Source organism: Nomascus leucogenys, chromosome 6 (assembly GCF_006542625.1).
Source record: "Nomascus leucogenys isolate Asia chromosome 6, Asia_NLE_v1, whole genome shotgun sequence".
NCBI classification, from domain to species: domain Eukaryota; kingdom Metazoa; phylum Chordata; class Mammalia; order Primates; family Hylobatidae; genus Nomascus; species Nomascus leucogenys.
Genome location: NC_044386.1, coordinates 40,370,620 through 40,434,712, shown reverse-complemented (window position 1 = coordinate 40,434,712; position 64,093 = coordinate 40,370,620). Strand labels below are relative to the sequence as shown.

Below are 64,093 nucleotides of genomic sequence, written 5' to 3'. Positions count from 1 at the left end.
TAAATTCATAAAAATCTTATCAAGGCCAGGCGTGGTGGCTCACACCGTAATCCCAGCACTTTGGGAGGCCGAGATGGGCGGATTACCTGAAGTCAGAAGCTCAACACCAGCCTGGCCAACATGGTGAAACTCCATCTCTACTAAAAATACAAAAATTAGCCAGTGTGGTGGCACATGCCTGTAATCCCAGCTACTCGGGAGGCTGAGGCAGGAGAATCACTTGAACCTGGGTGGTGGAGGTTGCAGTGAGTCAAGATCATGCCACTGCACTCCAGCCTGGGTGATAGAGTGAGACTCCGTTGCCAAAAAAAAAAAAAGAGTCATCAGTTAAAAGTTCATAGCCCTTTTGATGAAAATGAATATAATATTTGCCCTCACAGAATACTGGTTTAGTTAGCAATTGAACAAATGTTCAATGTGTTCCTATTATGTAGCAGGCCAGGTATTAAAAACTAATATTCTAATGGTGGAAAAAACCAGGCCCCATCTTAAAAGATCTCCTAGGCTAGTTGGAAGATGGGCAGGGAGACAGGACATTTCAGTAGAGGGTGGTAAGTGCTGCAGTCAGGTCAAGCACAGGGGCTTGGAGGTCCCCCTAGGGAAGACAGGGAAGCTCCCTGAGAACCAGTAGCTGAGCAAGAGGTCTTCAGGTGAAAGTGAATAAGGTGATGGAGAACTGCCGAGAAGCTCCCTGAAGGCAGAGAGAATAGCATTTACAAAAGCCTTGAGTGGCAGCTGGTCAGTGCGGTTGTAGGAAATGCAGGAGCAGAGTGTTTGAGGTGTGAGAGTGACAACAGTTGAAGTCGGTAAGCTAACCAGAGCTGGGTCCTGGAGAACCCTGTATACCTTTTAAGGACTTAGGAACTTACCTTGAGGCAATGCAGAAGCATTGCAAGGTTTAAGCCTGAGAATGGCATGATCAGGTTTGCCTTTCTTCCTAGAGGTGATAATTGGGAGCTGAATCCAAAAGCTCCCAGATTTTAATTTGTGTCTTGTAGCTACGTACATTTCCCATCAAGAACTTCAGAGGTTAGAGGCATAGCAGCTAAGAAGCCTCTATACAGATTCAGTATAATGTGGGCTGACTCTTAATATGGGCTATTTACAATCTAAAAATAAAGCACTAAAGGCTGGGTGCAGTGGTTCATGCCTGTAATCCCAGCACTTTGGAAGGCCAAGGCGGGCTGATCACTTGAGGTCAGTGCAAGACCAGCCTGGCCAATGTAGTAAAACCCCATCTCTACTAAGAATACAAAAATCAGCAGGGCATAAAAATACAACGATACAGGTGGTGGGCCCCGGTAGTCCCAGCTACTAGGGAGGCTGAGGAAGGAAAATCACTGGAAACTGGGAGGCAGAGGTTGCAGTGAGCCGAGATCGGGCCACTGCACTCCAGCCTGGGCGACAGAGAGAGACTCTGTCTCAAAAAAACAAACAAAAAAAAAACCAAAACAGCAACAACAACAACAACAAAAACCCACTAAAAATAATATCTAAACAAAAGTCACCCCTACCTTAAGCAAACCAGGGACACATTCCCTGTCCCCTGGATTGTAGCCTTTTGGGATCAAGTCCAGCTTCTGCGCAGAGCGCTGGACTGTTTGCAGTGCCTGGAACTGAACATGGTCTGGCTCCCTATGCGTACGCTGTTCTCCGAGAAGCTTTTCCTCCACCACTTAAATATCTGGGTAGCCGCTACATAAGAGAGAGTGCCTCAAGTGTGTCCTGTTCTGCAAAATATCTTAGACCTTCTCAATCTGACTCCAAGAGGTAGCTACAGCTCCCACTTGTGTACATTCTTCTGCATCCTTCTGTTGTGTGGTTATCACATTAATGTGACGGCAAGAGCTAAATGCTTTTCCTGTCCTTTTCTTATTCAGCTACTTCATCCCCCCACCCCCGCCCCCACCCCCCCCCCACCCCCACCCCACACCCACCACCACAAAGGCCAGGAAAGAAGCCTTGTAATTAGAACATGTGTGGACATGCACCACTTATTATCAGTTAGTGTGGTATGCTCAGTCAAGGCAAACGCCATCTTAGTATAGTAGCCCTAGGATATTAGTTAATAAGAAATCAGTTCAAAGATACATTAGTGAAAGGGATAGGACTTTCTCACCTCACTGGGGGTTCAGAAGAAAATTAATTTGGGGATGCTGAACCAACCACAGCCCAGAAGGGAAGAACTTCACAGTGTTTCCCTCACCCTTACCTTTTGCTGAGTAGCAATAACTTGGCAGAGAGGAAGGGACCAGGATGCAAATTCTGCAAGTCCCCAGATGGCACTGATAAGGATTAACACGTGATTATTTCCACAGAGGGACGCCAGAGCCTGGGGTGAAGGAACACTGAAGCCAGGTCAGCCATGGGGAGGAGGCTGCAGGGAGGGAGTAGCAGTGGGAGAGATTGGAAATGATGTCCACGTGAAGAGGCCCTCTGATGGCCCAGGCAGGTGAAGACGTTCTCCCAAAGAAAGAATGACTCAAACAGTACGTGTTCACTTAGAAAAAAAACAAGGAAATATCGGGAAAATTGATGGATGAGGCATACTAGAGGCTCCCACACTTTCTTGGCTTACAGTTGATGTCCTTAATGTCTCAGTAATTTTTTTTTAACTGCACCACTAGTCCGAAAGAAATACCAGTCTCTGTTTTTGTTTGTTTTTTGAGACAGAGTCTCACTCTGTCACCCAGGCTGGAATGCAATGGCGCGATCTCGGCTCACTGCAACTTCTGCCTCCCAGATTCAAGCCATTCTCCTGCCTCAGCCTCCCGATAGCTGGGATTACAGGTGCCTGCCACTATGCTTGGCTAATTTTTGTATTTTTAGTAGAGACGGGGTTTCACTATGTTGGTCAGGCTGGTCTCAAACTCCCGACTTCAGGTGATCCACCCACCTCAGCCTCCCACAGTGCTGGGATTACAGGTGTGGGTCAGCGCGCCCAGCCAGTTTCTGCTATTTAGTTAGATTTGAACAGCCTAATGGTATTAGTTGTGCCATGTCCAACAGATGTCTCCGTTTCTCTGAAAATTTTAAAATATCTCACAGCACCACTGAGTTTGTTTCAGCATTCTGGGTTGCCTCCGCACATAGTTTGGGAACTGCGTTATTAATTTTAATAATTAGTATTGAATGCTTACATTAGTTTTGAGAACTCCAGCAGTCAACTGGACTGCTGAGAGGGACTAGTTAGTCCCTTTCACTAACATATCTTTGAACTGGTTTTGTATTAACTAATAATATCCTGGGGCTACTATACTAAGATGGTGTTTGCCTTGACTGAGCATACTACACTAACTGATAATAAGTGGTGTATGTCCACATGTGTTCTAATTACAAGGCTTGTCTAGTAATATACTTGGAATTTAAAGGTTTAACTTTGTCTTTTTTCTACACAGTTAACCAGTTGTTTCAAAACCATTCATTGAATAATCCACAGTTTTCCCTGATGTAGAATACTAACTTTGCAATATATTAAATTGGCACGAGCCTTTTTTCTGGTTATGCATCAGTGATACACTAACTTAATTACAGTAAATTTATAATATATTTTAACATCCAGAAACGTTAATCATCCCTCACTGCTCTCCTTTTTCTGATTTCCCTGGGGGTGTTTTTATTCCTATTAGCACGAGGTACCATTCTGCTCTATGGTTCCCAAATTATTGACTGACCTTAGGCAAGTCACCTAACTTCTATGCTTTAGCATATTATAAGGCTGATGATGGTGATATGGGAATGAATTTGTATGCATATATCTGGAAAGCATGAATGCTAAAAAAAAAAAAAAAGAAAAAGTTATAAATTTAAGCCAGAAAGGACACTATAGAGTTAACCAGGAATAAGAAAGTCAGTGCAAGGGAAATCCCCTCCGTTGGCCCCAGGTTCAAACTTTGTTCCTAATGACTAGTCCTGCATTCTTTCCTCTCTGTTTACTTTGGCATACCTCATCACACATTTAATTACAGAGTGTAAACTGTGAAACCACAGCACTGAAAGGAACCAAACCTGGCTCTCCTAAAAGCTATCTCAGCTGGAAAATGTTCCATCTTGTTTCTAAATACAGATTTCTGAAATTCTCTCTCTCTCTCTCTCACTGCCCTTGGTCCTTGTTTCAAAACTATAAATCTTCTGGTGATATATTTTTACAACTAATTATCCTCCAAGAGTAATTTATTATTTTCACTGTGGTATATAAAACAATCTCTTCTGAGAAATGAAAATTTAAAATATTATTACCAATTAGGCTATAGATATTCAGAAAAGGCCAAGAGTACCAATTGTAGACTTCTGTGACCACACTGGCAAGATTTTGCTTATGTAATGAAGGCCTTCTCATTTAAGTTATCCAACTCATGATTCATTCAGTGAACACTAGTCATCTACCATTTGCTGAGCACTGAGCGAGGCACTGGAGATGCTGCCTTCACTGAGCCCACACTATTGGAGGAGAGAGGCGTGTACGGAGATATTTTCAATACTGTGAGATAATTTGGCACTATATATGAAAAAGTGATTTCAATGGGCATACCCTTTGACAATTTTCACTTCTAAGAATTTATTTTATTTTTTTCAAGGCAGAGTCTCACTCTGTCACCCAAGCTGGAGTGTAATGTCGCAATTTCTGCTCACTGCAGCCTCAACCTCTTGGACTCAAGCAATCCTCCCACCTTAGCCTCCCGAGTAGCTGGGACTACAGGCACACGCTACCATGCCAGGCTATTTATTTTTATTTTTTGTAGAGACAGTGTTTCCCCATGTTGCCCGGGCTGGTGGTGAACTCCTGGGCTCAAGTGATCTGCCCACCTCGCTTTCCAAAGTGCTGGGATTACAGGCAAGACCCACCATGCCTGGCCCTAAGAATTTATTTAAGAACACCTAGGTGCAGCGCTCACTCCTGTAATCCCAGCACTTTAGGAGGCCGAGGAAGGCGGATCACAAGGTCAGGAGTTCGAGACCAGCCTGATCAACATGGTAAAACCCCGTCTCTACTAAAAATACAAAAATTAGCTGGGCGTAGTGGCACACACCTGTAATCCCAGCTACTCGGGAGGCTGAGGCAAGAGAATCACTTGAACCTGGGAGGCAGAGGTTGCAGTGAGCCGAGATTGTACCACTGCGCTCCAGCCTCGGCAATAGAGCAAGACTCTGTCTCGGAAAAAATAAATAATTAAATTTATTTATTTAAGAAAATATTGAAATGGATGAACAAAAGATATATGAATGACTATCACAGCATTTCCACAATAATAATCATCATCAGGAAAGAGACAAAATCAAACTACCTAAATATCCAGCAACTGGGAGAATCAAGTAAATAAACTATGACAAAACCACGTGATTGAATACTGTCAAACCAGTGAAAGAAAAAAACTATACAAATCTATAGATATAGCTACGGGTGGTGATTCCTGATTTATTAACTAAAAAAAGTCACAAAACAGGAAGTGTTATATGACTCTATTTTTGTAAAAATAAAATACACTTACGAACAAATTTTTAAAATATGAAAGGATGTACATCCTAACGTTAAAAAAGAGTTATTTAACATTTGATTGGATTGTTGGTTATAAATTATTATATGTAAATGATTATATGATGGTTTACAATATGAATTGGGTATCTGGTTATAGATTATTTTTGTATTTTCAAAAAATAATATAGGGTAAAACCTAATTATATATTCATATATATATTTTACAAAGAACATGTATATTTTTAGTCAGAACAAAAGTTTCTAAACCTAAGGTGTAATACAGTAACAGTGATTCAACAGGCATTCCTTTCAGTAACGGGAATATAGCACCTTCTGTGTGTTGGGCCTGAGCTGCACTAGACGAGGCAAAGCTAACGGGAGGGGTTTCCTGCTCTCAAGGCCCAGCCTAGAAGGTTGTGAGAGCAGAGGGTCACCCACTGGAGCATGGGGAAACATGGATGGGCAGCAAAGAGATACACAGAGTGTCACTGGAGCTGTGCCTTAAAGAATGAGGAAGAGTTTCCTAGATGGTATGGGAAACGCTGTGAAGGTTGTCCAGGCAAGGGCAATAAGATCAGAGTCTCAAGAAAAAACAGAAAGGTCAGGGCTGCAGATGGTTGTACAGTTTGCACTGCAGAAAGCTACCTGCTGAGGAAGGAGGAGTGGGGCGGATATGCAGGATGGGCTTCACTTGCCAAGTTATACGTCCCAGTTGCAACCACCCAAAGAAGTATCCACTCCCCCTCTTTTTTTTTTTTTTTTTTAATAGAGGAAAGGGGACTTTTGTTTCTGCAAGCACCTTCTGCTTGTGAAGCTGTGGGTCTGGAGGCTTTGTCCACCCAGAGAGGGATACCTTTTCCTATTTACAGAAGTTGCACTGAGGGCTTTGAAACCTCTGTCCAAAAAAGTCCTTAAATCCTGACTTGGGAAAAACCATACCTGACAATGTCTTCCTGAGGATGAAAGAGCCCTGTCATGTGCTCTCCAGAGCCATTGTAATGCATGTGATAGGCTTTATATAATAAAAGCCATCATTGCAAGATGCTGGGAAGATGTGGAAAGTGTTGCCGAGAAAAAATTAAAGTTAGGTAAATGTTTCAGCTTAACAGCATGAATATGTATCTAAGGCCTTTCAAATAAGGATTCCTTTTTACTTTGCAATTCCGCTTTTCAAAAAAATTTTTTTAATGCTTTCTAAAGAATAAGTATAAAGGTTGGAATGTGATTCATTGCAGAAGTTACCTATAATAGTCGAAAAAATCCATAATCTTGGTTGGGTGCCCTGGCTCACACCTATAATCCCAACATTTCGGGAGGCTGAGGCAGGTGGATTATTTGAGCCCAGGAGTTTGAGACCAGCCTGGGCAACATGGCAAAAATCCATCTATATAAAAAGTACAAACATTAGCCAGGCGTGGTGGTGTGGACCCACAGTCCCCACTACTCGGGAGGCTGAGGTGGGAGGATCACCTGAGCCCAGGAGGTCAAGGCTGCAGTAAACCAAGATTGTGCCACTGCACTCCAGACTGGGTGACAGACCAAGACCCTGTCTCAAAAAACAAACCACAATCTTAATGTTCAGCATTAAGAACAGTTGGTTGGTTCAATAAAGTACAATACCTCTGTATTAGGAAATACTAAATTAGGCAGCAGTTAAAAATCACGTTTTAGGCCGGGCATGGTAGCTCACGTCTGTAATACCAGCACTTTGGGAGGCCGAGGTGGCGGATCACCTGAGGTCAAGAGATCAAGACCAGTTTGGCCAACATGGCAAAACCCCATCTCTACTAAAAGTAAGAAAATTAGCTGGGCATGGTGGCACTCGCCTGGGAGCTACTCGGGAGGCTGAGGCAGGAGAATCGCTTGAATCCAAGAGGCAGAGGTTGCAGTGAGCCAAGATTGTGCCACTGCACTCCAGCCTGGCTGACAGAGTGAGACTCCATCTAAAAAAAATAAAAATCACGTTTTAGAGCTGATTCATTTCCAGACTAGGTGAAGTGCCTCTGCAAAAACACCCTAAGCACTGTGCTTCTCCTGTGTTTGCACTGAGCAGACTTTATTGCTGTGGCTTACTGAATTGTGTGTCCTCCCTGCAGACAGAGACCATGTCTCTTTTGTTCACCATTTGTCTTCAATGTCTAGCACAGTGTCTTACATATAGTAAGTATTTCCTTTATCAAGGTTTAGTCAATGAATGAATTACTAGATATGTACAGAAAGAAGACTGGAAGAATATATGCCAATAGATTAAGAAAGCTATTTTTTTATATTTAAAATGTTTACTTCTTTATACTTTTTTACATGTTCCAAATTTTCTACAATGGCCCTAGTATAATTTTGTAATCAAAAGAGAACATACTATTTTTAAAATTTGTAACTCAGCAACCTGCCATAAAGTATCTGGAGCCCAATTTTTAATATACGACTTCTGTTTGGCTCTGCCCTACTTTAGCAGATCTATTAACTACAAATCAGAACTCAAGTATTACGCAGGTTAAAAGGTGATTATTCTCAATGCCAAAGGATTTATCAAAAGGGTCCATTACATTATAAATTATCCTAGGATATTTAAATGTTGATATGATTTTCAAAATATTCCATCCAGACTGGGCACGGTGGCTCATGCCTGTAATCCCAGCACTCTGGGAGACCAAGGTGGGTGGATCACTTGAGGTCGAGAGGAGTTCGAGACCAGCCTGGCCAACATGGTGACACCCTGTCCTCCTTAAAATGCAAAAATTAGCAGGGTGTAGTGGCACGTGCCTGTAGTCCCATCTCCTTGGGAGGCTGAGGCCGGAGAATCTCTTGAACCTGGGAGGCGGAAGTTGAAATGAGCCAAGATTTTGCCACTGCACTCCAGCCTGGGTGACAAGAGCGAAATTCCATCTCAAAAAAAATTTATATATATATATATATATATATATATATACACACACACACACACACACACACATATATATATATATATATTCCATCCGTATACTAATTTTCCAAGACAAATATTCAAGGAAGCTTCAGTGGCTTAATTTTATTTTGTGCAAGTTACTGTTTGGAAATCATCCTCCTAATCCAAGCAGGTCATTTTGCCCGGTGCAGGGATGGCAGCAGGTATTTTTATGATCATTTGAGATTTACAATTTACTTCTTTTTAAAGTAAAAACTATGTGGTTCTTCCTGGTAATTTTTTTTGTTTTTTTCCTAAAAGGTTACATCTAGATGTTCTTAGCCAGGACCATTTCATAAATGGAAAACACAAAACCAGACATAGTTTTAGGTCCTCAACTGTTTCATTCTATGGCTCAACTATCCTCTGGGCCCTAACGGCACACATTTCTATCTCCTCATTTTCTTTTGCAGAGTCCCCGTGCACAGAGAAAAATATTTAGGTAATCAAAGTCATTCATCCGAATCCACCCCTTTGGGGCTCCTTCCTAGTTTATGGGTGGTCCGTGTCTGCCTAGTTAGCACCCCTCTCAAACACAGACACACATGCCCCATAATTATAAATTGTCCTGTGTTCTCTCCAGACAAAAATCCCATGGTTCAGTTTTTCTCTCACTCCAAACAAAACTGATGTGCCCAGCATTCCTCTTATTCATGTCTTAATACAAAAACTTAGTAAAAAAAAAAATGACATGGCATAGGGTTTTTAGTGGTTTACAAGTTCCTGTTGGCAGATGTCAGGCTTGCTTTTTAGCACCAGGGTAACATAATACCCTCCCATAAGGTTGTAATTCCAATGGTGGTAATTTCATGAGTGCTTTAACAGTTTCGGTTCTACATGTTATAGCAACTGTCTTCTAGTAAGCACTGTCCAACCCACGAACCTGTTCCAGTGCCCCCAGGAAAGTGTGGATGAAAGGTAGAATGCTAACAACCCAAGGAGGAGTCCCTTTGTTTTCCAAGTCCCTGGATTCTGTCCCTATGCCTTCCTGCTGGCAGGGGCAAGGTGGCATTTCCTAGCAGAAGAAATATGCACACAGTGAAAGAGAAGCTGTCTTGTCAAATACAAAAGCAAATAAAAGTACACGAGTGAATACAGGGGGCCTAATTGCAGGCTCATTCAAATTCAGTCCAGCCTTTCTTGTCAGTGCCCTAATAACTCTGTGTGAATTTTGTCCCACTGGATTAAAAATCACTCCTATTATCCAATCGCCACCCTTCATCTGAACAGAGCCATTTTCTACTGCAACAAAGTCATCCTCAGGAGGGACTATGGTTGGGAATTTCAGTTGTCTGGCAGGCTGGTGAATGTTTAGGTACTCGTGTTGGGTTTGCAAATCTTCATGGTTGTTTCAGACTATAATTTTTGCGCAGCTTCCCCCACTTTTTTTTTTTTCCCCTAGTGACAAGGTCTTGCTCTGTCGCCCAGGCTGTTATACAGTGGCGTGATCTTAGCTCACTACAGCCTCAACCTCCTGTGCTCAAGAGATCCTCCCACCTCAGCCTCTCAAGTAACTGAAAGTACAGACTCATGCCAGTGCCTGGCTAATTTTTTAAAAAATTTTTAGTACAGCTGAGGTGTTGCTATGTTGGTCAAGCTGGTCTCAAACTCCTGGGCTCAAGCGATCCTTCCACCTTGGCCTCCCATATTGTTGGGATTATAGATATGAGTCACCACACCGAGCCTCCTGACTATTATCTTCAGAGCACACAGCTTTGGTCCAGAGGGACTGCTGTGGTTATGGCTGGTGTGTGTTATTTCACAGGTCTTTGTCACCTCCACAGGTTGGTTCTCTGTGCTCTTTTATCAAGACCTGTGGCAAGGTCCCTTTGCTTAGTGGAAAGGCTGGAATGCTGCTCTGGGTCTTCTCATTCAAGAGGTCACTATCTTTGCAAGTCTGTTGCTCTCCAAATCTCCCATTCCTTATTATAACTCTGGTTCTTGATAGTGAATTGGAGCTTGGTTAAATGTAACTTGATAGCTGGGGTAAATTTGGACACTTGCCCTTGATCTTCAAAAGCAGCAACACCCAATGAAAATATGTGATCTACCCATGTGATTTGAAATATTCTGGGTTTCAATTACATATATAATTGTTTTAGTCTGTTTTATGCTGCTATAACAGAATATCTCTGTTTGAGGAAAAAAACTCTCAAACTGTTTTTCCTCTGCTCTCACACCACAAAAATCATCAACACAGAAGACTTCTATAACCAAATATGTAGGGGGTACATTGGTGCATACACCAAGCAGCAGACACCAGCTAGGTGTCCTCCAATTCAGTTCTGAGACTATCTACCAAGAGATAGACCCAGAAGCACAGGTTGAGGGTTCAGTCCCATGAGATCACCCCCTACTTCCCACCAGGCACAAGTCCAGACCTGCAGAACTTTGAACAACTGGCTCCAAGTTGGGATTCCCACAACCCCTCTATGGGTTTGATTAATTGGCCAGAGTATCGGGGGAAATTCAGCCAGATATTGGGCAAAATTCACCCCCGATATTTCACATAGGTTATTTTCTATATTCCCTAAGTGTTGGCCAGTCTGAGAAATAAAGGGACAGAGTACAAAAGAGAAATTTTAAAGCTGGGCATCTGGGGGAGACATCACATGTTGGCAGGTTCCATGATGCCCCCTGAGCCGTAAAACCAGCAAGTTTTTATTAGTGATTTTCAAAAGGGGAGGGAGTGTATGAATAGGGTGTGGTCACAGAGATCACATGCTTCACAAGGTAATAGAATATCACAAGACAAATGGAGGCAGGGCAAGATCACAGGACCACAGGACTGGGGCAAAATTAAAATTGCAATGAAGTTTCAGGCACGCATTGTCATGAATAACATCTTATCAGGAGACAGGGTTTGAGAGCAGACAACCGGTCTGATCAAAATTTATTAGGCGGGAATTTCCTCGTCCTAAAAAGCCTGGGAGCGCTACGGGAGACTGGGGCTTATTTCATCCCTACACTTTGACCATAAAAGATGGCCGCCCCCCAAAGCTGCCATTTTAGAGGCCTACCCTCAGGGACACATTCTATTTCTCAGGGATGTTCCTTGCTGAGAAAAATAATTCAGCAATATTTCTCCCATTTGCTTTTGAGAAAAGAGAAATAGGGCTCTGTTCCACCTGGCTCACTGGTGGTCAGAGTTTAAGGTTATCATCTCTCTTGTTCCCTGAACATTGCTGTTATCCTCTTCTTTTTTCAAGGTGCCCAGATTTCATATTGTTCAAACACACATTCTCTACAAACAATTTGTGCGGTTAACACAATCATCACAGGGTCCTGAGGCGACATACATCCTCCTCAGCTTATGAAGATGACGGGATTAAGAGATTAAAGTAAAGACAGGCATAGGAAATCACAAGGGTATTGATTGGGGAAGTGATAAGTGTACATGAAATCTTCACAATTTATGTTCAGAGATTGCAGTAAAGACAGGTGTAAGAAATTATGAAAGTATTAATTTGGGGAACTAATAAATGTCCATGAAATCTTCACAATTTATGTTCTTCTGCCATGGCTTCAGCCGGTCCCTCCATTCGGGGTTCCTGACTTCCCACAACACTGGAGTGGCTCACAGAATTCAGGGAAATACTTACCTTTAACGGTTTATTATAAGAGACAGTACAGAAGATACAGATGAAGGCCAGACATAGTGGCTCATGCCTGTAATCCCAGCACTTTGGGAGGCCAACATGGGTGGATCACAAGGTCAGGAGTTCAAGACCAGCCTCTGGCCAAGATGGTGAAACCCACTCCAGCCTGGGCGACAAAGCGAGACTCTGTCTCAAAGAAAAAAACTGTAACAAGGGTTATGGGAGTTATAAGCCAGGAACCATGGATGAAAGCCAATATATATATCATAATGCCACAACCCGAGACTGAGCAATTTATAAATAACAGAAATGTATTCTCTTACAATTATGGAGGCTGGGAAGTCCAAGATCAAGGCACCAGTGATTTCAGTTTCTAATTCCAAGATGATGCCACTTTGCTGCATCTTTTGGAGAGAAGGAGCATTGTGTACTCACCTGGCAGAAGAGCAGAAGGTACCAACACATTCCCACAAGCCCTTTTTATAGTAGCATTCATCCATTCATGAGGGTGGAGCCATCATAACCTAAACATTGCCCATTAGGCCTTATCTCTCAGCACTATTAGGGATTAATTTTCAAAATGAGCTTTGGAGAAGAAAAAAATATTCAAACCACAGCAGTAATTTGAAAATATAAAAAGAAATGGGTGAAATTAATTTTAATAATATATTTTATTTAACCCAAAATGTCCAAAATATTATCATGTAATCAATAATCAGTATAAACATTATTAACAAGATATTTTATATTTTTTTCTGTACCCAATCTTTGAAATCCAGGGTGAATTTTATACCTATAGTACATCCGAGTTTGGACTAGTCACATTTCAAGTGCTCAAGAGCCACATGTGGACTAGTGGCTACCACATAGGACAACCCAGTTCTAGAGGAAGCATGGCATGACTTTGGAGGTCATCTAGTCTGACTTGTTATTTACAGCAAAGTTAAGTACATCGCCTGAGGTTATACAGCTTATTAGTAGATGAGCAATTAGAATCCAATTATCTTCACGCTACCCCATGGTTTTATTCACAAAGCTGATTGGCAGCAAAGCTGGACTAGCGCTCATGCCTCTTCACACCTGCTCTTGGGCTCTCTTCTACAAGGTGTTGCCCCTCTTTCCTGTCTTTCTCCTAAATAAGCTATTGTAAAAAGCTTCACTGGAAACAATTTGGCTGTGAACCAAGACTAGAGTGGGGTTTAATACTTCCATATCTTTCCACAAAGATAAATTTTTTATGACTTGTCACCCTTGTCCCCAGAAACTCATGGTTTCCATAAGCTACTTAAAAACTGATTATGCAATGGGTCTCAACATAAGTGTCCATCAGAATCACCTATGGAGCTTTTACAAAATTCAAATGACTGGTCTCCTACCCGAGAGTTCTTGTTTACAAATCAGGGAAAGGGGAGAGTCATGTAGATTGATTTTTTTTTTTAATGTTTCCCAAAGGATTCTGATGCACAGAATACTTTCACCCAGGCAGGGTGAACACAAGTTAGGAGCTTCATAAGTCTGGGAGGAGCCTGGTCTTAAGGAAAGAAACATGAGAAATAGATACCCTGAACGCCTCCCAGGGCGGGGCCACCTGGCTTACTTTTCCTCTACACTTTTCTCTGTGCCCAAGGACACCTTTAGCCTCATTTCCTGATCGAACAGCCTCACTTGTGTTGCTGTCAGTGCCAGTAGGGCAGGCAGGAATGCAGCAGACAGGACTCGCCATCATGGCCTTGGCTGTCTGTGCAGCCCTACATGCCTCAGAAGGTGAGTGGGGGCACTGGCCACTTAGGCCTCCACTGGAAGGGGGGTATCTCCCAAATCTGTGCTGGAAAGATTGAGGTGGGGCAAGAATATCTATCTCTTCAAGCAGGAATTTCCAATTGATTTCTGATTACCTACAAGAGAATGACATAGGTTTAAATTCTAGATCTCCCAGAAGTTTCAGGAAGGAACCTCATCCTAACAGGCATACTAGAAATTTTTGCCACCTGGAGGATGAGGTCCTTCCATATAGGTACGTCTTCAAGCTGTGTTTCCTTTTCTGATGACAGTATCTTAGAAAATCCCCAGCTAGAGGCTGGAGTAAAGCCCCTACTATTCATCTGTCTTCCTCCACACCCCAAGCTGCTAAACGGTCTGAACACAAGTGTGCACATTCCTGGAGGGAAATACAGACTTGGCCAGCTGCGTTCAAATTAGGTAAGTTGTAAATTTCCTGAGCAAAGTCAGCCCTGTGGGTACAGAAAACTGAAACTTCAGTCTGATCTTTAAAAAGGGAGGGCAGAGCTGAGCACAGTGGTGCATGCCTGTATTCCCAGCTACTTGGGAGGCTAAGACTGGAGGATAGCTTCAGGCCAGGAATTCAAGATTGCAGTGAGCTACGATCACACTGTGAATTGCCACTGCACTCCAGCCTGGGCAACATAGTAAAACCCCATCTGTTAAAAACAAAAAGAGGGGAGGGGAGGGGAGAGAGAAGGAAAGGAAAGAAAGAAAAAGAAGAAAAGCAGGATGAGGGAGATTGAACCATACAAATTATGTCAAAGAGAATTTAAATTGTGAGTTGCTAGCATGTATATGGAGATTGTAACTGCATTTGAACTAGAGGGAATCTCTTCTAAAGTAGCACTCACTACTATATTCAGGAAACCCTAAGTGTCAGTACTTCACACTTGACTGATGACTCTTTTCCATTGTCATCTTTTCTTTAAGCTTTATCGTGAACAGCTTCTCTAAGTCTAGAGCAGAGGCAGAATATAAGTCTTCTTTGGTCTGCTTTTTAAAAAGTTGAGCCAACATTTTAAAACTGAAAGCTTTCTCATGTACATACTCATACATACACACATACAAATTGGATTTTAAAGCTTTTCTTGAAAAATCAGATGTGGCAACAATGATTCCGCCATACCGTGGCAAGAACTGGCTAAAACAGATGAGCCTCTGAAGTTTGCTGTATTAACTGCCTGGTCCCTGCAGGCATTTGCTTAGGGACTCCAGTGTAGTCCATCAATGTACTGGGCTTATACAAATAAGCAACAGAAAAAAACCTGGACAATCTCTTCTCAATTTCTACTAATCTATCTATCTTACCAAGATAAAGACAAAAATTTGTCACTTTATGTTTCTGTAACATTTCTCAGAAAAATTCACCATTGAGATTTTGGGACTCATTTTCACTGTTTCTGAAAGGTCTACCTGCTAAGGCTTCACTCCTAGCTCTGGTAACTCCACCAACTCAAACTTTTTACATAAAACTTTGAAATGTGTGCCTCCAACCAGCTTCCTGACCTACTCCCACCTGTCCCTACAGCAGCAGCTCTCCTACAGGAAAGGAGAGAGGGAACAGCAGGTCGAGGAGGCAGAGGGTAATGAGGAAGACTCTGCCATACCCAGGACCCACCTTCACATGGGACTGAGTCCTGGTAGAGATGGTGGGGTGGGACGGCAAAATGCAGAGGTGTGTGAAAAGGTAGAGAGACCCAGCAATAGCCTTTTGGGTTAGTCTCGATGCTTTACCTAAGGCAGTTTAGACCACAGGAAAATCATATTGCCTGAGAAGCTCCAACCTTCTGCCATTTAAAAATAAGTGATACTGGGTAAAAATACACAAGTAGGCCTGAGAACAGTTGTGGAATAGAGGGGCAACACCACAGCTATTCTTAACAAACTTCCACTCAAGTGTCCATGTAAGCCAGGTGCCCTGTGGGAGGCACTTAAGTGATTCTGGCTCCAGGGAGGGGGTGGAAAACCAAGTGGGGAGGGAGGAAGGTAGAGAACACTCAACAACTCAACAGTGCAGAGAAGAGGACAGGTGGCCTTGGCAAGGGGAATAGGGAAATGGCCTGTGCCAGTTTGGAACTTTGGGAAATATATTTTGTTTCCTTCAGGCAGAAAGCTGTTCCCTTATCTTAATGGTGACTTAAATGGCTATCTTGCTGTGATGGCTCAATAACTGGCATTCCCTAAGTGTTTTGCACAAATCAGGAAGCAGGTGACTTTATGTATAATTAAAAGCCTTGGATTCTGCCCAAAGGTAGGGCACACTCCACCTCTGCTGACGTGGCTGCTGCCTCCCAGAACTCAATACTGAATCCATAAACATGTCTATCATCCTGTTTCGGTGGCCCTGAGCCCGATTATTTGAACCCACAATCTAGGGCTTTGTGGGCCTGGCTGTTTTATTGTACATTAAGATTAAGGCTCACTTGTGCCCAGCAGATTCAAGTTAGGAGGCTTTGCTGCAGTGAGTCCCAAATTGCCTTCCCACTGACAACCTTCTTTCTCAGAGTACAATGGCTACTGAATCACACCAATACTTGCTAGAGATTTGCTGCTTGCATCCTAAAACGTTTATCTTTTGTTTCAATCATAAGATTCTGGCTAGGGAAGGTTACCACGAATATACATTTGTGACTCAATGTTGTTCTGCACAATTGGGACTCTCCAACTGTGGTCCCTAAGAGGTCTGACATAAGTGGGACTACAGGTGCATGCCACCACACCTGGCTAATTTTTTGCTTGTTTGTTTTTGGAGATGGAGTTTGTTTCTCTTGTCACCCAGGGTGGAGTGCAATGGCGCGATCTCAGCTCACTGCAACCTCCGCCTCCTGGGTTCAAGCAATTCTCCTGCCTCAGCCTCCTGAGTAGCTGGGATTAGAGGCATGCACCACCACACCCAGTTAATTTTTGTATTTTTAGTAGAGACGGGGTTTCACCATGTTGGCCAGCTGGCCTCGAACTCCTGACCTCAGGTGATCCACCCACCTCAGCCTCACAAAGTGCCGAGATTACAGGTGTGAGCCACCATGCCCAGCCACACAATTTTTGTTGTAGAGATAGAGTCTCACTATGTTGCCCAGAGTGGTCTCGAGCTCCTGGCCTCAAGCAATTTTCCTGCCTTGGCCTCCCTGCCTGTAATCCCAGCAATTGGGAGAATGAGGCAGAAGGATTGCTTGAGCCCGGGAGTTCAAGGCTGCAGTGAGCCATGATCGCACCGCTGCACTTCGGCCTGGGTGACAGAGTGAGACTCTCATCTCCAAAAAAAAAAAAAGTAAAAAATTACCAAAAAAATAAAATTACCAAAAAAGTCACAAAAATTAAAGAATTTATCCTAATATTATGAAAGTTACAAATACTTGGTGTATTTTCAAATATAAAAATTTAAAGAATTTAAAAAAGGAAAGTCCCTCTTCATCATTCCTTTAATCCCTCTCCCTTCTCCAGAGGGTTCTGCATATCCTTCCAGAATTTCCTCTATTCATTTGGCAATATGAACCCACACATATATCCACACCAACTTTTTTTTTATTATACTTTAAGGTCTAGAGTACATGTGCACAATGTGCAGGTTTCTTACATATGTATACATGTGCCATATTGGTATGCTGCACCTATTAGCTCATCATTTACATTAGGTATATCTCCTAATGCTATCCCTCCCTGCTCCCCCCACCCCACAACAGGCCCTGGTGTGTGATGTTCCCCACTCCATGTCCAAGTGTTCTCACTGTTCAATTCCCACCTGTAAGTGAGAACATGCAGTGTTTGGTTTTCTGTCCTTGCGACAGTTTGCTCAGAATGATGGTTTCTAGCTTCATCCATGTCCCTACAAAGGACATGAACTCATCCTTTTTTGTGGCTGCATAGTATTCCATGGTGTATATGTGCCACATTTTCTTAATCCAGTCTATCATTGATGGACATTTGGGTTGGTTCCAAGTCTTTGCTATTGTGAATAGTACCGCAATAAACGTATGTGTGCATGTGTCTTTACAGCAGCATGATTTATAATCCTTTGGGTATATACCCAGTAATGGGATGGCTGGGTCAAATGGTATTTCTAGTTCTAGATCCTTGAGGAATCACCACACTGTCTTCCACAATGGTTGAGCTAGTTTACAGTCCCACTAACAGCGTAAAAGCATTCCTATTTCTCCACATCCTCTCCGGCACCTGTTGTTTCCTGACTTTTTAATGATTGCCATTCTAACTGGTGTGAGATGGTATCTCATTGTGGTTTTTATTTGTATTTCTCTGATGGCCAGTGATGATGAGCATTTTTTCACGTGTCTTTTGGCTGCATAAATGTCTTCTTTTCAGAAATGTCTGTTCATATCCTTCACCCACTTTTTGATTGGGGTTGATTTTTTCTTGTAAATTTGTTTCAGTTCATTGTAGCTTCTGGATATTAGCTCTTTGTCAGATGGGTAGACTGTAAAATTTTTTCTCCCATTCTGTAGGTTGCCTGTTCACTCTGATGGTAGTTTCCTTTGTTGTGCACAAGTTCTTTAGTTTAATTAGATCCCATTTGTCAATTTTGGCTATTGTTGCCATTGCTTTTGGTGTTTTAGTCATGAAGCCCTTGCCCATGCCTATGGCTTGAATGGTATTGAATAGGCTTTCTTCTACGGTTTTTGTGGTTTTTGGTCTAACAGTTAAGTCTTTAATCCATCTTGAATTAATTTTTGTATAAGGTGTAAGGAAGGGATCCAGTTCCAGCTTTCTACATAAGGCTAGCCAGTTTTCCCAGCACCATTTATTAAATAGGGAATCCTTTCCCCATTTCTTGTTTTTGTCAGGTTTGTCAAAGATCAGATGGTTGTAGATGTGTGGTATTATTTCTGAGGACTCTGTTCTGTTCCATTGGTCTATATCTCTGTTTTGGTACTAGTACCATGCTGTTTTGGTTACTGTAGCCTTGTAGTATAGTTTGAAGTCAGGTAGCGTGATGCTTCCAGCTTTGTTCTGTTTTGCTTAGGATTGTCTTGGCAATGCAGGCTCCTTTTTGGTTCCATATGAAGTTTAAAGTAGATTTTTCCAATTCTGTGAAGAAAGTCATTGGTAGCTTGATGGGGATGGCATTGAATCTATAAATTACCTTGGGCAGTATGGCCATTTTCATGATATTGATTCTTCATATCCATGGGCATGGAATGTTCTTCCACTTGTTTGTGTCCTCTTTTATTTCATTGAGCAGTGGTTTGTAGCTCTCTTGAAGAGGTCCTTCACATCCCTTGTAAGTTGGATTCCTAGGTATTTTGTTCTCTTTAAAGCAATTGTGAATGGGAGTTCGCTCATGATTTGGCTCTCTGTTTGTCTGTTATTGGTGTATAGGAATGTTTGTGATTTTTGCACATTGATTTTGTATCCTGAGACTTTGCTGAAGTTGCTTATCAGCTTAAGGAGATTTGGGGCTGAGATGATGGGGTTTTCTAAATATACAATCATGTCATCTGCAAACAGAGACAATTTTACTTCCTCTTTTCCTAATTGAATACCCTTTATTTCTTTCTCCTGCCTGATTGCCCTGGCCAGAACTTCCAACACTATGATGAATAGGAGGGTGAGAGAGGGCATCCCTGTCTTGTGCCAGTTTTCAAAGGGAATGCTTCCAGTTTTTGCCCATTCAGTATGATATTGGCTGTGAGTTTGTCATAAATAGCTCTTATTATTTTGAGATATGTCCCATCGATACCTAATTTATTGAGAGTTTTTAGCATGAAGGGCTGTTGAATTTTGTCAAAGGCCTTTTCTGCATCTATTGAGATAATCATGTGGTTTTTGTCTTTGGTTCTGTTTATATGATGGATTATGTTTATTGATTTGCATATGTTGAACCAGCCTTGAATCCTAGGGATGAAGCCCCTTGATCATGGTGGATAAGCTTTTTGATGTGTTGCTGGATTTGGTTTGCCAGTATTTTATTGAAGATTTTTGCATTGATGTTCATCAGGGATATTGGTCTAAAATTCTCCTTTTTTGTTGTGTCTCTGCCAGGCTTTGGTATCAGGACGATGCTGGCCTCATAAAATGAGTTGGGGGGATTCCCTCTTTTTCTATTGATTGGAATAGTTTCAGAAGGAATGGTACCAGCTCCTTTTTGTACCTCTGGTAGAATTCGGCTGTGAATCTGTCTGGTCCTGGACTTTTTTTGGTTGGCAGGCTATTAGTTATTGCCTCAATTTCAGAACGTTTTATTGGTCTATTCAGAGATTCAATTTCTTCCTGGTTTAGTCTTGGGAGGGTATATGTGTCCAGGAATTTATCCATTTCTTCTAGATTTTCTAGTTTGTTTGCGTAGAGGTGTTTATAGTATTCTCTGATGGTAGTTTGTATTTCTGTGGGATCGGTGGTGATACCCCCTTTATCATTTTTTATTGCATCTATTTGATTCTTCTCTGTTTTCTTCTTTATTATTCTTCCTAGTGGTCTATCAATTTTCTGGATCTTTAAAAAAAAACCAGCTCCTGGAGTCATGGATTTTTTGAAGGGTTTTTGAATCTCTGTCTCCTTCAGTTCTGCTCTGATCTTAGTTATTTCTTGCCTTCTGATAGCTTTTGAAAGTGTTTGCTCTTACTTCTCTAGTTCTTTTAATTGTGATGTTAGGGTGTCAATTTTAGATCTTTCCTGCTTTCTCTTGGGCACATTTAGTGCTATAAATTTCCCCCTACACACTGCTTAAAATGTGTCCCAGAGATTCTGGTATGTTGTGTCTTTTTTCTCACTGGTTTCAAAGAACATCTTTATTTCTGCCTTCATTTCGTTATGTACCCAGTAGTCATTCACAAGCAGGTTGTTCAGTTTCCATGTAGTTGAGCGGTTTTGAGTGAGTTTCTTAATCCTGAGTTCTAGTTTGATTGCACTGTGGTCTGAGAGCCAGTTTGTTATAATTTCTGTTCTTTTACATTTGTGGAGGAGTGCTTTACTTCCAATTATTTTGGAATAAGTGCAATGTGGTACTAAGAAGAACGTATATGCTGTTGATTTGGGGTGGAGAGTTCTGTAGATGTCTATTAGGTCTGCTTGGTGCAGAGCTGCATTCAATTCCTGGATATCCTTGTTAACTTTCTGTCTTGTTGATCTGTCTAATATTGACAGTGGGGTGTTAAAGTCTCCCATTATTATTTTGTGGGAGTCTAAGTCTCTTTGTAGGTCTCTAAGGACTTGCTTTATGAATCTGGGTGCTCCTGTATTGGGTGCATATATATTTAGGATAGTTAGCTCTTCTTGTTGAATTGATCCCTTTACCATTATGTAATGGCCTTGTCTCTTTTGATCTTTGTTGGTTTAAAGTCTGTTTTATCAGAGACTAGGATTGCAACCCCTGCTTTATTTTTGTTTTCCATTTGCTTGGTAGATCTTCTTCCATGCCTTTATTTTGAGCCTATGTGTGTGTCTCTGCAGTTGAGATAGGTCTCCTGAATATAGCGCACTGATTGGTCTTGACCCTTTATCCAATTTGCCAGTCCGTGTGTTTTAATTGGAGCATTTAGCCCATTTACATTTAAGGTTAATATTGTTATGTATGAATTTGAGCCTATCATTATGATGTTAGCTGGTTATTTTGCCCGTTAGTTGATGCAGTTTCTTCCTAGCATTGATGGTCTTTACAATTTGGTATGTTTTTGCAGTGGCTGGTACTGGTTGTTTCTTTCCATGTTTAGTGCTTCCTTCAGGAGCTCTTGTAAGGCAGGCCTGGTGGTGAGAAAATCTCTCAGCATTTGCTTGTTTGTAAAGGGTTTTTCTCCTTCACTTATGAAGCTTAGTTTGGGTGGATATGAGATTCTGAGTTGAAAATTCTTTTCTTTAAGAATGTTGAATATTGGCCCCCACTCTCTTCTGGCTTGTAGAGTTTCTGCCAAGAGATGAGCTGTTCGTCTGATGGGCTTCCCTTTGTAGGTAACCTGACCTTTCTCTCTGGCTGCCCTTAACATTTTTTCCTCAATTTCAACTTTGGTGACTCTGACAATTATGTGTCTTGGAGTTGCTCTTCTTGAGGACTATTTTGTGGCATTCTCTGTATTTCCTGAATTTGAATGTTGGCCTGCCTTGCTAGGTTGGGGAAGTTCTCCTGGATAATATCCTGAAAAGTGTTTTCCAACTTGGTTCCATTCTCCCCATCACTTTCAGGTACACCAATCAGAGGTAGATTTGGTCTTTTCAAATAGTCCCACATTTCTTGGTGGCTTTGTTTGTTGCTTTTTACTCTAAACTTCTCTTCTCGCTTCATTTCATTCATTTGATCTTCAATCACTGATACCCTTTCTTCCACTTGATCGAATTGGCTACTGAAGCTTGTGCATGCATCATGTAGTTCTCGTGCCATGGTTTTCAGCTCCATCAGGTCACTTAAGGTCTTCTCTATGCTGTTTATTCTAGTTAGCCATTCATCTAATCTTTTATCAAGGTTTTTAGCTTCTTTGAGATGGGTTCAAACATCCTCCTTTAGCTTGGAGAAATTTGTTATTACCAGTTGTCTGAAGCCTTCTTCTCTCAACTTGTCAAAGTGATTCTCCATCCCGCTTTGTTCCGTTGCTGGTGAGGAGCTGCATTCCTTTGGAGGAGAAGAGGTGCTCTGATTTTTAGAATTTTCAGCTTTTCTGCTCTGGTTTCTCCCCATCTTTGTGGTTTTATATACCTTTGGTCTTTGATGATGGTGACATATAGATGGGGTTTTGGTGTGGATGTCCTTTCTGTTTGTTAATTTTCCTTGTAACAGTCAGGACCCTCAGCGGCAGGTCGGTTGGAGTTTGCTGGAGGTCCACTTCAGACTCTGTTTGCCTGGATATCACCAGTGGAGGCTGCAGAACAGCAAATATTGCAGAATGGCAAATGTTGATGCCTGATCCTTCCTCTGGAAGCTTCATCTCAGAGGGTCACCCAGCTGTATGAGGTGTCACTCGGCCCCTACTGGGAGGAGTCTCCCAGTTAGGCTACTCGGGGATCAGGGACCCACTTGAGGATGCAGTCTGTCCATTCTCAGATCTCAAACTCCATGCTGGGAGAATCACTACTCTCTTCAATGCTGCCAGATAGGGACGTTTAAGTCTGCAGAAGTTTCTGCTGCCTTTTGTTCAGCTATGCCCTGCTCCCAGAGGTGGAGTCTATTGAGGCAGACAGGCCTCCTTGAGCTGCAGTGGGCTCCACCCAGTTCGAGCTTCCTGGCCATTTTGTTTACCTACTCAAGCCTCAGCAATGGCAGACGCCCCTCCCCCAGCCTCACTGCTGCCTTGCTGTTCAATCTCAGACTGCTGTGCTAGCAGTGAGCGAGGCTCCATGGGCGTGGGACCCTCCAAGCCAGGCGCGGGATATAATCTTCTGGTGTGCCGTTTGCTAAGACCATTGGAAAAGTGCAGTATTAGGGTGGGAGTGTCCCGATTTTCCAGGTACTGTCTGTCACGGCTTCCCTTGGCTAGGAAAGGGAATTCCCCGACCCCTAGCAGTTCCTGGGTGAGACAACGCCCTGCCCTGGCTTCAGCCCATGCTCCATGGACTGCACCCACTGTCCGACAAGCCCCAGTGAGATGGTCCCGCTACCTCAGTTGGAAATGCAGAAGTCACCTGTTTTGTGTTGCTCACGCTGGGAGCTGTAGACTGGAGCTGTTCCCATTCAGCCATCTTAGAACTGACACACACCAATTTTTTAAAATAGAAACAGGATCACAATCTACATATTGTCTTAACACATATTTTAATCATAGGTAACAGTATATCTATTCAACACAAAAAGTTAATTCTGAAAATCTGCATCTTCATCTTATATAAAACATTTAAACTTCCCAGAACAATTGGGAATGTTAATGTTTCATTTATTCATTTATTATTAATATTAATCAGGGTCCTATTAGAAGACAGAAACCAGATAATGTGAAAGTTTAATACGAACAAATTATTAACTATAACAAGAGATAGGCTAGAAAGAAAGATAATTTTAAGGAATGTAGGAAAAGCAGATATTCCAAGGGCTAAAACAAATCACTCAAGGAAGAATTCCTGCATCCTTACCCGCCCCAGCTGAGACCCAGCCATGGCTCAACAAATGGCAGAAAAGTCACCTGTCTGTACTGGCAGAACATGCTGGATATCCACCTTTTAGTTTGCAGGGGAAAGTCCTTCACAGGGAAGCATCTTACTGGATGCGCTGGGCTACAAACCTGCCCGTAGGGGTGCTGCTAATTGCCATGCACTGGAGAAGCTAAAGCACTGCAGAAACTGGGTCTACAGGAACCTAATGAGAGAACCCTGGAGCCAGGAAGGAAAACCCCCTCTTCCTGCAATGTCCCTTCAATATCTTCTATAGATAAAGTTTAACAATGTTCCAGCTAGCCCAGGAAAAATATTTAAGGGCCCATCTCAATTTCATAGAACAGGAAATTAAGGGTGAGTTTGAAACTGAGGGAAAATAAACAAACAAGTGGCCCATTCCACAAACATTTAATGGGCACCTGTATACTTACTATGAGCCAGGGACTGTACTGCATATTGGCCCACATATGTCCTTTTTGTTTCCGTTTATTGAGTGTTGTTTGTCACTCCTGTTCTAAGCACTTAAATGTACAAACCCATGCAATCTTCACAATAACCCTGAGGTAGATGCTAGGACCACCCCCATATTACAGAAAAAAGGATTGAGATACAGAGAATTAACTCACTTAAGGTCAGCTGGTAAGTAGCAGAAGCAAAATTTAAATCTGGTAGTCTCCACATGCTTAAGTACCATGCTACAAAGCCTCTCAGGATGTTTTTATGGCACACAATTATCCAAACCCCTTCAAGATATCCCCTGACCACTCTAGTGTCTGCATCATGTTAAAGCAAAGAAAAATCCCCATCCACTCTCCATGCCCCCAAACATTATCCCAGGGTTCCAAAAAGTACCTGGCAGGACTTTATTTGGGAATAGCAGTTCCATACATCATGGATTAGTGAGTCCTATCTGCCCACTTAGTGACAGCAGTGGTCATCTGTCGGCACCCACTGCATGATCTGGCTACATTAAGGTGTGAGGTCCACAAGAATGGAGAGATGTGTTCTAACCACATTCTGAACATTATGTGTTGCCTTTTTTTTTTTTTGAGACGGAGTCTTGCTCTGTTGCCCATGCTGGAGTGCAGTGGCGTGGTCTCTGCTCACTGCAACCTCTCCCTTCCAGGTTCAAGTAATTCTCCTGTCTCAGCCTCCTGAGTAGCTGGGATTACAGGCACCTGCCACCACGCCCGGTTAATTTTTTGTATTTTTAGTAGAGACGGGGTTTCACCATGTTGGTCAGGCTGGTCTCGGACTCCTGTCCCCATGATCCGCCCACCTTGGCCTCCCAAAGTGCTGGGATTACAGGCGTGAGCCACCGCACCTAGCCTGCCCTTCTTAAATTGCACTCAGTCTTGAGACACTGCTAGCAGCTAAGTGAATCTTTTATATCATTTTTATCTTTAGTCTGCAAATCCTTTCTCCAATAATTGCATGTGCCTTTCTTTACTCTGTTTCTGTTTTGCTGTGTTCTATATACAGTACCAGTGCTTTTCAAACTGCATTTCTAATCAGCTCCCAGGTGATGCCATTGTTGTGGCTCTGAGAGCCACACTTTGAGTAGTGAGATCCTATACAAAACATCCAAGTAAGAGAGGAAGCTGTTCACCTCTCTACAGTAGCAGGATCCTTTCCTTAAAACCCAAAATCTGCCAGGCGTGGTGACTCACGCCTGTAATTCAGCACTTGGGGAGACAAAGGTGGGAGGATAGCTTGAGTCTAGGAGTTCAAGACCTGCCTGAGCAATAGAGTGAGACCCCGTACTCCAACAATAACAAAACCCAGAATCTAACTTTTGTATCACAAATTTGATGTGTAGTGCCAATAGTTCTTGAGCACTAAGAGATCTTTACAGCCCTCTAGTGACCAAAACTGGATCATAGACAGAACCAAAACATGGACTCACATTCCTGGAAAATCATCCATACACTTAATACTGGGAATAATAATGACAACAACCCAAAACTAATAGAAATAACACCAGAATAAGGCCAGGTGCAGTGGCTCATGCCTATAATCCTAGCACTTCAGGAGGCTGAGGTGGGAGGATTGCTTGAGGCTAGGAGTTTGAGATCAGCTTGGGCAACATACAACACCCTGTTTCTGCAAAAATTTTTAAAAATTAGCCAGGCATAGTGGGGTGCATCTGTAGTCTGAGCTACTTGGGCAGCTAAGGCAGGAGGATCACTTGAGCCTGGGCATTCAAGGCTGCAGTGAGCCATGATCATACCATTGCGCTCCAGTCTGGGCAACAGAACAAGACCTTCTCCCCCCCGCCAAAAAAAGAAAAGAAATAACACCATAATAAGACAAATAGGAATGCTTTTAATCAGATACTAAAAACATCTTTAAAATATTACATATAGTGAACAAATGATTTATCATATTAACTGACCCCTTATAACTTCAATGTGCAGGGATGGTACCTATGAAAGGCACTGTGTAATTGTAGGTAATTTGGGACATAAGACCTTGACCAAAAACAGAAAATACTATTCCTAGAAAAAAAGCAAAAATATTTTGGACGTTAAAAGCCTTAAAACAAGATAAAAATGAAACACTGATAAGATCAGAGCTTAGTTCAGTCCAAGAAACTTATTTAGCACTAATACCAGACAATGTGCTATGTGGTGGGGGGTTACAAAGATGCCCTGTGGGAGCTTACAGTCAAAAGACAGTCATATAGACTCTTAATGTCATACATGGTAAAGACTAAGATATAGGAAAGCACAAGATACTGTGGGACCTCAGATTCAAATGGGGAAATGACAAAGTTGGAAGAAAGTAGACAACTGAGAGGTTCAGCAGTCCAGAAGCCAATTAATAAGGTCTTGAACTAAGAGTGGTAACAAGGATGAAGAGGAGACAGATCTGAAAAGTGTTAAGGAAAATACAATCTACAGGAGTTTGACTGGCCATGGGAGTGCAGAAGGAAGATGGAATTACAGTTGGATAACAGTATAAAGTGATTAAATGAGATGAGAAAAGGAAAACAGAAGTAGATTTAAAGTGGCAGGAGATGATGTCTTTAGTTGCGGCTCTGTTGAGTTTGGGGTGCCTGTGGGATATCCAAGTGCATGTTCAATAGCAGGTGGATAGACATCGGAATATTTGGGTAGAGCTAAAAAACACATTTTGAAGTTACTGACATAGTGAAAATTTTAAACATGAGATGTGAAAAGAAAAGAGCAGTAGGTTAGGGATGGAACTTTGAGAATGCTAACTATTGAGGAGAGGGCAAAGGAGGATGCATTCAAGAGGCAGAGAAAGTCATTTCTCTTTTTTTTTTTTTTTGAGATGGAGTCTCTCTCTGTCACCCAGGCTGAAGTGCAGTGGCACAATCTCGGCTCACCGCAACCTCCACCTCCCGGGTTCAAGCAATTCTCTGCCTCAGCCTCCTGAGTAACTGGGATTACAGGCGTCTGCCACCATGTCTGGCTAATTTTTTTGTATTTTTAGTAGAGATGGGGTTTCACCATCTTGGCCAGGCTGGTCTTGAACTTCTGACCTCATGATCCTCCTGCCTCGGCCTCCCAAAGTGCTGGGATTACAGGCATGAGCCACCGTGCCCAGCCGTAATTTCTCATTATTCAGAAAATTAGAAGAGACTAGTAACTAGGAATATGGAAATTTTCAAGGAAGGAATGGGTAAGTGTTAAATGCAGCAGAGAGGTCCAATGAGACAATGTTAGAAAAATGTCTGCTCAGCCTGGGCACAAAGTGAGACCCCGTCTCTACAAAACAATAAAGAAATTAGGTGGGCATAGTGGTGTGCACCGGTGGTCCCAGCTACACGGGAGGCTGAGGCAAGAGGATCACTTGACGCCAGGAGGTGAAGGCTGCAGTTAGCTGTGTTTGTACCACTGGACTCCAGCACTCCAGCTTGGGTGACAGAGCAAGATCCTATCTAAAGGAAAAAAAGAAAAAAAAAAGTCTGCTAATTGCTAATTGTAGGCGCCCTGAGGGCAGGTACTATGACTTACTAATTCTTATATACTTGGCGTCTGTTACAAAGACTGATACAATGCAGGCAGCACCCTATAAATACTTATAGAATTTTACTGATGTGACAATCACTTTAATTAGTAAAATAGCACACTTCTACGATTCAAAAAGAAACATGTCGGTACTAGATATTGTAGACATTTTTCCCAAGGGAGCTTTTTCTTGACCCAACTCAGCCTAAATTTTTAGTAGAAAAATATTAATAAAGGAAATATAGAAAATACCTTTCCAACAGAAAGAATAAAAAGCAAAGAAAAAGGATTTAAAAACGCAAAAGAGAATAAATGAATACAAACCAAAAGATTAGTGTAGCAATGTCAGTAACAGAAAAATATGACTTAAGCAAAAAGTTATAGTAGAAATAGAGGAATCTTAACCGAAAGATAAAAAAGTTCACTTCACAGAAAAGCTGTCTCTAGGGCCCAGACTCCTGTGAGGCAAGAGAGGTGATCGAGTCGTGAAAATGCAGTCAGATTTTGTTTTTATTTAAAATTGCAGCATTTTACTAATTATAGACTTTTTTGCATTAATTTTTATTTTTAAAAATATTGCATCCAAATATTGCTTATCTTCATTACGGAGTTCTGTTGGCGGTCCCTTAAATTCTGCACCTGAGGCTCGTGCCTCATTTTAATCCTGGCTGTGGACCAGGAGGGTACTTGGACGTCTGAAAACATAACCCCAAGTGTTATATCACGTAAGTAGACAGAAATGCAAGAAAAAAAAAAACTGGCATAATCCCAATAACAGTGGGAGATTTTAACATACCCGCATCAAAAGCTGACTGATCAATTAAAAAAAAAAAAACTAGTAAAGGTTAGGGAATGCGCGCACAATACAAATAGTTTTTTCCTGCAGCTCTGTGAAGGGCAGCCCGCGGTAGGCTAGGCGTGGTCCTGGACGCCCCAGCCGGCTCCCCCGGGTCCAGGCGTGCGCTTGCCGGCGACGTGGGCGTCTGGGCATCCGGCCGTCACGCGCTGCCTGGGACTCCATCCTACCCTTCGCGTAGTACTTGTTATACTTTGGCACCTTCTTCACGCCGGTCCTCTCCGCGCGCCAGTAGGAACCGTCCACGGCCTTAAAGAAGCCTCCTCACCAGGTCAGTGGCGCCAAGCAGGTTGCGCACGCGCAGAGGCCGGAAGGGCGGCTGGACGTCGCCCAGGTAAACGACGTCCCGCGCCGCCCATTTCTTGTTGCTGTCGCTCTGCACTTCCCGCGCTCTTCGTTGCTCTCTGCTTCGGCTACCGCCCACTGTTTTCCACTTCAGTTTCTCCTGGTCCACGGCAGCCACGACTACAGATACGAGTAGCGCGACAGCCGCAAAGCGCCATAACGTCGTGCTTTTCTTTTTTCTTTTTCTTTTTTTTTTTTTTTCCTCGTGCTTTGTTTCCTCTGATTTTCCTTTTCCGGGTTTTTAGTTGAACACACGTTTTTTTCGTGTATGTGTTTTAAATAAATGCATTTAGGGCTAAATTGAACTGTATCCTACCCATTATAATAAATAGTACTTTTACTATTTTCCAGAATAAGATTTTGTGGTTTCCTCTTTAACCCATGAGTTGAATGCTTTGTTTCTAAGCTTAGAGCCAAACATTTATTTATTATTAGAGACAAGGTCTCTGTCGCCCAGGCTGCAATGCAATTGTCAGAGGCGAGTGAACCAGAGCAACTCCATCTTAAAATAGGAGCTAGGTAAAATGAGGCTGAAACCTACTAAGTTGCATTCCCATCTAAGTCACAGGATGAGATAGGTCAGCACAAAATACAGGTCATAAAAGACCTTGCTAATAAGACAGGTTGCAGTGAAGAAGCCGGCTAAATCCTACCAAAACCAAAATGGCCACAAGGGTAATCTCTGGTCGCCCTCACTACTACACTCCCTATCGGCGCCATGACAGTTTACAAATGCCATGGCAACGTCAGGAAGTTACCCGATTTGGTCTCAAAAGGGGAGGCATGGGCCGGGCGCGGTGGCTCACGCCTGTAATCCCAGCACTTTGGGAGGCAGAGGCGGGCGGATGACGAGATCAGGAGATCGAGACCATCCTGGCTAAAACGGTGAAACCCCGTCTCTGCTAAAAATACAAAAATTAGCTGGGTGTGTTGGCGGGCGTCTGTAGTCCCAGCTACTCGGGAGGCTGAGGCAGGAGAATGGCGTGAACCTGGGAGGCGGAGCTTGCAGTGAGCAGAGATCGTGCCACTGCACTCCAGTCTGGGCAACAGAGAGATACAGAGCGATACTCCGTTCAAAAAAAAAAAAAAAAAAAAAAGGGCGGGGGGAAGGCATGAGTAGTCCACTCCTTGTTTAGCATATCATCAAGAAATAACCATAAAAATGGGCAACCAGCCACCCTCAGGGCTGCTCTATGAAGTAGCCATTCTTTTATTCCTTTGCTTTCGTAATAAACTTGCTTTCACTTTGCACTGCGGACTGGCCCTAAATTCTTTCTTGCATGAGATCCAAGAACCCTTTCTTGGGGTCTGGATGGGGACCTCTTTCCTGTAATGCAATGGCAGGATCAAAGCCTCCAACTCCTGGGTTCAAGCGATTCCCCTGCCTTAGCCTCCCAAGTAGGTGGGCCACAACGCCTGGCTAATCTTTTAAATTTTTTGTAGAGACAGGGTCTCACTATGTTGCCCAGGCTGGTCCCAAACTCCTGGCCTCAAGCAATCCTCCCACCTCAGTCTCCCAAAGTACTGGGATTATAGATTATATGAGCCACCACATCTGGCTCAAACTTTTAAACTATTACTTTGCACAGGAATCTTCACTTCAAACACTAAGAATTTAAAAAAGGAGTCATGACTGCAAATACAGTGAGATAAAGCTATGACACTTTGTGAGAATAAAGTAGAAATTGTGGATAAAATAAACAATTTCTTGGAAAAATAATAAATATATAAATATATGTAAATATATATATATATTTTATATATATAAGTAAGCCAATAACAAATCCAACTTAAACATCTTTCCTCAGACACCAGGCCTAGATAGTTTTTGAAGTTTTACCAAAAACTGGAGGAACAGAAAATTTTTATCTTATACAAACTCTTTCAAAGGATGGAAGAACAGAGAAAACTACCCAATGCATTGTTGAGATTAACATACCCTTAATACCCAAAACATAGGTATTAAGGTATAGATGGTATACAGGGTATAAAAGTATAGATTATGAACAGAGGTGCAAAAATCTTAATAAATAGCAAATCTTATACAAGATATAAAAATTAATATATTATGAATAAGTATGGTTTATCCCAGGAGGGCAAGGAATAAAATAGATTAATCCACCACAGCAATTTAAAGTTATGTATTGAACTTTCAATGGACTAGGTACTGTTCTAGGCATTTAGCAAAGTAACAGATTTTAAAAAAGAAAAATCCTTTATTTCCTACACAGGAATTGAGAAGAAAGAGAGAAAAATGACTATTTACCTATAAAACTGGAGTATCTACTCCAAACTAATACAAATAAAAAAATTCAGCAAGGTTGCTGGATACAAGAGCAACATTAAATAATCAATAGAATTCTTTTTTTTTTTTTTTTTTTTTTGAGACAGAGTCTCGCTCTGTTGCCCAGGCTGGAGTGCAGTGGCGCCATCTGGGCTCACTGCAAGCTTCGCCTCCCGGGTTCACGCCATTCTCCTGCCTCAGCCTCCCGAGTAGCTGGGACTACAGGCATCCGCCACTGCGCCCGGCTAATTTTTTGTATTTTTAGTAGAGACAGGGTTTCACCGTGGTCTCGATCTCCTGACCTCGTGATCCACCCGCCTCGGCCTCCCAAAGCGCTGGGATTACAGGCGTGAGCCACCGCGCCTGGCCTAATCAATAGAATTCTTATACATAAAAATTAACTAATTAGAAAAAAGTATTTTTAAAAAGTTCATTCACAATACAACAAAATATATAAGGTACCTAAATATAGATCTAAGATATACGACATTATCTTATCATTTTCTTCAGAAAGATCTTGGAGGACCAAGAAAATCTGAATAGCTAGAGAGATAATTCCATATTGAGGAATGGGAAGACAATATATTTCAGATCTTAGTTGTAAATTTAGTGCAATTCCAACTACAATTCCTGAAATTCTTAAAGAACTGAGCAAACTGATTCTAAAATTTATCTAAAAGGTAAAGGATCAAGAACAGCCAAGACAATTTTGAAGAATAAATTGGGTGGGGAGACTTATTGTATCAAGTTTTGAGATTTATTAAAAAGTGTCTTAGGCCGGGCGCGGTAGCTCACGCCTGTAATCCCAGCACTTTGGGAGGCCGAGGCGGGCGGATCACAAGGTCAGGAGATCGAGACCATCCTGGCTAACACGGTGAGACCCCGTCTCTACTAAAAATACAAAAAATTAGCCGGGCGAGGTGGCAGGCGCCTGTAGTCCCAGCTACGCGGGAGGCTGAGGCAGGAGAATGGCGTGAACCCCGGGGGGCGGAGCCTGCAGTGAGCCGAGATCGCGCCACTGCACTCCAGCCTGGTGACAGAGCGAGACTCCGTCTCAAAAAAAAAAAAAAAAAAAAAAAAAAAAAAGTGTCTTAGTTGAGACATGTGGAACTGATGCAGAGATCAATAAGTAGAGCATGAGACAGAAGAAAAAGCCCAGAAACAGACCTATGTGTATGTGTAAACTTGAAGATTTAAGGAGTGTCTGCATATCATTGAGATGGGGTGGTTCTGTTATGGAAAGAGAACAATCCTGCCAATGAAAGATTCCTCTCTACCAATACAGAAGAGAAAAAAAAAAGTATTACTGAGTAAGCATTAACGTATTTACAAGCATGTATGGCAGCACAAAAGTGACTATGAAATTGGAACAGAATTTTATATAGCATAGCAGAAGAAAGAATAACTTCTCGCCTCCTCAAAAGATAAAAGGGTCACACCTTGTCACAGTTTCTACACGTCTTGTGAGAGACCCTGAGCTAAATCCAGGTGTTTTTAAAAATACATCTGGAGGTTATTTGGCCCTTGGCCTTGGATATATATAGCTATTATTACAAAAACTGAAGAGTGGGCTTAATCCTTGTAGAGATTGATCTCAATCCAAAAGTAAAGATTAAGATACACTATGTCTTCAAAGAACCTCATCTTAAGAATGGAGGAAAGGAGGCCAGGCGCGGTGGCTCACGCCTGTAATCCCAGCACTTTGGGAGGCTGAGGTGGGTGGATCATTTGAGGTCGAAGTTCAAGACTAACCTGGCCAACGTGGTGAAACCTCACCTCTACTAAAAATACAAAAATTAGCTGGGCATGGTGGCCGGCGCCTGTGGTCCCAGCTACTTGGGAAGCTGAGGCAGGAGAATCGCTTGAACCCAGGAAGTGGAGGTTGCAGTGAGCCGAGATTGCGCTACTGCACTCCAGCCTGGGCAACAGAGTAAGACTCTGTCTCAGAAAAAAAGAAAAAAAAAAAAAACGGAAGAAAGGGATGGGTGTGGTGGCTCATGCCTGTAATCCCAACATTTGGGGAGGCCAAGGTGGGCGGATCCCTTGAGTCTAGGACTTGGAGACCAGCCTGGCCAACATGGCAGGACCCCCTTCTTTTGAAAAGACTTTTTAAGTAAAAAATACATACATTTTAAAAGTGTGGAATAAAGGGGGAAATGGTTTCTTTGCCCTTTGTAAATGGAGAAAAAAATTTCATTTACCACTACAGTTCTGAGACAATAGGTATTCTTATGCAAAAACCTTTTTTCTGACTCACAATCTATAAAAAATAAATTACAGGGGTAAAAAAGCTTTGCTTTTTAAAACAAAATTATTATTATGTTATATTTATGACATCTGACTATGGGAGGATTTGCTAAATAAGACATAAATAGCAAACTGTAAGGAAATACGTCAAAGTTAAAAGATACACTTACCAAGGGGGAGAAAATATTTTCTAATTACTGAGAAGAGATTAGTATCCCAAATATTTTATGAGTTCTTATAAATAATTTTTTTAAAATCAAGGTAAAAAAATAGCTGGCAAAAGTAAGATTTGGCAATTCAAAGAGAAAATGTGAATGATTAATAACTTACCAATAGGGGAACACAAATGAAGCCACGTTAAGGTACAATTTCAACCCCATCAGATTGGCAATATTTTAAAACATTATGAAAAGTTGTTGAGGATGTGCAGAAATGGAACTCTCATCAACTGCAGGTATGAGTGTAAATTGGTATAATCACTTTGTAGAGCAATTTGCTGGTATGAAATATAGTTAAAGATGCATATATCCTACAACCTAGCAATTCCATGTGTAAATCTGTTCTCCAAGAACAGTGGTTCTCCAAGTGTGTTCCAGGACTAGCAGTATCAGCATCACCAGGGAAGTTATTAGATATGCAAATATTGGCCCAGCACGGTGGCTCACACCTGTAATCTCAGCACTTTGGAAGGGCAAGGCAGGCAGATCATTTGAGGTCAGGAGTTCAAGACCAGCCTGGTCAACATGGTGAAACCCCGTCTCTACTAAAAATACAAAAATTAACCAGGCTTGGTGGCACACACCTTTAATTCCAGCTACATGGGAAGCTGAGGCAGGAGGATCTCTTGAACCCAGGAGGCAGAGGTTACAATGAGCCGAGATCGTGCCACTGCACTCCAGCCTTGGTGACAGAGTAAGATTCCATCTCAAAAATAATTAAACAAATAAATAATAAGACATGCAAATGTTCAAGCCTCCCCTCAGATTTACTGAATCAGAAACCTGAGGTAAGAGAGGGATTTGATTTTGATACACATAAAAGTTTGAGAACCACTGCTGTAGAGAAATTCTCACACAAGCCCCAAGGAGACATCTAGAAAAGCAAATAAAGTATAACCAAAAGGTCTAAAACGTGCCAAAATGTATGTATTCAAATTCCAGCCCCACTATTTATTTCTTGGCCCTGTGATCTCGGGGAAGGCATGTAGTTTTTCTGCATATTATTACCCATTTATAAAATGGTGATTAATATACTTCCTTCTGCATATAGTTGCTGTGTAGATTATATAAATTAATTCACACATGGCAGTTACACTAGTGCCTGGCACACAGTAAGAACTCAAAAAATGTCTGTTATCATTAGGATGTTTGTTGTAGCCTTGCTTGTAACAGTAAAGTACTGGAAACAGCTACTTAAAAATAAGACTGAAGGCAAATATGGAAAAGATTTAACATAAATAACATTTGGGTGATGAGTATATAGGTATTTTTATTATTCTTGGTAGTTCGTCTGTGTTGAAATGTTTCACAAGGAAAGAGGAATAGTAGTAAAGTCGTCATTTATTTATTCACATCTACATTTCCACAGAAGTATTAGTTTAGGTGAATTATCATGTCTTGATTTTTAAAGTTTCCATAGAAAGAGGTTACTGAACTTGTGTTACTGGTATAAAATATAAAGCTGTCTGGCCTCAAAATACTTTTCATGTCATCCTCCAACAACTTACATTCATAAATTCTGTATTCCAACCAAATTTGCATGAATCTGCCTTTTTCCACATTTGTATCTTTGCACCCACTGTCTCTATATTTACTGCACTATTCATATTCTATCCATGTTTCACATTTTCAGCTCAAATGCCGCCACCCTGATAAAGATGGACCCCAGTCGCTGTAATTTATCTCTTCTGCCTTTCAGTGTTCCAGATACCATTCTGTTTATCACATAGCCCTTGCCACATTTTCTCTTATGTTAGAAATGTTTTCCCTCTACTTTCTTTGACACACACTCTACAGAAGCACACCATTATTTTAATTTTATTTTGAGATTGATACAGTCTCAAAAATGCCAGAGCAAACTGATTCAAATATGATTTAAGTACTGATTTCACTTCACTGCATAGACACATCAGATGCTACCCATGGAACTCCTATACTCTGGCTTCACTGGCCGGTGAGTAGAAATTGTGATGTTCTGGGTCCCCACTTTCTTTTTTTTTTTTTTTTTTTTTTTTTTTGAGACGGAGTCTTGCTCTGTCCCCCCAGGCTGGAGTGCAGTGGCGTGATCTCGGCTCACTGCAAGCTCCACCTCCCAGGTTCATGCCATTCTCCTGCCTCAGCCTCCCAAGTAGCTGGGACTACAGGCGCCCGCCAACACGCCCGGCTAATTTTTTGTATTTTTTTAGTAGAGACGGGGTTTCACCATGTTAGCCAGGATGGTCTCGATCTCCTGACCTCGTGATCCGCCCGCCTCGGCCTCCCAAAGTGCTGGGATTACAGGCTTGAGCCACCGCGCCCGGCTGGGTCCCCACTTTCTTGCCTGGCAGTAATTACAGAGTTGCTGCAGGATTTCTCAATCCAAATATTCTTGACAATTCTCAAATAATGGGTCCTGGAGAAGGGTACTTTCCCTCTAAAAGTCTGGGGGAAGTTGGTCTGATAGTGTAGGAGGGATGATCCCTTGCATAATCAGAACCCTTACTCCCAGTTTTGTGGTTCCTCTGTTGGGCAGCTGCTCTGGATCCATTTGAAACCCACTGGTGGTTGCCCACTTCTCCAGAGAGCTGACCTCAGTGCTTGCTTCTCAGGCCAGCTGGAAAACGCATCTGCTGATCTCACAAATCACTTTTCAGAGAAATTCCCAGGTGGATCTGTTGGGCTTTGTCCTTCCCAAAGCAAAGGGAGCACCTGTAGGAGGGGTTAGGGAAGCGGTTGGGGGTGGATCAGGCAAAGTCTTGCATTATACCTCAGATCCTTGCTCGTTCATACCTCTGGACTCCGCTGCTTTATTAAGCCCACTCTGCAAGACTTCTCTTATTTTCAGTAATAGTCACATATTTCTCTTCGGGGGAACCCCTTCTCCATCATACAGGTTTGTGTTTGTGTGAACTCCAATTCTGGAACATAAGCTGGTTATTTTCCAATATATACCTGACCAAGGTGGTCTTTGCAGACAGGTTTTGGCCTCCCCGATCTCTTATCAGCTTGCCTCCCCGACGACCTCTCCAACAACCATTGTTCAGTATCTCATCTGAACAAAACTATGTAAATGCTGAAGAAATGTCACATAATCATCTTTTTCAGCCTGACACACCAAAATCTCTCCTATATAGAAATGCTGGAGTCATAATTGAAATAAAGGGAAGTAGCTGATGGCTTTTTTAAAATGCAACTATTCTGACAGGAGGCTGCAGGAGGGAACCTCTAGGGGGCGATGTTATCTAACATAATTTTACAGTTGCCCTATTCGGAACTACCCAGTTTACATTCTCCATTGCCTAACTTCCCGTGTTCTCTCCAAAGTTGTTTCCTGGCCTCTTATATTTTCTGCTTCCTCTGGAGGGCGCTAGTTGCACCTACTAACGTAATAAATGCTGGCCTGCTTCTGCCTTTTTATAGTTAATCTGACTCAGATCAAGTGATCTCCAGCTGAGCCCATCCTACGTTTATATTAATATTTGAGAAATGCAATCCAGTTTACTAAGTATATATAGGCCCCCGGTACTCTTGTGGCTTAAAACTGTTTGAATTGGCCGGGCGCGGTGGCTCACGCTTGTAATCCCAGCACTTTGGGAGGCCGAGGCGGGCGGATCACGAGGTCAGGTGATCGAGACCACGGTGAAACCCCGTCTCTACTAAAAATACAAAAAAATTAGCCGGGCGTGGTGGCGGGCGCCTGTAGTCCCAGCTACTCGGAGAGGCTGAGGCAGGAGAATGGCGTGAACCCGGGAGGCGGAGCTTGCAGTGAGCCAAGATTGCGCCACTGCACTCCAGCCTGGGGGACAGAGCGAGACTCCGTCTCAAAAAAAAAAAAAAAAAAAGACTGTTTGAATTGATATCAGCACTCAGATAACTCAAACTCCTAAACACACAGATTTTCTTGTGATTCTTAATTGCTACCATGCTTCTGAAAGTACGTTTCCTATTAGACTTGCTTGGGTCACAGCTAATCTTTGAGGCTAGTAACCCTTCATTTTTCTACATTCAGGGTCTAGCGTAGTGATTCACACATAGTGAGATGAGTGAATGAATGGGTGGATACGTGGATAAACCCAATACCTTGTTCAGGATATTAAGAGTTTGATTTAGGCGGCACAGCATAGCTAAAGAAAGAAACAATTAGTTTTAGGAAATAAATGCATTAATAAATGTAGGAACAACCAGTATTCACACACCATAAAATTCTCCATTTTAAAGTATAAAATTCAGTGGTCTTCAATATATTCACAGAATTGTGTGATCACCAATATCTAATTCCAGCACATTTTCATCACTCCAAAAAGAGATCTTGTATCTGTTCGCAGTCACTCCCTGTCCCCTCCTTTCATTCGACCCTCTCCATCCCTTAGCCCCCCAGCCCCTGGCAACTACTAATCTACTTTCTGTCTTTATGAATTTGCGCATTCTGGATCTTTCATATAAAGGGAATCACACAGTATGGCCTTTTGAATCTGGCTTCTTTCATGTATAATCCCATAACACTTTGAACATAACTCTTTAACACTTATTTTTCTGTGTTGGGATTATTATGGCCTGCCTCCCACTGGACTATTAAGCATCACAAGGACAGATTATGCCTTGTTTATTTCAACTTTGAATGCAGAGCTCAGGGCCTGTCACAGAATGGGCAATCAGTAAATGTTTGCTGAACGAATGATGCTTTTCCAGTTCCAAAATGCATGAAACACCGTGTTGACCTCACTCTTTTCATCTTTGATCAGTCTGCAGTACCACCAGAATCCTTGTCTGTAACTCTTTTCATCTCTTTCACTTGTTTTGTGTCTTTGCCTAAATTTACATTTTCTCTTTCACAAATACAGCTTAAAGTCCAGAAAGTGGGAACACGTCCTGCCCCAAGTCTGTATTCACAAAGCCATGTTTGCCCCTTGTTTGTGTGGATTAACATTCTGTTTCTCTGAAATCTTCAAAATGAGAACAATGCCAGTGTTCTATAAACTGTAAGATTTAACATTTTCTTTCTTTTCTTCTTTTAGCCATACTTCCCATTGCCTCCAGCTGTTGCACGGAGGTTTCACATCATATTTCCAGAAGGCTCCTGGAAAGAGTGAATATGTGTCGCATCCAGAGAGCTGATGGGGATTGTGACTTGGCTGCTGTCATGTGAGTGCCTTTCAGCCGGGAGGTCTAAACCTGCACAGTGATTATTTCCCTGACCAACGAATAATAGGTTGGAAAGGCTTTGCATGATTACAACATACAAACAGTCATCCAAACAAGGGAGGGAAAAGTAAATATTCTGTCCGTTAGGCCCCAGGCTCCCTGGAGTAAATTCATAGTCTCTCTGTCCAAAGATGTCCTGAGCCCCATACCAGCACACCATCTACTTCCACCCTGTAGTGCTGTGGTTAGGACTGAATTCTCCCCGTCACCAAAAAGTGTTCATGACTTTCCCAAGCAAAACAAAACCCCAAACAAAAGATAACTCTGTTATATTTCATGGCTTTTAACCTTTTCCAGTACATGGGTTGCTGTCATTTCTACTTTATGAATTCATCAGGAGCATATTATAAGGTTCAAAAAGGTAGGCCGGGTGTGGTGGTTTATGCCTGTAATCCCAGCACTTTGGGAGGCCAAGGCAGGGGTATCACTTGAGCCCAGGTGTTCAAGACCAGCCTGGGCAACATGGCGAGACCCCATCTCTACAAAAAACTTCAAAACTAGCCAGGCGTGGTGGCATGCACCTGTAGTCCCAGCTACTTGGGAGGCTGAGATGGGAGGATCATTGAGCCCAGTTCGAGGCTGCAGTGAGCCGTGATCATGCCGGTGCACTCCAACCTGGGTGACAGAGTTAAATCCTGTGTCAAAAAACCACCACCACCACAACAACAAAAAGGCAAAGAAAAACAAAAGATTCAAAAAGAAGCGTGGAAAGATCTGTACCTGTCGCAGTGCTATATGCAATCCAATCACAAATGCCAATCCAATCTCTGCTTTTGATTCTGTGGTGTTGATTCATGGTGAAGCCTCCCACCCCTGCCCCTGGCTCAGTTATTAAAAGCTTTGTTTGTATATGTACTTAACATCTCTGTGGAGGCTCTAACATCTGAACTGCATTGGTATTTAGTAAATCTGGATTCTGACAACAATGCTGTGAGGAAAGCATAAATGATCTCCCAATCATACACAGGAGAAAGCTGTGACTCAGGTTACACAGTTCACTTGTGTACAGCTCATGAATTGCAGAAACAGGATGTGAACCCAGGTCTCTTAGTTCAGAACACTGTATACCTCCAATGTCATTCTAAAGCAGTGGTGGGACTAACCATAAAATGCCCTCTCCAAACTCTACTGCATGCGAGTATCAGGCATCTCCCTGGCATGCTGGTTTAACACCATTTGTGGCTCCAGGTGATGCTAGTGGGTCATTTGGTGCTCCTTTCTTTGGGCTATAAATAAACCCATTGCTTATGCCTGAGCTCCTGAGTCACTCAGAAACCTTATTCTTTCACAGTGAATTCAACAAATATTTATGAATTAACAATTATGCGCCAAGCACTGTTCTATATGCTGGGGATGCAGTGGTGACAAAATGGGTTCTGTCTGCCTAGAGTCTCGAGGGGACTCTTTATCCAGCTGGGTTCTGCAGATCATCTTAATGATTTGAGATGATCTCTGGAACTTGAAATATATTTTCCCCCTTTTCAGAAGGGATTTATCCATTATTCAATTTTGAGGAAAAACTGCTCCAAGATAAGTGTTCTTAAAAGTTCAGAGGAAGAGTTTGTAAGATGTCTGTTGATAGACTTTCATCAGGTTAGGGGCTATGAACTTCCTGAAATTTTTGTGTATGAACTTGTGAGCATTTTTAGAAGGTCCATAGGTTTTATAAGATTCTCAAAGGTTCTGAGATTGAATAAAGTTTAAAGATCACACTCAGGGTCAGATGTAGGGGAGGAAACAATTCTTGATCCAAACTTGTATTAAGCATGAGTGTCTTTGTGGGAGAAGGGAGAAGACTGAGAATTTTCTCAGCATCTCCTCAGTTCAAGCCACCACGTGGCTCCATTGGCTCAGGTGGTTTAGTCATTGGGAACCAGCATCACCCGTGGCACTCCAGGGGCTACATACCAATGAGGATTCTGAGGGGTGCTCCAAGTTCCCAACTTCTTTGAAAAATTCCTTGGTACATGTCTGGCCGAGATTCTACCAGTCTTTTATTTAATCTTAAAGAATATTGTTGGTAATAGTTGGAAACTAAAAAGTTCATAGACAATGCATGGGCAATGCTCTAGGTAGTTAGAAACAGCTGGATATTTGTGTTGAGTGGACACAGCTGCACTAAATCTGTCTGAACCTGCTCCAGTTGCTCTGAGAAACTCCAAATTTTCAACTCCTCTCAATTCCTTCCAGCTCATTGGCATATATCACCTCAGACTTGAAGCTTGAAGCTTGTGAGGGCTCCAGTAGGACTCCCAGAAAGGCTTGAAGAAAAAAAACAGAGGAAGTTTCTGTGGGTGTATAAGAGACTGGAGGTTATCCAGGGAAGGTATTGGTAACAGGATTTTCAGGGATGTTTCTTTGGGATAAGCAGGTGTCAGAGATCTGAAAAAGGCATAAGAACAGAAATGATGTTTCGCTGTGATAAGGGAAAATATAATCAGTAACATAAGTCTTCATTTTCAAAAGGACTCAATTTTAATTAAAGAGGAGCTAGGAAGCCAATCAGTTGGATCTAAAAATATTTACTTTATTCAAGCACAATTTGTAAATTGACCTCTCTGTGCTAAGAAAGCTGAAAAATACAGAGTTGTTATGACCTAATCTCAAATAAAATTAAATTCAACTCTGTAGTATTTTTTAACCATAAATTACAGATCCTATCTGTTCTGTTTCCTGATGTTCAACATAAATAGATAAAGATTCTCTTGTTTTCAGATTAGTTTATTATGGAGCATGTCTTTACTTATCTAAAATGTAGTCCCTTATCCCTGACTGGGTATAAAGACTTTAAGATTTGAGAAAGTGTTTAAGATGCAGAAAGCATTGCTAACACTGGAAATGTAATTCCCAAGTAGCATGTATTACTAATAACAATTAATTAATATAAATCAACATACAGTTAACTTACTAGGCTTCTTTTTCTTTTCTGCCTAGAAATAGGTCCTTTGTTTCATACCTTATAAATGGTCATTGTAGTTTTTGATGCCTGAGACAGCAGTTTTCTTGTTCAAACTCCTCTACAGTGACTTCATTAATGAGCTTCTGGATGTTTCTGAACATAAATACAATAAAAGGTTGTTTATCATGGCCAGGCACGGTGGCTCATGCCTGTAATCCCAGCACTTTGGGAGGCTGAGGCGGGCGGGTCACGAGGTCAGGAGATCGAGACCATCCTGGCTAACACGGTGAAACCCCATCTCTACTAAAAATACAAAAAAATTAGCCGGGCGTGGTGGCAGGCACCTGTAGTCTCAGCTACTCGGGAGGCTGAGGCAGGAGAATGGTGTGAACCCAGGAGGCGGAGGTTGCAGCGAGCCAAGATCGTGCCACTGCACTCCAGCCTGGGCAACTCCGTCTTAAAAAACAAAAAAAAGAAAGAAAGAAAAAAAAGTTGTTTATGTTGGGCAGAGGCCTGAGGATTCTTGAATCAAACAGACATTTTTTGTTGTGAGAAAATTTGAGGTTTTTAAATAGAATTATCTGGAAGGCTTGAGTAGTTTTTCAGATGTGGTTGTGAGGCACTTGTTGTGTTTAGAGGAATGGGTAAAGAAATAAAGCTTAAGGGATATTAAAGGTATAATCTCTATGGCAGGGCCACCCCTTTACATCCATCAGTCTATCTCCAGCTATCCTCCTGAGGGTTAAGAAAAAAAAAAATCAGGGGATTGGCCTCAGGATTTCTTACAGTCAAAACTCTCCACCTACAAACTCACCATTGGGAAGGTGGAGATTGGTGCCCATCAGAATACTGTGGAACTGCGAGTAGGGAAAGGAATGTGGAATAGGCCAGCCCCCTTTCCAGCATTACTTCATCTCTTTCTATCCTGGTGGAAAATACATGGGATCCAAGTAGAGATTTAAGAAGTTTTTAAACTTTAGGATTCTAAAACATCATAGGATCTCAGATTTGGGAGCTGTATTCTGGTAGCTGATTTTTTTCCCCAATTGAAATTACATTGAGAGGTTGCCTCACCAGCAAGTCTTTGAAAAAGCCCACATGCTAGTTGTTGCCTGTTTTCCTATGGTCCTCCACCTTTCTGAATCCTCTGTCTATATCTCTTCCATCTGGTTCTCTCCTTCAGCCCCGGTGCCAATGCCCCTCCCTGAATCCCATCTCTCTTATTTTTATAATGGACTTGAATCCTAGGTCTTTCCTGTGTAACTTATGGGCTTATGTGCGCGTCACAGAAATCTTTTTTTTTTCTTTTTGAGACAGAGTTTCCAGGCTGGAGTGCAGTGACACGATCTCAGCTCACTACAACCTCCGCCTACCGGGTTCAAATGATTCTCCTACCTCAGCCTCCCAAGTAGCTGGGATTACAAGTGCATGCCACCATGCCCAGCTAATTTTTGTATTTTTAGTAGTAGAGACGGGGTTTCACCACGTTGGCCAGGCTGGTCTCGATCACCCGACCTCAGGTGATCTTCCTGCCTCGGCCTCCCAAAGTGTTGGGATTATAGGCGTGAGCTACTGTGCCCAGCCTGCATGTCACTAAAATTTTTATCTGCTCAGTTTCTTTCTGACATCACAGGGAGAGGCAAGAGTTGTAGTCCTTTGGAAAGGGTAGGAGCTTCAGTGCCAGTTTTTTGTTTGTTTGTTTTTGTTTCCTACGCAGCAGTGCTACAGACACGTTTTCTCCTATGATAGCAAACCAACTGACCATAGTGAGAATTAGGCTGTTGTTTTTTTTTAAGACTATCTAATACACATAGGGAATATATTGTTCTCTTATTAAGATGCTCCACTTCTTTCAAACTAATATTCCCCAAATGCTGGCTTTATTATGTTAAAGCTCATTTGTAACTTTCCCCCCATTCTCCCCACTTTTCTCCCATTTCAGGAGTCCCTACATTAGCTGAAAAAGATTCAGCTTGGGTCATCTAGAAAAATAGCAGCTTACTCTCTACCCCACCTCTGTTTTTTCCCTGAATAAGAGTCAGGAGTTCCAATTTATCTGGATACAGAAATATTGTATATGTAGAGCCAGCAGGATTTGTGACATTTTGTAAGAGCTGATGACCCCTCATGGGGAAATTAGAAGTCACCAATATCTTTTTCAACAAAAAAAATTCTTCTAGTTACCAGAAACTGTGCATGCTATAGCATTCTCCCAGCCCACTGTGAAAACTTCATATAGAAAAATGAAAATGAGCCAGGTGCAGTGGCTCATGTCTGTAATTCCAGCACTTTGGGGTCTGAGGCGAGTGGATCACCTGAGTTCAGGAGTTCAAGACCAGCCTGGCCAACATGGTAAAACCCCATCTCTACTAATAATACAAAAATTAGCCGGGTGTGGTGGTGCACACCTGTAATCCCAGCTACTTGGGAGGCTGAGGCAGAAGAATCACTTGAACCCGGGAGGCGGAAGTTGCAGTGAGCTGAGATCACGCCATTGCACTCCAGCCTGGGTGACAAGAGCGAAACTTCATATCACCAAAAAAAAAAAAAAAAAAGAAAAGAAAAGAAAAATGAAAATGAAAGCACATTCCGAACTGTGGCATAGATCTATATCATATTAAAATGTTAACAAATGCCTAGAATATCTTAGTTTTGTTTTGTTAATTTAAGTTTTAAATTAAGTTTAAGTTTTAAATTAGTTTAAGTTTTGAATAAGGCGTTTTCAAGACACTTCTAGATTATTCCTCCTTCAAGGAGCATAACTCCAGTAGGAAAGATGAGACAAGTACTCAGATAAAAGACGGAATAAACTAAGTGCCAGAAAAGAGATAACTCTCACCGTGGAGAATCAGAGGGGAAAAAAGACGGCATCTAGCTGAGAGAATCTACAAATCCTTACGGATCAGAAAAACCTTAAACAAACCTTAAGGATGTGTTTGAGATGGGCTGTGAGGATGAATTGGTTTTGTTGGGTTCACTTGGTTTTTATTATTGTCTCTTTTCTTCCTTTTCTTCTTCCTCTTTTTTCTCCTTTCTTTTCTCCTTCTCCTGTTCCTCAACAAATTCCTTCTTCTTCTCCTCTTTCTTTTAATACTCTCTGCTGATATCTGAGGACCCACAGGCAGCAGTGTTTGAAAGTCAAAATTGAACCTTGTGGTACTCAGCTTTAGAATTCACTTCATTTCTACACTGAATTCAGAAATTTAGTCTGAATTTAGTCTCTAGGAATACAGTGTCCCAAAGTGGGAGCTGCATGTAAGTCACTAAGTGATTATTTATATATGTTTTATATCAGTGACTTTCTTTTGCTTCCTTTTCTAACAGCCTTCATGTCAAGCGCAGAAGAATCTGTGTCAGCCCGCACAACCATATTGTTAAGCAGTGGATGAAAGTGCAAGCTGCTAAGAAAAATGGTAAAGGAAATGTTTGCCACAGGAAGAAACACCACGGCAAGAGGAACAGTAACAGGGCACATCAGGGGAAACACGAAACATACGGCCATAAAACTCCTTATTAGAGAGTCTACAGATGAATCTACAGAGACAATTCCTCAAGTGGACTTGGCCATGATTGGTTGTAAGTTTATCATCTGAATTCTCCTTATTGTAGACAACAGAACAAAACAAAATATTGGTTTTTAAAAAATGAACAATTGTGCAATATACAAATGTAGCCAATAATATACTCAACTGGAAAATGAAATGAAAAGATAATACTAGCTGGGTACGGTGGTTCACTCCTGTTATCCCAGCACTTCGGGAGGCTGAGGCAGGAGGATCACTTGAGGCCAGGAGTTTGAGACCAGCCTGGGCAACATAGCAAGACCTCATTTCTACAAACAAAAAAAAAATTAGCCCAGCATGGTAGTACTTGCCTATAATCCCAGCCACATGGGAGGCTGAGGTGGAAGGATCACTTGAGTCTGGGAGAGTTTGAGGTTGCAGTGAGCAGCCTGGGTGACAGAATGAGACCCTGTCTCTAAAAATAATAATAATAATGATAGTGCTTATCTTCATATAATATTTTAAGAGGAGCATATAGATATAACTTCTCCCAACTTTTTAATTATAGTTTTCCAAACTTACAGAGAAGTTAAAAGAATGGTACAATGAACATCTATATATCTTTCACCACAATATTAATCATTGTTAATATTGTGTCACATTTGCTTTCTCTCTCCTCTCTTTGTATGTGTTTCTATATAAAATATTATAACTTTTTAAATATATCTTGTTTGCTAAACCATTTGAAAATAAGTTGCAAACATCATGACACTTCACCCCTAGTTTCTTTTTGGTGTTATAACTTGACATACCCTAAAATAAAGACATTTTTCTACATAATCACCTTACCAGTTTTATACCTAAAAAATTAACAATTTCATCTAATATATTCCATATTCAAATTTTCCCAACTATTTAGAGAGCACTTTATGTAGTTTTTTTTTTCACTCCAGTAATCAATCAAGGTTGACATACATATTGCAAATAATTGTTATTTTTCTTTAATATCTTTCAATCTAAGAAAGTTCCTCTATCTTTTTTTTTTTTATTTTTAAAATTATTTTGTTGAGGGAGGGTCTTGCTGTGTCTTCCAGGCTGGAGTGTAGTGGCACAATTTTGATTTTGGCTCACTGAAGCCTCAACCTCTAGGGCTCAAGCAGTCCTCCCACCTCAGCCTCCTGAGTGTCTGGGACCAAGGTGCATACCCACCACACCTGGCTAATTTTGCTTATTTTTTGTAGAGACAGGGTCTCACTATGTTGCCCAGGTTGGTCTCAAACTCCTGGGCTCAAGCGATCCTCCCACCTTAGCCTCCCAAAGTACTGGGATTATAGGTGTGAGCCACAGTGCCTGGCCTAATTATTTTCTTATGATCAAATTCAGGTTTAATGTTTTTGGTTAAGAATATCCTATGTGAATTCGTATACTTATTTTGTCATTTAGAGTTCATAAATATTAGGGTTTATTTTCTAAATAGAAAAGTTTAAACTAAATATAACTTCAAAACGTCTAGTTTGAGTAGCTACCATTGTTTGGATTGAAATTTTCTGATACTGAAAAGAACAAAAAGCCTGCCTTGCTGCCCAGAACCTTTTGCCTCCCCCAGTCAGTTCTTGGAGCAGCACTAGTTAGGGGCCCAGAGTTCCGTCCTCTGTGTGGTGATTTTACGCTCTGCCTTAACAAGGAGGCTACATCTTTTAGCTCCTATCCCACCCTTCTCACACCTTTTTGTTGTTGTTTGGTTGTTTTTTTTGAGACAGAGTCTCACTCTGTTGCTCTGGCTGGAGTGCAGTGGCACAATCTCGGCTCATTGCAACCTCTGCCTCCCGGGTTCAAGTGATTCTCTTGCCTCAGCCTCCCAAGTAGCTGGTATTACAGGCGCCCGGCCACCACACCCCGCTGATTTTTGTATTTTTAGTAGAGACAGGGTTTTCCCATGTTGGCCAGGCTGGTCTCAAATTCCTGAACTCAAGTGATCCACCCGCCTCTGCCTCCCAAAGTGCTGGAATTACCGGCGTGAGCCACCGTGCCAGGCTCACGTGTTTGAGTTGATACCATTGTGCCATTCCTCTTTTGGCCTCTTTTTTGTCCATAGAGGCTTCAAGATAGGTAGGTAAGAGCCCAGTAGTGTTCACAAGAAGCCAGTAGAGAGCAGGAGCCACTGTATCAGGTGGCAGGTGTCCTGGGCCTCCCTGCTGGCTAGTCTCAAGCAGTGGTGTTGCCAGGATGTCTTGGAGGTGATAATGGGACACACAGAGGCACTGAGTCTCCATAGGTTAAAATGCCACCAAAACTGGCCTTTGCCTAATATCCCTCATTGACTATTTAGCATTTAATTTATTTATTTTCCTGACATTTCTGCAAGCTTTGTATTTATATTTCCACTTTATGAATGGGGAAACTTGAGGCTCTTAGAGGTAAACTGACTTGCCCAGGTCACACAGTAAGTGGCAGAGACGAGCTTTTTAAATAAGAAAAAATTAATAAAATATAATATGAGAGTAACTTAAAATATTAATAAACCACAATTTTAAATTAATTAACCATGATAACCAACATTAATAAAAGTTAATATACCAAAACACTGGTGTCTAATTCTTTCAACGAACAACTTGAATTATTTTCCATTTTGTTTCTTCTTACTAGTTCAATCTGCAATTCTACACAATTGTTGGGTAGCTATGAATGACAGTAGGTTTACATGATATATTTTAAAAACTGATTTTTCTGCAATGCAAATAATTGAAACTTTGTCTGAAGATAGTGTGCCTGGGAAACCAGATTTATTTTTATTTTTATTTTTTTTATTTTTATTTTTTGAGATGGAGTCTTGCTCTGTCACCAGGCTGGAGTGCAGTGGTGCAATCTCGGCTCACTGCAATCTCTGCCTCCTGAATTCAAGCAATTCCCTTGCCTCAGCCTCCCAAGTAGCTGGGACTACAGGTGCGCACCACCATGTCCAGCTAAATTTTTGTATTTTATTAGAGACAGGGTTTCACCATGTTGGCCAGGATGGTCTCAATCTCCTGACCTCGTGATCCACCCACCTTGGCCTCCCAAAGTGCTGGGATAACAGGCGTGAGCCACCGTACCCAGCCAAAACCAGACTCTTAAAGAAATTACATTTTACAGGTTATTTCATGTGCTTAGTAAAACATAATTGTATCACTGTTACTGTACTATGCACTATTATTGTACTAAGAGTAAATACTGTTACTATATCATGAGTTACTGTATTATGAGTAAATCACCTGGTTAATCCTTTAAGTTTTCTTTTTGAAAAGTTACATTTTTATTGAAGTAATATAAGTGTGTGATTTAAAAAATCAAAAGTACAGCAGAATTTATAATAAAAATAACATCCTCCCACCCTATCCTCCCTATTCCTAGACCTATCCTTGAGGCAACATCTTGTAATCCTTTTTTTTGAGACAGGGTCTTGCTCTGTTGCCCAGGCTGGAGTGCAGTGGAGCAATCTGGGCTCATTGCAATCTTGACCTCTTGAGCTCAAGCAATCATTTTACCTCAGCCTCCCTGGTAGCTGGGACTACAGGCATGTGCCACCATGTGTGGCTGTTTTTAAAAAACTATTATTTTCTGTAGAGACAGGGTCTCACTATGTTGCCCAGGCTGGTCTTGAACTCCTGGGCTTAAGCAATCCTCCCATCTCACCCTCCCAAAGTGCTAGGATTACAGGCACCAGCCACTGCACCTGGCTTTCTTAATCCTTTAAAAAGTTTAAGTTCTAGTGGTTACTTCTGTAATTTCAAATGAAATGCTTCAAGTATCATTTCTTTGCTTATCTCCTCCCTTCTTTCTCCTCATCCTAGTGCTTGATGTTTCATTACAATTATTTTTCTTTATCTCTGTAACTTTCAGTAATATACTTGTCTTCCATTTATTAGTCTTTTTAAAATAACTTTTTCTTTTTTCTTTTTTTCTTTCTTTTTTTTTTTTTGATACAGAGTCTCACTCTGTCACACAGGCTGGAGGGCAGTGGCAGGATCTCAGTTCACCCCAATCTTTTTCTCACGGGTTCAAGGGATTCTCGTGCCTCAACCTCCTGAGTAGCTGGGATTACAGGTGTGCGCCAGTACGCCTGGCTAGTTTTAGTATTTTTTGTTACAGACAGGGTTTCACCATGTTGGCTGAGCTGGTCTCAAACTTCTGATCTCAAGTGATCCATCTGCCTTGGCCTCCCACAGTGCTGGGATTACAGGCATGAGCCACCGCACCTGGCCTATGTATTAGTCTTTATGTAAGATGTACGTAATACTCCATACTCCTTTCCTTTTCCTCCTATTGAAACTGTTCCTATAAACTTTATGAAATTAATCAGAGAAGAAGAGAGGGTGAGAAACATAAATAACCCAAGCTTGCAGCACATTCAGCATTAATCACTAGGTCAGTTTGCTTGCTGACCCCTTCCTCATAGTTGTTTGGCTATTGCTTCAGAATTACGTGGAGTCTGTTACAAGATTATAGTTCCCCTTAACTGCTCTATAGATAACAGCTTGAACATTATGAAATGTTAAGTTTTCCCTTCGAGACATTCTTTCAGGTCCTGCATACTGATGAAACTACTGATGAAACTACTGATGTCAGCTGGTCTGAAGGACCCTACCAGAAGCTAAATCATCAAAGAATGCAATTTCCATATCCTAATGATTTAATCTCCCTTACCCTGACCAATCAGTGACCCAAATTTTCCAGCCCCTTGCCTCCCATGATCTTCTTAAAAACCCCAGCCCAGAACTCTTCAGAGATTTAAGAATCTCCTCCTACCTCCTGACTCAGTACCATGTCATCATTAAACTCTCTGCTGCAAACTCTGCTGCCTCAATGTATCAGTCTGTGTCTGCACAGTGGGTGTATGAACCTGTTGGTCTTATGACACTATCCTCCTATGTTATGTCACATCAGCTATACTTTTACATTTACATGTCTGATGTTGGTCATTCTAACTCTGCACTGTAGTAATAATTGTCTTTCCTGTTTTGCTTAGGGCAAGGTTTCACAATCCTGGCACTACTGACATCTTGGGCTGATAATTCTTTGTTGTGGGGGGCTCTCCCATATACTCTAGGTGGGTTAGTAGTATCTCTGGCCTCTACCCACCAGATGGCATCCAAAAATGTCTCAAGATATTGCCAAATGTCCCCTGGGGAGGGGTATAAAAATCTCCTCTAACCCCAGTTGAAAACAACTGGTCTAGAATCTAAGGTAGATTTCAAAATTGAAAACCAGTGTAGTCGGAAAAATCTGAGATGACCCCTAAATTTTCTGCCCTGGTATAGACATAGCTCCCAAGCACCAATCTAGGTGCTGCAGTGAAGGTATTTTGCAAATGTAATTAAGGTCACAAATCAGTTGACCTTAAGATAGGGAAATTATCCATGTGATAGTGACTTAATCACAGGAGCCCTTTCAATTTTTTGAGACAGAGTTTCGCTCTTGTTGCCCAGGCTGGAGTGCAATGGCACAATCTCAGCTCACCACAACCTCCGCTTCCCAGGCTCAAGCGATTCTCCTGCCTCAGCCTCCCGAGTAGTTGGGAGTACACGCACACACCACCACACCCGGCTAATTTTTTATATTTTTGGTAGAGACGGGGTCCACCCGCCTCAGCCTCCCAAAGTGCTGGGATTACAGGCATGAGCCACCACCCCCGGTCCCAAGTTCTTTATATAGCCTACTATTCTTGCCTTTATCAGTCACGCGAAATCTTGAGATGACCACTTGTGCATTTGAAGCTGTTTATAGTTCTAAGATTTTTAAGTAACAGCGTTCATGTCAGCTGCATTGCTGGGGAGGGCTGTGCCCTTCAAAATGAGTGCAAAATGTCTGCCTCCAGATCCCTAAAAGTGGGCAATGACTTTTCTTTTCTATCAGTTAGCAATGGCTTTTTTTTTTTTTTTTTTTTAGCTTTCTGTCTGTTTCTGATGGGTGCTTCTGTTTCTGGCTACCCTGGGTTGGTAGATGAGTTTTTACTCCTTTTTTTTTTTTTTTGAGACGGAGTCTCGCTCTGTCCCCCAGGCTGGAGTGCAGTGGCGTTTTTACTCCTTTTAATAGGAAGACTATCGGCCTGGCGCAGTGGCTCAGGCCTGTCATCCCAGCACTTTGGGAGACTGAGGTGGGTGGATCACGAGGTCAGGAGTTTGAGACCAGCCTGGACAACATGGTGAAACACCTTCTCTACTAAAAATACAAAAAATTAGCTAAGCGTGGTGGCAGGCACCTGTAATCCCAGTTACTCGGGAGGCTGAGGCAGGAGAATTGCTTGAACCTGGGAGGCAGAGGTTGCAGTGAGCTGAGACCGCAGTATTGTACTCCAGCCTGGGCAATAGAGCGAAAGTCCATCTCAAAAAAAAGAAAAAAAAAGGAAGGCTATTGTAGCTTTCAGTTTAATCTGAATTGGAAAGATCTTCCAGGCCAGGCACGGTGGCTCATGCCTGTAATCCCAACACTTTGGGAGGGCAAGGCGGGTGGATCACCTGAGGGTGGGAGTTCGAGACCAGCCTGACTAACATGGAGAAACTCCGTCTCTACTAAAAATACAAAATTAGCTGGGAATGGTGGTTCATGCCTGTAATCCCAGCTACTTGGGAGGCTGAGGCAGGAGAATCACTTGAACCCAGGAGGCGGAGGTTGTGGTGAGCCAAGATCTCACTATTGCACTCCAGCCTGGGCAACAAGAGCAAAACTCCATCTCAAAAAAAAAAAAAGAAAAAGATCTTTCATTTTGTAGAAAATGGATTTTGTGGGTAATGCCATTAAACTTCACTATTTCAATCCAAATTGGGATGGCTAGCAGACAATCTAAAATGCTTCACTCATTCTACGAAGCTTAACTAGAGAATGAGAGAGAGAGGACAAAGATGACCTAAATGTGGTATTAGTATGCATCCCTGTGAGATCTGAATTTTTTTTTTTTTTTGAGACAGAGTCTCACTCTGTCGCCCAAGCTGGATTGCAGTGACTCGATCTCGGCTCACTGCAAGCTTCACCTCCTAGGTTCAAGTGATTCTCCTGCCTCAGCTTCCTGAGTAGCTGGGATTACAGGCGTGCACCATCACACCTGGCTAATTTTTGTATTTTTAGTAGAGATGGGGTTTCACCATGTTGGTCAGGCTGGTCTTGAACTTCTGACCTCGTGATCCGCCCACCTCGGCCTCCCAAATTGCTGGGATTACAGGCGTGAGCCACTGAACCCAGCCTTGAATTTTTATACTATCACAGAATAAATAGAACTATGACATATGTTTCACAATTACATAGCTAATTCGATGTTCTTTTGACAATTCTAGCACTTTTTTTTACAATGATAAAATCATTGTTTCCCTCTGGTAAATGTGGGTGACTCCAAGCTCATTCCTTCCTAATGCCATGCTTATGCTCTTCCTCACTATTCCTGACAGATAATTGATTAACTGGCATATTGCAGCCTCTATATATTCTTGCCATTCTACCTCTATGTAAACTTACCAAAACACTACAGCATCTCCTTTCTTCATCCAGGGTTTAGCACATAGTCGGCACTCAGTAAATATTTATTGATAAAACAAATATATGTAGGCAAATGACATCTTATTTGCTCAATTACAATGAAAACAAAACACCACAGAGCAGTCATGCACTCTTGAGATGACCAACTTCCACTGAAAAATGAGAAGGCTACTGAGAGTTAAATTCTGCCAAGACCTGGCCTAGGAAACTATGTTAAATTAAGCCAGTGTGACTGGGCTCCAGCGTTTCCAAGCTTTTCCTAATATCAGACTTTTCATGCCCTCGGCCTGTCTATAAGATAGACTTATCTCTATTTCTGCTCATTTTTCTCCCAGGCCATAGTTATATGCATTAGTGAGTTAAAAAACCTTCTTTGCACAGTAGGTAGGACAGGAGAAACGGCTTCTGGAAGACCAACTTTGATAAACGCAGGCCACAGTGAAGACAAATGGCACAATCTGTGAGAAAAGTCAGTTTTGGAAACAGTGTGGGAACATAGTGGCCTTGGAGATTATAAAAGATGAAGAAAGGAGGTGATGCCCTGTTGATTCTTTACTTGGAGAGTTACCCTAGACCAATCAGAAGGGCTAAAATTTAAAAGATAAAAATATGAAGTGTTAGTCCGGGTGTGGTGGCTCATGCCTGTTATCTCAGCACTCTGGGAGGCCGAGGCAGGTGGATCACCTGAGGTTGGGAGTTCAAGACCAGCCTGACTAACATGGAGAAACCCCGTCTCTACTAAAAACACAAAATTAGCCGGGCGTGGTGGCACATGCCTGTAATCCCAGCTACTCGGGAGGCTGAGGCAGGAGAATCACTTGAACCAGGGAAGCAGAGGTTGCAGTGAGCTGAGATCGTGCCACTGCACTCCAGCCTGGGCAAAAGAGTGAGACATCATCTCACAAAAAAAAAAAAAAAAAGAAAAAAAAAAAAAAAAATCAAGTGTTAATAAGGATGTGGAGCAACTGGAACTTTTATGTGTGTGAGAGGAGGTGCAAATTAATAAAATCATTTTGGAGAACTGTCTTCACTATCTAGTCATATACCTATGCTATGACCCAGAAATTCCACACGTGGGTATTAATAATATCTAGTTAAGTGAATATGTTCGCCAAAACACATGTATAAGAATGTTCAGGCTGGGCGTGGTAGCTCACGCCTGTAATCTCAGCACTTTGGGAGGCCGAGGTGGGTGGATCACCTGAGGTCAGGAGTTTAAGACCAGCCTAGCCAACATGGCGAAACCCCATCTTTGCTAAAAATACAAAAATTAGCCGGGCGTGGTGGTGAGTGCAACTGTAATCCCAGCTTCTCAGGAGGCTAAGGCAAGAGAATCACTTGTACCTGGGAGGCAGAGTTTGCAGTGAGGAAAGATCATACCACTGCACTCCAGCCTGGGCAACAAAGCAAGACTCTGTCTCAAAAAATAAAATAAAGTCAGATAACAGCTCTAAAAAAAAAAATAATAATAAAATAAAATAAATAAAAATAAAAAGAATGTTCATAGCAGCCCCCAAACTGGGAACTACCTAAATGTCCATCAACAGTAGAATGGATAAATTCAAAATATTATATGCATATAGTGAATATAACCTTTGGCTGGGCATGGTGGCTCACCTTTGTAATCCTAGCATTTTGGGAGCCCAAGGTGGGTGAATCAGTTGAGGAGTTTGAGACCAGCCTGACCAACGTGGAGAAACCCTGTCTCTACTAAAAATACAAAAATTAGCTGGGCATGGTGGCACACACCTGTAATCCCAACTAATCAGGAGGCTGAAGCAGGAGAATCTCTTGAACCCGGGAGGCAGAGGTTGCAGTGAGCTGAGATTGCCCCACTGCACTGCAGCCTGGATGTAAAGCAAGACTCTGTCTCAAGCAAACAAACAAACAAAACAAAAAGAATATAATTGTGTTAATGAGAAAGGACGTCTAAAGGACATGAGTCCTCTTCCAGGACTCATGAAACAATACAGATGTATCTCATAAGCATAAATATAATTAAATTGTAAATGAAGGAGAAAAGTTTTGCAGATGACATGATTCTATATCTGGAAAACCCCATAGTCTTGGCCCAAAATCTTCTTATGCTGATAAACTTCAGCAGTTTCAGGATACAAAATCAACATACAGAAATCACTAGCATTCCTATACACCAAAAACAGCCAAGCTGTGAGGCAAATCAGGAATGTAATCCCTTTCATAACTGCCACAAAAATAATAAAATACCTGGGAATACAAGGGAGGTGAAAGATCTCTACAATGAGAATTACAAAACACAGCTCAAAGAAATCAGAGATGACACAAACAAGTGGAAAACATTCCAAGTTTATGGTTAGAAAGAACAAATATCATTAAAATGGTCATACTGCCCAAAGCGATTTACAGATTCAATGCTATTTCTATCAAACTACCAATGACATTCTTCACAGAACTAAAAAAAACTATTTTAAAATTCATATGGAACCGAAAAAGAGCCTGAATAGCCAAGGCAATCCTAAGCAAAAAGAACAAAGCTGGAGGCATCACTTTACTGGACTTTGAAGTATACTACACGGCTACAATAACCGAAACTGGTACAGAAAAAAAGACACATAGATCAATGGAACAGAATAGAGAGCCCAGAAATAAGGCCACACACCTACAACTATCTGATCTTCAACAAAGCTGACAAAAATAAGCAATGAGGAAGGGACTCCCTCTTCAATAAATAGTGCTGGGATAACTGGCTAGCCATATACAGAAGATTGAAACTAGACCCCTTCTTTTTTTTTTGAGACAGAGTCTCGCTCTGTCACCCAGGCTGGAGTGCAGTGGTGCGATCTCGGCTCACTGCCAACTCCGCCTCCCAGGTTCACGCCATTCTCCTGCCTCAGCCTCCCGAATAGCTGGGACTACAGGTGCCCACCACCATGCCCGGCTAATTTTTTTGTATTTTTTAGTAGAGATGGGGTTTCACCGTGTTAGCCAAGATGGTCTCGATCTCCCGACCTCGTGATCCACCCGCCTCAGCCTCCCAAAGTGCTGGGATTACAGGTGTGAGCCACTGCGCCCGGCCTAACTAGACCCCTTCTTTACACCATATATAAAAATCAACTCAAAATGGATTAAGACTTAAATGTAAAACCCAAAACTATAAAAACCATGGAAGACAACCTAGGCAGTGCCATTCTGGACATAAAAACTGGCAAAGATTTGTTGATGCAGATGCTAAAAGCAATTGCAACAAAAGCAAAAATTGATAAATAGAGTCTCATTAAACTAAAGAGCTTCTCCACAGGAAGAGAAACTATCAACAGAGTAAATAGAGAACCTTCAGAATGGGAGAAAATATTTGCAAACTATGCGTCCAACAAAGGTCTCATATTGAAATGCAAATAAAAACCACAATGAAAGACCATCTCACTCCAGACAGAATGGCTATCAAAGGAATATGTCATTCTATTATAAAGATACATACATGTGCATGTTCATTGTAGCCCTATTCACAATAGCAAACACATGGAATCAACCTAAATGCCCATCAGTGATAGACTGGATAAAGAAAATATGGTACATATGCACCGTGAAATACTATGCAGCCATAAAAAGGAACGAGATCATATCCTTTGCAGAGACATGGACAGAGTTGGAGGCTATTATTCTCAGCAAACTAACACAGGACTAGAAAACCAAACACTGCATGTTCTTACTTGTAAGTGGGAGCTGAATGATGAGAACACATGGGGAGGAACAACACACACTGGGTCCTGTCAGGAAGTGCCAGGGGAGGGAGAGCATGAGGAAAAATAGCTAATGGATGCTGGGCTTCATACCTAGGTGATGGGATGATCTGTGCATCAAACCACCATGGCATGTGTTTGCTTATGTAACAAACCTGCACATCCTGCACATGTACCCACGAACTTAAAAGTTGAAGAAAAAGGTTTCATATCCAGAATCTATAAGAAACTTAAACAAATTTACAAGAAAAAAAAACATTAGAAAGTGGGCAAAGGATGTGAACAGACACTTTTCAAAAGAAGACATACATGTGGCCAATAGGCATATGAAAAAAAGCTTAATATCACTAATCATTAGAAAAACACAAATCATTTTGCATTTAGTACATATACACCATGAAATACTATGCAGCCATAAAAAAGGAGATCATGTCCTTTGCGTGGACACGGATGAAGCTGGAGGCCATTATCCTTAGCAAACTGATGCAGGAACAGAAAACCAAATACCACATGTTCTCACTCGTAAGTGGGAGCTAAATGATGTAAACACATAGACACAAAGAGGGAAACAACAGACATGGGGACTTACCTGAGGGTGGAGGGTGGGTAGAAGTAAAGGAGCAGATAAAATAACTATTGGGTATGAGGCTCAGTACCTGGCTGACAAAATAATCTGTACAACAAACCCCCATGACATGAGTTTACTTATATAACAAATCTGCACTTGAACCTAAAATTAAAAAAAAAATCCCAAAAAAATCGTGATAAAAAAGAATATTAATATTATTTCATTTCTTTACGTGGGTCTGGGGACCAAGGGAGAATATTATTTCTTAAAGCCAATGTTGACATTTGAGTTTTCATTTGTGCAGCATTACCTGGTAGTGTAATTGCCCAAAGGGTTCTTCTTGTCTGCTACATGGATAAACCAATTCACTGAGACAGAATTATTGTGGTAAAGAGTTTAGTTTACACAAGGCCAGCCAGGTGGGAGGACAGGAGTTCATTATTACTCAAATCAGCCTCCCTGAGAACCCCAAATCCTGAGTTTTTATGGATAATTTGGTGGGCAGGAGACTAGGGAATGGGTGCTGCTGATTAGTTGGGGATGAAATCACAGAGATGTGGAAAATGGTCCTCATGCATTGAATCTGCCTCTAGGTGGGGGCCATGGGACTGATTTTGAGTCATGAGTCACAGGCCTGGGGGATGTCATTCAGTAGCCAGAATGCAAAAGTCTGAAAAAATCTCAAAAGACCAGTCTTAGGTCTTACAATACTGATGTTATGTATAGGAGCAATTGAGGAAGTTACAAATCTTGTGATCTCTGGCCACATGACTCCTGAGCAGTAAAGTATTATAGAAAAACAATCTAGGGGAACAATGGCTGCTTATTGTTGGGAACAGGCCCCCAAATCTGGCCATAAACAAAATCTCTGCAGCACTGTGACATGTTCGTGATGGCCATGACACCCACGCTGAAGGTTGTGGGTTTACCGGAATGAGGGCAAGGAACACCCGGCCCACCCAGGGCGGAAGACCACTTAAAGGTGTTCCTAAGCCACAAACAATAGAACGAGCAATCTGTGCCTTAAGGACATTTTCCTGCTACAGATAAGTAGCCAGAGCCCATCCCTTCGTTTCGACCCATCCCTTTGTTTCCCATAAGGAATACTTTTATTTAATCTATAATCTATAGAAACAATACTTATCCCTGGCTTGCTGTTAATAAATATGTGGGTAAATCTCTGTTCAGGGTTCTCAGCTCTGAAGGCTATGAGTCCCCTGATTCCCACTCTGTGCTATATTTCTGTGTCTTTCTCTTAATTCCTCTAGCACTGCTGGGTTAGGGTCTCCACAACTGAGCTTGTCTCAGGAGCTTATCATTTAGCTATACCTACATTTTAGAAGAATTCAGGCCCCTTTCATAATCCTAATCTTGTGGCCTTTCATTAGTCTTACAGACATGGTTTCAGTCCCTGAACAAGGAGGGGATCAGTTTTAGGAAGGGATTATTATTATTCTGGCTTTATAACTAAACTATAAACTAAATTCCTCTCATAGTTAGCTTGGCTTTTGCCCAGGAGTGAGTGAGGACAGTCAGCCTGTGAAGCTAGAAGCAAGACAGAGTCAGTCATGCTAGACCTCTCTTGCTGTCATAATCTTTGCAAAAATGATTTTAGTAGAAAAAGTATGGGACTATTTGGGTCAGACAGACCTTGATTCAAATCCTTGTAATTAACATTGGTTTGTTTATCCGTAAATATATATATTTTTAATTTGCTTAAAAGATTATGAGGATTTAATATAAAGCACAGTGCTTGACATAAGAGTTGCTCCGTAACTATTATCTCTGTTTTGGTGAAGACCTAATTCCCAGCAGTTGCTGGATAAAATTTATTGAAGACCAATGGTTTGGACTGGTCTCCTGCACTAGGTCCAACAGATCAAACGAAAATGAAGTTACTTCTGCTGAAGTTCCACACCACCAAACGGAAACTGAGTTGTTTATCTGACCTTCCAACAAACGAGAAGAGAGAAAGATAGCCAAATCTTCAAACAGGCCAGTTTTGGCTGACATAAGGAAGTCCCCTCTGCTTTAACCTTTATAAGGAAAGCAATTTTCAAATGACCAATCTGCTTTTTGTTCTCTGTTTTTGCTTTTTTGTGACCTTTTCTGTCTATAAAGCCAATTTCCTCTGTTCAGCTCATGGCAACATTCGTTCTACTTTGTACGATAAGATGTTGCCTGATTCTAGAACTCCAAACAAAAGCCAATTAAGATATTTCAACTAAATTTTTTGTAATTTGTCTTTTGACACACTTGAGCACTTATTAAATATTACAGCTTTGGCCGGGCACGGTGGCTCAAGCCTGTAATCCCAGCACTTTGGGAGGCCGAGGCGGGCGGATCACAAGGTCAGGAGATCGAGACCATCCTGGCTAACACGGTGAAACCCCGTCTCTACTAAAAAAATACAAAAAATTAGCCGGGTGCGGTGGCGGGTGCCTGTAGTCCCAGCTACTCAGGAGGCTGAGGCAGGAGAATGGCGTGAACCCGGGAGGCGGAGCTTGCAGTGAGCCGAGATCGCGCCACTGCACTCCAGCCTGGGGGAGAGAGCAAGACTCCGTCTCAAAAAAAAAAAAAAATTACAGCTTTGCCTCAGCCATGCTGCGGAAGTTGGGGAACGGCCTGTATTGTGCTTCAGAATGAATTGCTAAGAGGAGAGCTGTATCTTCACAAGGCCTGAGTGGTGACATTAGGGGCTGTCACTAATAGAACAGAAGACATCTGTGCCTCTAAAAGCAGCAAGTTAATGTGGGGCATTAATAGCTGAGGTAGTGACAGGGCAGCAGAAACAAGGCCTGTCCCTGAGCACAGTTGGGACAATACCCTTGGGCCCTGGGTGGAGGTGGGAGTGTCACACTGAAGAAAGGAAATTTTTGACAGTTAGTTTGGTGGAATTACAAGATATCTTAATTGAGCATCAGAATAACATGCCCCGTCTTGCAGTCACATCAGTTATTTTTTTCACACCATGAAATTGGCTTCTGTTTCATTGATTTAGATTGGATTTGGGAGTAGTTTGAGAAAATGTTGTAGCCTACACTCCCCTTCCCTTTTTTTTCCCCCTTTCTTTCAGGAACATCAGAGACCTGGGTGGGAGAGAGTAAGAGAAAGAACACAAGAGTAAAAAATAAAATATAACCACAGCTTTTGGAAATAAGGAGGAGAATTTGGGAGCTTGATTATGTTTTTGCTTTTGTTGTTTTCCCATTCTGCTTCACCTTCCACCAAGCCTACTTCCCCAGTGCCATGGCAGAAGATCAATGACAACAACTCTTAATCTTTTCTGACAGGCTTCACTATCCTGAATGGTGTCAAAGAAGTGGTTCTTCCCTGCACTGAAATTGGAGTCTATTATGATGGTCCGTTGTATACTGAATCATTGGCCCCAATTTTTTGTTCTTCCCTGTAGGCACACCCTTTGCCAAGTGACTTTGCAGTTCCTCCCACAAAAACAGAGTGTATTTCTTCTCACCTTGACTTTGGACTTGACCGCATGACTAACTTGGGCATGTTAGCAGATGTGATGCAAAGCAGAGCTTGAAGAGTATTTGTGCAGTGGTGCTTGCCCTCTTGCACTCTGCCACTGCCATAAGAACGCTCCACTCTGGGTAGCAACTCCTTCCATTCTGGGTCCTGGAATGAAAACACCCCAGCACAGATCTAAACTGGCCAGACCCATATTTTGAACAGAGCCGTTCGGTTGAACCCACTCTGGATCAGCTGACCCTTAGCTAACCTGCAGAGGTGAGCAAATAAATGTTGCTGTTCTAAATCATTGAGCTTTGGGGTGGTTTGTTTTACAGTAGTAGCTGACTAATGCCATATTTCTATAGAAGGGAGGTAAAGAGAAATGTATGCTTTTTTCATAGGAATTCATCTGTCACAGAGGAAATCCTGCTACATCAGGGAATGGAAGAGAGGAGGAGAGGTGATAGGCCAGAGTGACAATGAGGTTTTGAGAAAAACAAGATAAATCTGGGGGATATTACGAAATAAAGTCAGCTTGGCATGGTGGCTCACACCTGTAATCCCAGCCTGGGCAACATAGTGAGATCCATCTCTAAAAAGAAAAAATAGGCCAGGCACAGTGTCTCATGCCTGTAATCCCAGCACTTGGCAGGTGGTGGGGGTGGGGGGTGCCAATGTGGGTGGATCACCTGAGGTCGTGAGTTCAAGACCAGCCTGACTAACATGGTGAAATCCCATCTCTACTAAAAATACAAAAAATTTGCTGGGCATAGTGGCAGAAGCCTGTAATCCGAGATACTTGGGAGGCAGAGGCAGGAGAATCACTTGAACCCAGGAGGCAGAGGTTGCAGTGAGCCGAGATCATGCCACTGCACTCCAGCCTGGGCAACAAAGACTCTGTCTCAAAAAAAAAAAAAAAAAAAAGCTGGGTTTGGTGGCACGTACCTGTAGTCCCAGCTACATGGGGTAGTGGCAGGGAGGGTAGGGCTGAGGCAGGAGGATCACTTGAGCCTAGGAGTTCAGGGCTTCAGTGAGCCTTGATCATACCGCTGTACTGCAGCCTGGGTGAGAGATCAAGACCCCTGTCTGTAAATAAATATGTCAGAGGTATACTGCCCTTAAAGTGTGGGCTGAGCATAATGATTCCCTTTTAAAGAGCACAGTATAGAAAGTGGGAAAACAGTAACTTCATAGTGGAAAACCCTGGTAAACATCGCCTCAGTCAGATCATCAAGGTTAACATCAACCGCAATAAGTCATGTTGATAGTATGTACCCTTGGTATGATTTAATGAGAATGGCACTTTAACCTTGGTGGTCTTTCCTCCAGAAAACCTATAACCCCAGTCTTGCCATGAGAAAAACATTAGACAAACCCCAATTGAGGAACGTTCTACAAAATAGTTGACTAGCATTTCTCAAAACTGCCAGGGTCATCAAATACAAGGAAAGCCTGAGAAATCGCCACAGCCTAAGGTGATATAATAATGTGGTGTTAGGTGGTATCCTGGATGGGATCCTGAACAGAAAGAAAACACTGGGTAAAAACAGAGGAAATCTGAATAAAAGCATAGAATTTAGTTAATGATAATGTGTCAGTATTGGTTCATTAGTTATGACAAATGTACCATATGTAAGACATTAACAACTGGGGAAACGGGGTGTGGAGTATATGGGAACCCCGTATAACATTCATAATTTTGCTGTAAACCTAGAACTACTCTAAAATTAAAAGTGTATTTTTTAAAAATCAGAAGAATACTTTAATCCAATTCTCACATCCCTCCAGAAGTCTTTTTTGTTTTGATTTCACTCATTGATACATTCTCCCTCTCTTTCTTCAAGGCCTAGAAATGCCAGTTCACCAATTCTTCTCAAGACAGTATCTTCCATTCTTTTTGTTGTTGTTGTTGTTGTTGTTTTTGTTTGTTTGTTTGAGACAGGGTCTGGCTCTGCCGGCCAGGGTGGAGTGCAGTGGCATGATCATGGCTTACTGCAACCTCTGGCTCCTGGGCTCAGGTGATCCTTCCACCTCAGCCTCCCGAGTAGCGAGGACCATAGCACGTGCTACCATGCCTGGCTGATTTTTGTATTTTTATTTTCAATTTTTATATATTTTTAATTTTTTGTATTTTAGTAGAGACAGGGTTTCACCATGTTGCCCAGGCTGGTCTCGGACTGCTGGACTTAGGCAATCAACTTGCCTTGGCCTCCCAAAGTGCTGGGATTACAAGCATGAGCCACCACGCTCGGTCCCTTTAATTCTTTTCTTTCCCTTCATTTGTTCATATGTCACCTGTAATCATTCTTGTAAGCAAGCTGCCCCAGGCAAAGCAAGACAGGGCAGGACAGGTAGGGCAGTCGTACGAGTCCCACCTACTTACTATCACCTCAGCAATTCAAACAGTTGGATAAAATACCATGTCTTTCCTCAGAGTAAAATTACTTTGGAACTGTGAAAACAAGGGGAATTCTTATTTTAGATATTGAAAAATCATAGAACTTAAGAATGTGGCAAGTACTTGGAAAATCTCTCATTTTAAAGAGGAAGAGGACAAGAGCCAGAAAAGGTAAGGTTGAAAAGGGTAGGCTCAAAACCATGGTTCCTGCTTTAGAGATCATATGTGCAGTTTATCACACATAATTTTTTTTAATTTTATTATTATACTTTAAGTTTTAGGGTATATGTGCACAATGTGCAGGTTTGTTACATATGTATCCATGTGCCATGTTGGTGTGCTGCACCCAGTAACTCATCATTTAACATTAGGTATATCTCCTAATGCTATCCCTCCCACCTCCCCCGACCCCACAACAGGCCCCGGAGTGCGGTGTTCCCCTTCCTGTGTCCATGTATTCTCATTGTTCAGTTCCTACCTATGAGTGAGAACATGCGGTGTTTGGTTTTTTGTCCTTGCAATAGTTTGCTGAGAATGATGGTTTCCAATTTCATCCATGTCCCTACAAAGGACATGAGCTCATCATTTTTTATGGCTGCATAGTATTCCATGGTGTATATGTGCCACATTTTCTTAATCCAGTCTATAATTGTCAGACATTTGGGTTGGTTCCAAGTCTTTGCTATTGTGAATAGTGCCGCAATAAACATACATGTGCATGTGTCTTTATAGCAGCATGGTTTATAATCCTTTGGGTATATGCCCAGTAATGGGATGGCTGGGTCAAATGGTATTTCTAGGTCTAGATCCCTGAGGAATCGCCACACTGACTTCCACAATGGTTGAACTAGTTTACAGTCCCACCAACAGTGTAAAAGTGTTCCTATGTCTCCACATCCTCTCCAGCACCTGTTGTTTCCTGACTTTTTAATGATGGCCATTCTAACTGGTGTGAGATGGTATCTCATTGTGGTTTTGATTTGCATTTCTCTGATGGCCAGTGATGATGAGCATTTTTTCATGTGTCTTTTGGCTGCATAAATGTCTTCTTTTGAGAAATGTCTCTTCATATCTGTCGCCCACTTTTTGATGGGGTT

The 64,093-nt window shown here is 41.9% G+C and overlaps 1 protein-coding gene across 3 annotated transcripts; it reads left to right on the top strand.

Moving 5' to 3' along the window:
- The first annotated feature begins 13,650 nt into the window (after positions 1–13,650).
- On the top strand, positions 13,651–47,965 carry CCL28 (C-C motif chemokine ligand 28). 3 transcript variants are annotated; one of them, XM_012507854.2, is made up of 4 exons: positions 13,720–13,783; positions 38,746–38,872; positions 43,158–43,255; positions 45,156–45,220. In XM_012507854.2, the coding sequence occupies exons 1-4, from the start codon at positions 13,720–13,722 to the stop codon at positions 45,218–45,220; spliced, it is 354 nt and encodes a 117-aa protein (XP_012363308.1). The 3 variants fall into 3 exon arrangements, with proteins under 3 accessions (XP_003277797.1, XP_012363308.1, XP_030669650.1); XM_003277749.2 differs by lacking the exon at positions 43,158–43,255 and having other exon boundaries at positions 13,651–13,783; positions 45,156–46,051; XM_030813790.1 differs by lacking the exons at positions 13,720–13,783; positions 43,158–43,255 and adding an exon at positions 27,743–28,928 and having other exon boundaries at positions 45,156–47,965.
- The last annotated feature ends 16,128 nt before the right edge of the window (positions 47,966–64,093 follow it).

Bases quoted from the DNA above. Each gene is read 5' to 3' on its own strand.
- CCL28 (XM_003277749.2), top strand. From the start codon at position 13,720: ATGCAGCAGACAGGACTCGCCATCATGGCCTTGGCTGTCTGTGCAGCC. The intron at 13,784-38,745 runs GTGAGTGGGGGC...TTCTTCTTTTAG, and splicing joins AGCCCTACATGCCTCAGAAG to CCATACTTCCCATTGCCTCC. The intron at 38,873-45,155 runs GTGAGTGCCTTT...CTTTTCTAACAG, and splicing joins TGTGACTTGGCTGCTGTCAT to CCTTCATGTCAAGCGCAGAA.